The sequence below is a fragment of the Mustela lutreola genome, chromosome 7 (assembly GCF_030435805.1).
Source record: "Mustela lutreola isolate mMusLut2 chromosome 7, mMusLut2.pri, whole genome shotgun sequence".
Taxonomy (NCBI): Eukaryota; Metazoa; Chordata; class Mammalia; order Carnivora; family Mustelidae; genus Mustela; species Mustela lutreola.
In genome coordinates this window covers 129,183,232-129,255,320 of record NC_081296.1, presented here as the reverse complement: position 1 = coordinate 129,255,320, position 72,089 = coordinate 129,183,232, and positions in this window count along the sequence as shown.

Below are 72,089 nucleotides of genomic sequence, written 5' to 3'. Positions count from 1 at the left end.
ACTTTGCATCTCTCTGCCACATTTTGGTAATTATCTTAATATGCCAAAATCTTTCGTTATTATTATATTTGAATCACTATAATCTCACGGTAAAACTTGAACAGATGAGCTTCTTATGAGTGAGTGATGAAAGTGGTGAAGATGCTATGAAGGCTGTTGAAATGACAAGAAAGGATCTAGAAAAGCGCCCACACTTGGTTGATAAAACAGCGGTAGGGTTTGAAAGGATTGAATCCAATTTTGAAAGAAGTTATGCTGTGAGTAAACTGCTATCAAATGGCTTCGATTTGAGAAAGGGAGAGCTGATCAATGTGGAAAACTTTGTCCTCTTATTTTAAGAAATTCCCACAGCCACCCCAAACTTCAGCAACAACCACCCTGATCAGTTGGCAGCCGTCAACACTGAGGCAAGACCCTCCACCAGCAAAAGAGATTAACACTCGCTGAAAGCTCACATGATGGTTAGAGTTTTGGGCCATAAACTGTTTTAAATTAAGTTATGCATAGTGTTTTTTTTAGACATACTATTATTGCCATTTAATAGACTACAATATAATGTAAACTTTTTTCGATTTATTTATATATTTTATTTTATTATTGTTTTTAAATATTTTATATATTTATTTGTCAAAGAGGGAAAGGGTAAGAGTGAGAGAGCACAAGCAGAGGGAGTGGTAGATGCTGGGATCATGACCTGAGCATAAGGCAGTTGTGTAACCCACTGAGCCACTCAGGTGTCCCTTTATTTATCTGTTTTAGAGGAGGGGACAGGCAGAAGGAGAGGGAGTGAGAGAATCTCAAGCAGATTCTCCATTGAACAGGGAATCCGATGAAGGAAGGGCTTGATACCATGAAGGCATGAGATCATGACCTGATCTGAAATCATGAGTTAGACACCCAATCAACTGAGCCATCCAGGCGTCCCATAAACATAACTTTTATATGCACTTAGAAAGCAAGAAACACACTTGACTCTTTATTGTGATGTTTTCTTTACTGCAGTGGTCTAGAACTGACTCCATAATATCTCTGTCGTGGGCTAGAAACACTCATGTAGTTTCTTCCCTGTTACTATACTCCAGGGGTAACCACCATCCTCACTTCTAATTCCATAGGTTAGTTTGGCCTATTTTGACTTCTATACAAGTAGAATGATGCTGTATGTCATCTGTTTCTTCGTTTGCTCATTGTTGTGTTTGCAGGACTCATTCATCTTCTTTTGTATAGAGCAGTGATTTGTTTATTCATGCTCACTGTTGAATGGTAACCCATCATAAACCTTCTTCTGTATGACTTCAGTTAATTGTATGTATGTAATTATGTTGCCTATGTAATTAGGAATAGAACTGGTAGGTTAGAGGATATGTGTATTTTTAGCTTTGGTAGATTCTGCCAAAATTTTTTTCCAAAGTGATCTTACTAAATGACACTTCACATCAGATTGAGAATTCCAGCAGTCTGTGTTGTGTGAGGATTGGGGGCTGGTTAGCCTTTTCTCATGTAAGCCATTCTGTGGGTTGTGTAGTGATAGTTCATTGTGTTTTTAGTTTGTGTTCCTTTAATCATGATAATATCCAATCTTTTCCATATACTTATTGGTATTTATATATTCTCTTTTGTAAATGTCTTTTGTTCAATTTTTTTCCCTTAGGTTGGTTATTTTTCTGTTATTATGATAGAAGTTCTTTAGATATTTTCAGTGTAAGTCCTCGTAGGATATATGTATAATAAACGCCTTCTCCCACTCTGTGTTCTGATTTTTGTTATCGTAATAATTTTTTTTTTTTTTTGTAAGCTGGAGTTTTTCATTCCAAGGTAGTCTTATTTATTTATTTATTTATTTATGGTTGGTGCTTTTTTTTTTTTTTTTTAAGAATTTATTCACTTGACAGAGAAAGGTCACAAGTAGGCAGAGAGGCAGACAGAGAGAGAGAAGAGGAAGCAGGCTCTCTGCTCTCTTCAGCTATGAAGATGTTCTCTTACACTTTTTTTTTCTTAGAAAGTGGCAGATGAGGGTTTTCTTTTTTTAGGAAAATCTAGGGGTCAAGCTTCATATTTTTACCACAAGGATTCCCAGTTTGCCAACTCACTTAGCTCTGTCTATGAAATCCAAAACAAAACAACCAAAAAATACCCTTCCCTGCAGCATCTCAGCATAGCTTTTGTTATAAATCAGGGGATTATATACATATTAATCTGTGTCTGAACTTCTTTTCCATTGATCTAGGTAACCCTGCTTCAATATCACATATTCTTAATTTATATGGCATTATATTGTATATTAAGTCTTGATGTCTGATATTATAAGCCTTCCAGCTTTATTATTCTTTAAGATTGTCTTGGTTATTCTGGCCTGTTTCATTTTAATAAAGCTTTTGCATCTGCTCATCAATTTCTACAAATACACACAGATATACATATGCACAAATTCAAAACCTGCTGAAATATTTTATTATTACTACCTTGAATCCATAGCTCAATGGGTACAGAATTAGTATCTTTACATATGGAGTCTCCCAAACTTTGAAAATGGTAAATATTTTATTTATTGAGGTTTTTATATGTTTCTCTCAGTAAGTGTTTAAATTTCATGGGTAAAATTCTCACACATTGTCATTAGATTTATTCCTATGTTATTCCTGTCTTTGCTCTATTTTTACACTGTTATAAATAGTATCATTTAAGATCTAATTTCCTGATTTTTAGTTCCTGGTTTAACAGAATACAATTTATTTTTGTATATTGACAAACTAAAAAAAACCCACTACCTTGAATTAAGCTTAATATAAAATTTCTAGATTATTTTGGATTTTCCTCAAAAATAATAATGTAGTTTGTAAACAAAAGGAAGTTTTATTTCTTCCTTTCATTCCTTATGCCTTTTATCAAATATCCCATTTTTGTAACTATTATGGCTCATGAAATATCCTCCTTTATCACCTCGTAATTATGATTATTATACTTATTACCAGTCTTATCATTGTTGTTGTACTATATACTCTGTTCATTGGAATCTGCCCCCACACTTACTTTTATCACTGCTTTTTATCCTTCCTACATGCCTTTTTTCCTATCTGAGCCAATTTTTCTTCTGCCTGAAAAAAATTCCTCTCTAGTGTGGGTTTACTGGTGACAAGCTCATTCACATTTTCTATGCCTAAAACTGTCTTTATTTTGTCATGACTTTAAGTTGTTTTACTGTACCATCATGCAGATGAGTAATAGCCTCAGTAATAGTAATGGTAATAATAGCATTTCCACTGTAGTTTCTGTTGAAATGTTGGATGTCAGATTGTTGTTGATGTGAAGCCATCATGTCCCTCCACACCCATCCTCTGCAGCTTGTGAAACTTTCTCTCTGATGTTGGAAATCAGCAGCAATAGTTCAATGAAGTGCTTTGGGGGCTGATAATGTTAGTACCTTTCTTCAGTCTGGGGAAATTCTTGCCCATTTCTTTCCAAAGATTGCTTTTACTCTATTCTTTCACTCCTATACTTCTGGATCTCCAAATACAAACACATTTCAGTTTATACCAGTCCTATTTATCTTTTATGTCCTTTTATATATTTCCCACTTTTTTTCACTCATTTATTTATAATTTCTACCTCTGCCGTGGGGCTCGAACTCATGACCCACAGTTCGAGTGGGTCTCTTGACTGAGCAAGCTTTGCTCTCTTGACTGAGCAAGCCAGGCATGCCTATATTATTCATGTTTTTGCTCACCCAGGCTCAGACTGTAAATTTTCAGGCAGCTCATCTTTCATTTGTCTAACCATCTCTCAGATTCTGATATGCCTCATCTATTGAATTTTGAATTTCAATTACTGTAGTTTTTAGGTTTAAAAATTTCATTGGAGGGGCACCTGGGTGGCTCAGTGGGTTAAAGCCTCTGCCTTCGGCTCAGGTCATGATCTCAGGATCCTGGGATCGAGCCCCATATTGGGCTCCCTGCTTGGCGGGGAGCCTGCCTCCCCCTCTCTCTCTGCCTGCCTCTCTGCCTACTTGTGATATCTGTCAAATAATTTTTTTTTCTAAATTTCATTAGATTATCTTTCACTGATTTAAAAAAAAATTTCTTTCTCTTCAAAATGAATATCCATCACCCCATACATTTTTCTGAGCATACTAATAACAATTATTTTAAAGCCTGTATCTAATTAATGGATTATCTGTTTTTTTCTTTTTCTTAATCTTATTTTTTGGAATGCCTAGTGACTTTCAATTGAATGCAGATAAAATGTGGTAAATTGTAGAATTTTAGAAGAGCGTCTTCTTTCTACAGAGATAGTTCATGTTATTTCTTGCAGATCAGCTGGAAAGGGCCAGATAGCCTTAATCTAATCAAGGAAAGAACTGACTGGGGTATTTTGCAGTGTTTTTAAGACTGCATCAGCCTCGAGTGCTTTTAAGTTTAGTACTTCTTGTGTTTCAGCAGAAAGCCTAGGATTTTAATGGGCTGGGTCCTGAACTACTTCTCATGTGCTATTACCAAGCATGCCTCCTGATTGGAGACACTCAGGATTTATTGCAAACATTCCAGGCCTTTATGTATAAGTAACAATAGTAGTTCAAACACTTTGAAATAAGGAGTCAGTAGATAAGGTTAGTTCTGTATTGACTATCAAGGTAATGAGAGCAATATGAGTCATTCTATGAAATACATTAACCAGGGGCAGCTGGGTGCCTCAGTGGGTTAAAGCCTCTGCCTTCGGCTCAGGTCATGATCCCAGGGTCCTGGTATCGAGCCCTGCATCGAGCTCTCTGCTCGGCAGGTAGCCTGCCTCCCCCTCTGTCTCTGCCTGCCTCTCTGCCTACTTGTGATTTCTGTCTGTCAAATAAATAAATAAAATCTTAAAAAAAAAAAAAGAATGAACCAAAAAACCCTCTAATATGTTAATACTGATTTATAAGGATTTATTCATATGGAACTTATTCCATATGAATGGAAGTGGAAAATAATGGAAATTGATCAACATTTCAGTGATTATTACAGAAATATAACAATCTAAACTCATGTACTCAGGTAAATTTTCTATAAAATTTAAATAAAAAATCTGAGTTTGAAAATTTAGAAATTGACATGAATCATGGCATTTTGTGGTTTCAACTTCTATTCCCTCCTTGAATGAAAGGTAGAAGAGTTTTTGGTTAAACTCACAAGTGAACATGAAATCTGAAATCCAGCTTCTTAAAGTTTCACATGCAGTCTGGGACTAGAATGGAAAATGCAGGAAAAGACATACCATATTGTTGAATCAAATTCACCCAAAGGTTAGAAAGTATTTTATAAGTAGGTAATTGATGAATTTTCAAGATCTGCCTTTGTAAATATACTAAGGTGACTAATTATTTCAAATGATTTTAAAATGATATGCAAAGAAGTCAGAGATCATTTGTAGAGAATGAGACTGCATGGCCCAAGGCCCCTCAATTAGCTCTTGAATATGTGAAATTTTAGATTTAGTTGTTATCTCCTGTAAGATTAATAATTGCTTTTCAGATAACAAGAAGCCTTTTATATTGTAGATAATGAGCATTGGTTTTCATCAACACAAAGGCGAGAAGATGAAAAAAGTGGATTGAATTTACCTGAATAGAGTTATTAGATGAGCTAACATGTAGAACTTTCCCAAAATAATGGGAAATGTGTTCTGAAAAAAACATCCTAAGGGTGGTCACACAGCTCTTCCATATACAACAGACTAAATTCTATCCCTAATGAATAAAGTCCATTTTGGAGTTTAAACTTTTTTTTTTTTTTTTTAAGGAGCTTGAAGAAGCAAGAAAGGGATGAGTGGCCTGAGAAGAGCACGTATCTGAAGCTGAAATTCTGTTTCACCATTTACAAGCTGTGTGACCTTTGATAAAACATTTATAAACTCTAAGTCTCAGTTTCATCTGTTACAAGATGGAGGTAAAGAGTGACTTTTTTGTATGTTTGTTCTATAATTTAGTAAATGAATTTTCAGGACATGATACATAATCATAGTTTAATATGTAAAGAGAGCTTACATTTAATCCTCATAACTACACTGTTATAAAGATGTTATTCCACATTTTCAGTATTCCACATTTTCAGAGGAAGAAATTAGGCACAGAGATGGCATGCTACATGCCTAAGGTCACACAGTTAATAAGTAATAGAGCCAGGATTTGAATTCAGGCAATCTGGCTTGAGAGTTCATGTTTTATACCACCTTTCTGAATAGACATTCATTAACAATAGATGTTATATTGATACTTGTTCATTTATTATGAGCATGCTAAAAAAGACACATGAACTAATTGATAGTGACATAGCATTTGGTTGTTGCGATAAGGGGACCTTCTGACATTTATGAGAGGAGGAGCTGCAAGCCTCCCATTAACCCCTTGGAAGAATGAAGTGATACATTTGGTCATTCTCCCTATGCTAGTTCATCCCTGTGTAATAAGTACAATTATTTTCACTCCTCTTTATCTTACTCTGCTTGCTGTTATATCCTTTCCTGCATTTCAGGGAATTAAAGCTAAAATTAAGATTTTGGTTCAAAAGACAGGACAACATTCTCCATGTTGTTCCTAAGGCTTCAACTTTCTCCCCTTTTCTTCCTTGATCTGTGCATTTTTACCTAACACATGTTTGGAAAACTCAATTTTCTAAGTTTCTCATTGCAGAGCATCTCTTCATGAATATGATGTAACCATATGTCAACAGCCTATAAATATAATGCAAATATTGTTTAAGAAAAAAAATTAATTAGAAGTATAACATATATATAAACATGCAGAAGTTATGAGAATATAGCCTGATGAATTTTTATAAACTGAACTCTCTTGGAACAAAAAACCAGATCAAGAAAGAGGACATTACCAGCACTGTCAGACCCCAAATGCACCATATTTCCCCTCCAATTATTTCCCCCACTCCTGCCCTATAACATTAGAAGTTACTTTGCTTGTATTGATTTTATTTGTATTTTTTAAGATTTTATTTATTTATTTGAGTAAGAGAGAGGAGACAGAACACAAGCAGGGGTAGGGGCAGAGGCAGAAGCAGACTCCCTGCTGAGCAGGGAGCCTGGGCAATATTCCATCCTAGGACCCTGGGATTATGACCTGAGCTGAAGGCAGACACTTAACTGACTGAGCCATCCAGGCACCCACTTGTATTGATTTTATATAAACAGAATCATGTATATTTTCTATTTATACATAGTTTCCTTTGTATAGTGTGTGAAGTTTATCTACATGGCTACAGGCAATTGCAGTTTATCCATTATCATTGCATAGAAAATCACTGTGAATACCCCCCAGTATACATAGTCATTGTACAATTGGAAGACTTTTGAGTTGTTTCCACTTTGAAACTACTAAGAATAGTCATGTTATAAACATCGTTTTGCATATATTAAGGAAATATATATACATATATATTTCTGTTGGTTATATGCTTATATGCCCAGGAATAGAAGAATTGCTGGGGCATTGGAAGTTTCATTACTTTTAAGATAATTTATTTTGTAGAACATTTTTTAGGTTTTCAGAAAAATTGAGAAACTAGTGGACAAACTGCTAATATACCCCACGGTCAATTTCTCCTATTGATAACATTGTATATTATTATAATATATTTATTACAATTGATGAAACACCATTGATACATTATTATCAACAAAACCCCATGATTTATCTAGCTTTCCTTAGATTTAACCCTATTTTATTTTCCTGTCCCAAGACCCCATCCAGGATTTCACATTACATTTAGTTGTCATGTCTACCTATGTTCTTCTTAGCTGTGGCAGTTTCTCAGACTTTCCTTATTTTTGTTGACTGAATTTTAAGGAGTACTGACTAGATGTTTCCAAGAATGTCCTTCTAATGAAATTTTTCTGTTATTTTTTCTTTTGATAAGACTGGGGTTATGGGTTATTGGAAGAATTTGAAAATAAGGTGCCATTTTATTGTATCATATGACATGTATATCATATTAACATAATATGACTGTTGATGTTGGCCTTTATCCCATGACTAAGGTGGTGTTTGTCAGGTTTCTTCACTGTAAATTTAACCCCTTAATCACCCCCCCCACTTTCCAAACTAAACACTTTGGAAGGAGGTCAATTCTTAGCTCATACCTAAAGAGTACAGAGTTACGTTCTCACTCATTGAAGGTAAATTATCTCTTCTCCCCAATATTAATTTATTTGATCATTTATTTATATCAGTACACAGTTGTGAATATTTATTTTACACATATTTATAATGGACTCATTTTTTAAATATGAAAATTATAATATTTCAATATCCACATTTCAATATAAGAATCCCAGACAATGGAATGAAATTCTGTTGGGAGACAGTGCTCCAGGGGTGTTTTGTAATTCTGTATATTTTTCAAGAAAAGACACTAACTACCTTTTTGTTCTGGATCACATTTTCAGAGATGCTTAGCCATCAAAGAATCATAGAAAACAGAGATAGTGTTTTCCTCCAGAGCTGGGGGCAGATTATTGTTATTATTTTTACTGTCCGATATAAAAGATTTGGGCTCCCTCAGCTCAGGATTGCTGAGATGTGCTGCTAACCCACTGTGAGTGTAGCATCCGTCTGGGCTTCTTTGCACTGCCTCTGGAACTTGGTGGGGGCGGGAGAAGGTTAACAGGTGCTCATGTTTACTGCTGTGTTGTGAGTAGTAAATTGCTTTCTTTTAGACATAGGAGTCTCATGTCTTATACAAGAATTCATAAAATTGCATTATGCTAACTCATTAGTTTGTGAACAAGGTAAAATCTCAGCCACTTTCAGTTCTTAGTAGCCTCCAACGGAGGACTGTCTTCACATAGGCAAAGTGCTTGCAGACCAGTAGGTCTGCTACACTTATCGTACTATGTTACAATTTCTGTTTGGCTGTCAGCTCCCCACCTTCCCAGACTGATGGCAACAGTTCTCAGAATCACTTTCAGGAGCCTCAGCTTTTTCCTAGCTGATGCCCCCATAGTGAGCCCAGTGCCTGTCTGAAGGGCGTTGTTCCTCATTGCTCCCAAATCTGCCATTCCCTGGAGGCAGACCACTGCTGAGCAAAGAGAAGGCGTAAAGAAAATGTCTCCCTTTCTCATTCCAAGTTCCACACAGTAGTATGTGTACTTCAACATTCTTTTTCATTTTTTTTTGTTTATTTTTTTAAATTTATTTATTTGATAGGCAGAGATCACAAGTAGGCAGAGAGGCAGGCAGAGAGAGGGGAGGAAGCAGGCTCCCCACTGAGGAGAGAACCCGATGTGGGGCTCGATCCCAGAACCCTGGGATCATGACCTGAGCAGAGGCTTTAACACACTGAGCCACCCAGGCGCCCCTGTTTGTTTATTTTTTAGAGAGACCAGTGGCGGGGGTGGGGGGAGGGGAGAAGGAGAAAGAGAATCCTCAAGCAGATTCCCTGCTCAGTGTGGAGCCCAATGTGGGGCTTGATCTGTGGACTCATAGATCATGACCAGAGCTGAAATCCAGAGTCAGACAGACATTAAACCAGCTAAGCCACCCAGGTGCAGCAAACCTGCTTCTTTTATTTAATATTGCCTACAAATCCCATATGTATATGCTTCTCTTCTCTGCATCAAGATTTCAAAACTATTTGGAAATAGCCTAAAAATAGCTACCCCATGATGTTTGTATCTCCTCCTTTGTTCAAGGGCTTACTCTGAAAAATAAAGAAAAGAAAGAGTGTACAATTTGATTTCAGATGTGGCTTTATGTATCATTTAGGGTTTTTCTGTTATGAATAGTAAAAACCATGACTGAAATTGACTTAAGTTACAAAATCAATTTACTTTTTTTAACCTATATGGTACACACACCCACGCACACAAAAAAAGTCATTTAAGGTTCTATCCAGTAGCTTAAATATGTACTTAGCTTGTTGTTCTTAATGTCAGTCTCTTTCCAGCCAGGAAAGGGTCGGCTTCATCTCAAAGCTGACAACTCGTGTGGCTTCAAGATGTCTGTAAGCAGCTCCTAGGGCCAGATGCTCTCTCTTTTCCTCCTTTATATTTTGTGAATGAAAGAGAACTTGTGTTTCCCTATAAGCTCAAAACAAAACTGCAGGCTTAACTTAGTTGTATGTGTCCATCTTGAACCCATCACTTTGATGTGGGCATCCTTTTCAAAAGATCATTCTAGATCATTGAGGGGATGGGACTAATTTCACTCAAACCTTTGGCAGGTACACAATAGTAGATGCATGCAATGTATACTAAACAGGCAAATGTATTTATTATTGTGATAGAAATCACCATGGTTAGGAAGCCAAGAGGCTCAGCTCTGCTACAAACTAGCTGTGAGACTGTGGGTACATTGTTCAAACTTAGTTAAATGATCATAGGTGTAAGGTTTATAATTCCTGAACTTCTCTTTCTACACACACACACACACACACACACACACCACTTTTTTTTTTTTTAACCAGAGCTCACAGTGTTATTTTATATATCAAATGATCTAATAAAAGTAAAAAAAAAAAAAAGAAAATAATGAAGTATTATATACATTTTATCTCTCAATTGGCATTAAAATACCCTCATTTGTCAGATCTATGAATGAGGCCAACTGCTCATAAATTATCCAGTAATCATCGATCACCTTCAAATATTGCAGCATTAAAGCTTTTTTTTTTTTATTTTTTCCTTGTTTGTCCTTCCGATTTTCATGCAATTATCAGATATTTTCTGCTCAGACAGTAAAATCTGTTTCTCAAACTCCAAGGAAACGATTACTTAGAGCTCACCACACACAGAAAGAGACAACATGCTTATGTATGAGATGGATAGAAGGCAGCATCAATCAATATTATAATGCCAGTCATACAGGAGAAAATAAATACTAGGTGATTTGATTACTCTTTCTCCCAAGTATCAAATGCTCTTTAAAGTTTCTTACTGAAATCACTCTTTATCTTTCCCATTAGATAAGGTATCGGTGGCAGCCAAGAAAGTAATGGTTTTGTACGTGGCGTCTGATAAACAGAGCTTAAAAGTTTATTATCAAACATATTGCACGCTGCAATAAAAGTGATCTATGCTCCTGGAGCGTATTCAGCACACAGAAAAATGCTGAAGGGCCAAGATGGGTGTTTGTCAACCCCTTGGAAAAGCAGCTCTTCACAGAAGGAAACATCAGCTTGCCGGAATACATTCTTTCACTCTCAAATACAAAATCAGTTCCAATTGAAAATGCTTTAGAGAACATGCTATGCAAATAGAATGGATTTAGCATTTACCGAATGAATCAAATCTGGGCTCTGTGCAAGGGCCCGGGTCTGGATGTACATACTGAAACCTGAAGAATAATTCCATTAATTTCCTGAAAGTTCTTATCTTTGCAGTCCTGTGGCATTCTTCTTTTTCAAATTAGAAGCGGCACTCTGGTTGCCAAGGAGGGCATTCTTGTTTAGACAGGTGCATTTTTGGCTTGCACAGCGTTTTTTGTTTGTTTGTTTGTTTTGTTTTGTTTTTAAGATTTTTTGTTATTTATTTATTTGACAGACAGAGATTACAAGTAGGCGCAGAGAGAGAGAGAGAGAGAGAGGAGGAAGCAGGCTCCCCCAGAGCAGAGAGCCCGAGGTGGGGCTCGATCCCAGGATGCTGGGATCATCACCTGAGCCGAAGGCAGAGGCTTTAACCCACTGAGCCACCCAGGCGCCCCTTGCACAGTGTTTTTTAAAAGACCTAATAATAAATATATTGAGAACTTTTACACTAAAGGTCAAATATGAGTTTCTCTGGAAAAGTCAAAGCTCTGGCTCTCATGGCTCCTTTTCCTTACAAGGTGACAACAGCCTCCCCTCACAGATAGGACCAGAGCCCACGTAGTCTGGGATCCCCGTGCATCCTGTGGTTTCCTGATGGGAGGCAAAGGGTCAATGGAGATTTGTCCCTGTGCCCACACCATTGCTTTTTCTACTGGAGAAATATTATTGCTCTGTGCCCATGTTCCAAAGAGGAAAAGGCATGAGAGAAAATATAAAAGGGAAAGGAGTTGTTTTCTTTGTGGAAATGAAGAATATTTCTATCTGTTTGATAAGTAAATTTATTTATTTATTTAGTTAGTTAGTTAGTTAGTTTTTTAAGTTAGCACCTTCAGGAAAAAAAGCATAACTTCCAACTTGTTTCTCTAATTTACATCAGCACTGTTGTCCTTAAAGCATCTGAGTTTGTAAACTCTATCCTTATTAAACCAAAATTCATGTGAAATGTGTCTTCCTGCCATATCCTATGTATATCTTGTAACCCCCCCTTTACTTCACAGAACTCTCAGTTCCTGGCATGACCTCTTCACCCCTTCACCCTGTCAAAATCACAAGTTTCTTTACTGACAGGTCATGCCCCATTTTCTCTTTGAAGCCTATACCATGTTCATGATGATTGGCAAGTGATGATGAACATGGTGACTTCTCTCCTTTAGGTGACTTACATGTTTAAATTCTTATCTTATCACACCATCAAGTTTACAAACTCTAGAGAAGAAGCTCCAGTTGCTGCATGTTTCCTTTCTGCCTTGTGCATGCCCAATATTTTTTTAATTGATTCTTATTCGAGCAGCAGAGAGCAGAGAACTTGTCAGATCTCCAAGGCTGTGTCGGCAAGTTTAAAACAGTGAAGCCAATTGGTGTAATTCTCTTCCCCTTCCTTCTGTGTTTTTTTTTTTTTTTTCTTTCCCTCCCCTCTTCTCACACAGGCTGAAATAGCATCTAGACACAAATACATCCTATACCCACATCTTGGACCAATCTGGTAATCACCTGGATCCAAACCTGAATGCATGGTATGAATTTTCTCTTATAATAGACAATACAATGAGTAGTTGAACATATGTAAACATATAAAGCAACTAGAGAAAAGTGATCCCTAAGGAAACAGACTGCTCAGTATGTTTTGAAAACATTCAGCAGGAAGACAATGCCAAAGGGATTTCACTAGGAAATTTCATTTTATTTCCATGGCTTCTTGAGTAGCTAAAATTTAAATATTTGGGTTTGAGGATTTTACGCTTTGCTATGTGGCTTCTTATGTTTAGTGTCTGCCTTTTTATAGTATGTCAGATAGAAATGGTCAAGTTCATCCTTTAGCAAAGCACACACAATAATTCTCATCTTTTGCTGGAGGTTTTTGTTCATGAAGAACCTGCAAATCCCATAAAATGAAGTATTTTCAAGAACTCCTAGGCCTAGTTTGACTCTTTGATCTGGAGAACAATGCCGTCTTTCTTGCTGTATTTGGATATTTGGGATGATTCCATTCCTGGTTCCAAACAGGAATAATTGACATGTACAAAAAAAAAAAAAAAAAAAAAGAAAGAAAGAAAGAAAGAAAGAAAAAAGAAAAAAGAAAAAAAAAGGCAGCACCATTGAGGACCTCCCAAAAAGTTTGGAGTTTAGGTCTGTGTGGTTTATTTTTATTCTTATTTTACTCAAGCTGGTTTGCCTATTCCATAAGCATATGCACCATATGTGACTGAAGATTGTTAAAAGCTCTTTTAAACAGAAATCCCAGAAAGAAAAAAAAAATGAAATTAAACAGAGAGAAAATGAAATTAGTGGTTCTCTGCAATGTGTGTTTAGAGAGAAAGTCTGACAAGAGAGAATTAATGTGCCTAAATTCTTGGTAGATGCAGTGGTACATTCATAACGGGTGGGGTGCAAGAAATAAATTTAAAAACAATGTTACTCTTTCAAAAACACAGCTCCCTAAATGAGAGCCAAGAATACACACAGAGACCCACTGCCTTGTTTTTCTGATAATTGGGCTAGACTTTACATCATCTGGTAGAATGTGGAAGTATGCGATTAAAATCATCTGACATGTTTCTTTGTTCCTTAACATATGGAAGATGTGCAGTCCATGAACATGGATTCAAAAATCCAGAACCCAGATTTTATCTAATAGGCCAATAAATCAGTTATTTTTGAGTTTTTGTCTTATGGTCATAGAGGCAAGTCAAGCAACTTAGTAACTTTAGTTCCAGTGTATTAAAAGAGGGAAGAAGAATCAATACTTAAGGACTCTGTGAAGATAAATAGCACTCGGCACCAAGGAAGAGTAAGCACTCAGCAAGCGAGTTTTGAAATGGACTTTATATGTGGAAGCTAATATTTTGTAAATGCTTGTCATTTGAGACAAGTGTTTTTTGTAGCCTTCATTACATGGTGTGATCAGTAGGCTTGGCGTCAAGCTGCAGACTGAATAAAATAACTCAATGTCACAAAGAAAATTAGAAGGCAGAGGGCAACTTGCAAGGTCATAAGAGTAAGGGCAGAACCAGTACAAAAAAATAAACATCGTTCCTTCAATCTATATCTGGTCCTATCCACCAGTTACGTAAGTGCCCCTAAGTACCAAATAGAAACAAAACAAAACCAAACTCAAAAAACAAAAAAATTACCCACATGCGATGTGTTTGCAATGCACCTTGTTGTCATCTTTGGCCTCACAAACATGTAGACCTCAAAGTAAATTGCTGTGTATCTTTAGTATACTGGGCCCCAAGCTTTATCCTTTGAGAGGCTGGTTATCACAGAGTTCAGAAATGCAAAATCAGAACAAACTGTTGAGGTTAAAACCCATCTTCAACATTGTATTAGTAGTTCTCCTCTATTGCCATGTAATGCTTTTCCATGAATTTTGTGATGGAAAATGCCACACATTTATTATCTTGCACCTTTTGAGAAGCAGGAGTCCAGGCTCTACTGAGCTGAATCCTCTGCTCATGGTCTCCCAAGGCTGCAATCAAGGATTTGTCCGGGCCATGTTGCCATTTGACACCGAGGCTTTTCCCCCAGGCTTTTTCAGGTTGTTGGTGGAATTCAATTCTTTATGGCTGTGGCACTGGTGACTTGCTTCTTCTACGTCAGCCGGGAAACCACCTACTTGAAGAAAGTCCCCAGTTCCTTCTTTACGGGCTTTCACTAGATTAAGCTGGGCCTACATAAAATAATCTCCTTTTTAATTAACTCAATATCAAGTTATGGAGGACCTGAATTAAATAGCTAGTCTTCTTCACCATTGCCATATTCTATTGGTCAGAGACAAGTCACAGGTTCTGGCCATTCTCAAGGAAAGAGGGTATATGTAGGAGTATAACCTACTGGGAGTCACCTTAAGGAGAGTCTGTGCCGATTACTTCTAAAATATACTTTGGGCAAACTAACATATCAGAAGCATCAATTTCTAAATCTGTGAAAGGAAACTAACAGATGAACCTGCCTCCTAAAACTGCTTTGAGTACTAAATAAAAACATATTTTGAACACTTCATATTATGACAGCATGTTCATAGAATGAATGCGTTAGCTTTGGTTTTCAATGAATGTATTAAGCACAAGATAAACCATTTTAAACAGAGTTTGTCTTGAATTATTTTATGTAGGTGTACTAGGTATAACAAATTAATACAGTACACAAATGTGTATAGATATGTGTTTATGTATACAAATATATTTTATATGTCTCTGTGTGTATATAGACATATGAATTATCATATACACACACATGAACAAATCTCATCAAAACTTTATTCTCGGGTCCTGCCCTAAGAGCAATTACGGGTAGAAGTGTATATTGAATTAATAAATTATCTCTACAACTTCTAAGTGCAAGTTCTTTTAAATAAATGATAAACCTCATTTATAAGATTATGGTAAATAGAAATATTCTCAAACTGTGTTTCATGAAACTCCTATATTATAAGGACTAAGTCATGAGAGGATCACACAATTAAATAAATTCAGAATGTTTGGGTTTAAGTGGTATTTTAAGACTTTCTTATTTCAGGCAAAACTTCTAAAATGTTGTTGAACAGAGAACCCTCTCTTCCCTTTTTAGGTATCCCTGCAGCTCCTGTTCTTCAAAGGGTCATCCAGGAAATTCTGGTCTAGATGTTCACACCAAAAGGGAGATCCTCAAACACACATCTGTGATGGTGACCACTTTTCCTTTTTACGTCCTTTTCATTCTTCACAGGATGATTCATTTTTCTTTTAGCACTTACCAGTAGACTCCTGTATGTCAGATTATTATGGACTGAAATTTCACATTTCCTCCAAATTCATATGTTGAGGCCTTAACCTGAAAGTGACAGTACTTGAAGATGTGGATTTTGGTGAGATGAAGTTATAAAGGTGGTGTTTGTTTGGTTGGTTGGTTTTGATGTAGTGTTTCAAGATTCATTTTTTTATATATAATACCCAGTGCTCCATGCAATACATGCCCTCCTTAATACCTATCACTGGGCCAAACCATCCCTCCAAGGTGCTGTTTGGTTTAAAGGGCTGGGTTAGTGCCTTATATGTAAGATTGACGCCAGAGAGCTTGTTCATGCTCTTTCTTCACACACACATGTTGAGGAAAGGCCATGTGAGTACACAGCGTGGACACTGTTGTCTGCAAATCAGGAGGAGAGCTCTTACCAGAATCTGACCCTGTTGGAATCCTGATCTCAGATTCCAGTCTCCAGAACTGTGAAAAAATACATTTCTACAAAGAAGCTTAAGTCACCCAGTCTATGCATTTTATTATGGCAGCCCAAGTTGACTAATACATTATGTCCCATAAGTCTCCTCACTTCATTTTCATAATACCTCAAGGAAATAAATAATCTAAGCTTCATTTTGTGGAGCCCTAGGAAGGCTAGGGAGCTTATCCATGTTCCACAATTAAGAGGAGCCAAGGGTTGAAGTCAATTCTTTCTAATCTTGTGTACTTTCTATCACATCACCGCACTGTTGCATTTCTAAAGAGGAAACCATGATTTTTTGTGACCTAATGTTGAGATACAGCAACAGATCATATGTAAAGATAATCAAAGTATTACCTCTTGCTGGGAGAAAAGGGCTGGAAGCAAAATAAGTATCTTGAAATCTTGAATCACCACCAATGTGTGGTTTGGTAATAATTTGGTATATAATGAATCTACTATATAGCCAATAATATTGTGATGAGTTTCTAATAGTATTTCCATATGAATAAGATTCAGTGTGATATCCCTTACAATGATAAGGAAAGATGGGAAAAAATTTAGTTCACTAAGAAAACAAGTCTTCAATTTTCAAAATCACTTTAAAGTATGAAATCTACCATAATAATTTTAAATAAAGGTTTTTGTTTATTTTTAGCTAAGGACTCATGAGAAGGAATATACTTACATGAGCTAATCAATATAAAGAAAGGAGGGGTGCCTGGCTGGCACAGTCAGTAGAGTATCCAACCCTTTAACTCAGGGTTATGAGTTCAAGGCCCACTTTGGGAGTGGAGACTACATGGAAAAAAAAAAAAAAAGTTTGAAAAACAGTATGAAGAAAAAAAGCAGTGGCTTGGACATCTTTAATGGGGAAAACCGAAAATAAAAATATACACACTGATAGGTGTTAACAATGAAGTTATTTCTAAACTTTCTGATACACTACATTTCATCTTTGTGAAAATGTCTCTCTCACACTCTTAGGTAAGGAAAATGTGTCACAAACTTCCAGAGGTCTTAGCATGCTGTAATACTCAGGTGTTCTAAGTACTTTGTAGAAAATAAGGCATGTGACTTCAAATAAAAAGAAAATAATAAAAATGAAAGAGAAAGATAAAGAAAATGAGATTCTTGTGACTAAAACCAGTTCTTACATATTTCACTATCCCCGAATCAGCTGAAACACAGTTGCCCTTCATTAGTTTATGTTACTAACCAAGAGCTGACCAAGATACATATTTTAACTTTTATATCTCATTGCCCCCTTTCTTCATTCTTTTCTTTGTATGCATCCTTGATGTCCACTTTCATCTGAAATAATCAGAGGGAAAATTAGAGGAGGGAGGTAGAAGAACTCAGAATTATTTATTTCAGGCCCTGGATCAACCCCTGAAATTTATGTTCGTCCATCTCAGGAATAGACTTATGTTTCCTGTGATCTGTTTTCAAACATTTCATTATCTCACAATTTGCTATATGTCATTATATTTTTAAACATATTTATTTGGTTTATATGGGTGGTGCTCAATATGTAGATACTGTAAAATTATTGAAATGAAAAACTTTAAATGTCTTTTTTGTTGCTATAAGGAGTACCCCAGTTCTTATCCTCTGGATCAGCTTTGCCCAACAGAAATTTCTGTGATGAAGGAAATACTTACAATTTTTGCATTGATCAATAGGTAGCCACTAGCCACATGTATTATAAAAAATAACACACAATTGTAATAACAGAAATTGAGCTCATAAAATGTGCTAGGGCGACGGAGGAGCTGCATTTTACATTTTATTTAAGTTAAATTTAAATAGTCACATGTAGTTAATGGCTACCATATTGAAAAATGTGGAAACATATTTGTAATATACTTCTATTATTACTCTTATCAGTTAGGGTAAGGTTTGTTTCTGAGTCATAGTTGATTTAAAAAGAGAGAAGTTTACAATTTTTCAAGGTCAAAAATTTCAGAGGAAATCGGTTTGAAATGGTATGGAGACAGGATGGTATTGGGAGAGGTTAGAGATCCTTACTCTATATAGCAATTCATTCCACCATATGCAATTCCTACCCCCAAGACCAAGATGATGGAACTCTTCATTTCAGCCAGAAATTAGGTAGAGGCAAAGAACAAAACAGAGCCAAGCGTGATTGCCAAGTATGAACTTCTAAATATGTTTTCTACAACCTGGTCCCAACACTTCTGCTCTTATCCCATTGTCTACAACTAATCTCTAAATTACACTTGTCTGCAAGGGACAATTGGGAATGAGTTTTTTATTATTCTCGGTAACTACTTACTCATAAAAAGAATATCAGGACTTCTGCAATTTTGGAAGGGGGAATGGAGGTTGAAATGACTATCAGCCTCTGGATCATTTAATAAGAAGAAATATAGACTTGGAAGGAACAGAGGAAAAGATTTATAGAGGGAAAGGTTGGGTGCTGGAAAAAAGCAGCAGGAAAAAAAAAATAGCTGTAAAGATGAGGTAATATCACTCAGTGAAACTTCCTGAGATGGCTTCCATTCTGTATTTGTAAATTTTACAAAGCTGAATTTGGAAACAACTAGAAGTAATTGTTTCTTTTGATGCTACTTTTAAAAATTCATGAAGATCCTAATTTTCCCCTCAGATTATACGTTATTGTTTAAAATTCTTCTGCACATGGGCCGTGAGAGCTCGCGTGCACACACGCATAAATACATACACACACACAAATAGCTTTTCTGTTCTGAATTCTTCCAACAGCTACTGCTTTAGTGCTTGAAGGAAAATTTCTATACTTCTACAGAAATCAGAAAGCAGCTAACTTGTAACTTGTTGCAATTCTGGTTAATGCAGAGAAACAAAGGCAGTCCTGACTAAGTTTTGTGTATGTATAGCATTTTTTTTTTTAAACAGTGTCATTTGCTCTGGGATTTTCTGACTGCTTTCAGAATTTTCTAAGCTTGTGCTACTCCAAGTGTGGTCCACTTACTGGAGCCTTTCCACAGAATATGAAGAGATAAATAACAGAAAATGTAAGCACTTAGAAACCCGTAGAGTAGCTTGACAAAAGAAAAATCTGTTGAATCAAATAATAAAAATCAGGAGCTTATATTTTGCATGTTCTTTATTTAATTTTCCAGTAACTGTCATTGGATTCTACAAAATTTATGATCTTCAGCATACTGGAAATTTGAAAGGGAAAAAAAAAAAACCACAAAAACAAAAACAGCAACTAGTCATTTGCCTCAGTTACTTACGCCTCCTTTCCCACCTTGAATTTTTGTTATGGGATGGATTTTTCCCAGAAAAGTTTCAACTGCCACAATCAAAAGATAATTTTTGTTGTTATTTTACAAATGTTAAAATATAGGAAACAAACTGTGAATAATTAAGTACCCAAATACAAACTTTCCTGATTTGTACACAGAAAGCATGGTATCCCCTTGCTCAGGCTCCGTCCCTTGCAAAATGTGCCTACTGCCCGGCTGCATTGTTTAACTTGAGCTTTAATCTAAAAATCACAAGGGGAATGGGAAAACCCAGACTTGCAGGCCTATGACTCTTGCACAGGTTATGTGCAGTGTTTTTACACATTCCAATAGTGCTGAGGAAAGAAAGCTCCCAGAGCTGGCTACTTGCTAAAAGAAGGGACCTACCAATGCATGTCCTAAATTTAAGACCCAGTCATAGCCTTTGGTCCACCCTGGTTGACTCATTCACCCCAATTTAAACATATGTAAGCCATAGAGACCCAGCCTACCCACAGAGTGCTTCTACATAGACCAAATTTCTCATTATCACTCACAGTTTAGAATATTCTCACTCAAACCCTAAAATAAAGTTAAAAACAGTACAAGAAGCAAACCTAGAAACACTTCTAAATATCAAAAAAGCAAATTAAAACATACCATTTCTCTTAAAATGAAAAAAAAATGTCTACATCAATGTACAAGGATAATATATTTAGCTGTTTCACAGTCTTTATAAAATCCCTGTCTTCCAAACTCTTTTTTAGACTGTCTTGATCTGTTTGGGCTTCTATAACAAAAATATAAACTGGGTGGTTTATAAATAACAGGCATTTATTTCTCACCATTTTGGAGGCTGGGAAGTCCAAGATCATGGATTCTGTATCTCATGACAGTCTACTTCCTAGGAGTTTTTTTTTGTTTGTTTGTTTTGTTTTGTAGTGTGTGTGTGTGTATGTGTGTGTGTTTAACCTGTAACTTTACCTGGGGAATTATTGGAGGAATCTCTTGTAAGGATATGAATCCTACCCATGAAGTTTCCATTCTCATCACCTAATCAGCTCCCCAAAGCCCCATCTCCAAGTACCATTGTATTGGTGAATAGATTTTCAACATATAAATTTGGGGGAGACATAAAAATTCAATCTGTAGTGCAGATGAAATATATATGGATGAAATTATTTAAAAAGTAAATCTTTTCATGTATTTTTTTTTACATTGTTACTTGCTTAGGTATGAAAAAAAAAAGTAAGAAAAAATAGGAGGGACTCAACTTTTTCATCTTAAATTCAAGTCATTATAGAAATTGTTTCCAATATATCTCTGCCACCTTTTGTCTATCCACATGCATGCTGTGCCTTACCTCGGCTACTTAGTACCATGCAAGCTCCTCTTGAATGTTTTCTTTCGCATCTGCTTACAGTTCTGATTGAGTCCTCATTGAGTTTCTTGAGGACAAGAACTTTTTTTATCATCTTAATCCTTGTGTATACAGATAATTGCACAGGGTCTGGCTTATGGAAGGCACTCAATTTTTTTCATTCTCTTTTTCTATTCAAGTGGTCTGACAATTCCTTCTGGGCTTACTAAATTTGCAGAGAACCCCTTCCAGCACCCCTTTTTCCTCCAAATTATTAAAGTAATTAAGTATGTATACACAGACACATGCATGAACAAACTGTATTCATTAGATGTGAGGAAAGCAAAACAAGTTAAAATAGCACCAATTTTCCTTCTCTCTCTTGGTATCAGAATATCCTCATAATTTACCCATGGTTTTCTAAGAAAAAGGTTTTTCTGACAACAAAGCTGATGTTAATAAACTTATTTGTATTAAGGACACAATGGGTACATATCCATTTTTAGTTGCCTTATTTTGTTCCTAAAGGGAAGCTGCAAGAAAAATGTGTCTTAAAGTATCTTTGAGACTGCAAATTGTTTACCACATCAGGGTTAATTCCCAACTTTTATGGTAGTTTAATTCCTATCTTTACACTCTTGTCATTTGATTCAGGTGGCTTTACACTGGTCCATCTCCCCAAAAGCTATTAAACCAGACAAAGGAAACTTATCTCTCCTGTGTTTCATTCCATTCCAAGATGTCGAAAAAGAACAAGACATGCTGCTAATTTTAGCTCAAATATTTTAACTTAAATAGGGAGACACATTTATTAAATCACACTATTCTTCCTGATGAGTCATTTGCACAAGTTAAAAAATTATATTTGATTCATGATATATTCTGAGTTAAATGAGTGTTTGAACACTGACAATTAGTTCGATCTTGGATTTTTCTAATCAATATATTTTTTGAAAGGGAGTGGGTGAGAAAGAAGTAATTTCTACCAAAAAAAGATCAATTTTAACCCAGCATAAATGAGTAGAATATTCAGTCAACTCTTTATACATTTTTGAAAAACCCATTTTTTATGTCCAGTTCAAATTCTATTTCCAATATATAATATTTATTATTTTATGTGATTTGAATCACTTCAGTAACTTTCTTTGCTGGCTGGCATTTCACAGGACTCTAAATAGAGAGTGTCATTTTGTTTTTGGTCATGGGGCGAGGTTAGAAGACACAGTGGTCTCCTAAGCCACATGGCTACCTTAAAGTCAGGGCTCAGAAAAGCTTTGTATTCTGAGTGCCTAACACATAAGAAGCACACAGTAAAATTTAATACATAAAATTGACAGAAAAAAATTTAAGTTTCTAGTTACCTAGTGTCCTTGTACTCACTTCTAGGCAACATCTCATTCTTAAAGTCATATTACTCACTAATAGAAGGAGTGATTGGGTCTCCCCACACATTCCAGAACATATGAAGATATTGTTATTTTTGTAATACAATTAAAAATCACAGAGGGTCAAAACCAGAGGCAATAGAACCAGACTGCTTAATTCCAAAGTTTTTTTTGCTATCGCCAAGTAGCACTTCATTAATCAGTTTCACTTCTCTGTGCCTCAGCTTTATCTTAAAGAAAGACGGAAAAAATTAATGGCATATCCTTCAGAAGACAGTGAGGATTAAGTGGAATGATGCGTAGAACATGTGTAGAACAGTGTACGAAGCACTCCCTCCCAAGACGACTACTATTACTGTTGCTGCTGTTACCGTTGTGGCTTTACTATCTAAGGAATTTAAAGCTGTTCTCTGCTCTCACATCTATTGGCTGAACGTAACCATTGTTAGCCTGCAATTCTCTACTTCCCAATTCTTAACACAAATTCTATTGTAAGAAACAGTATTCACAAAGCACTCTTAAGGAGATGCATCCTTTTTCAAACTGTGCCTTTTGGAATACTGTGAGTCCATGTTCACTGCATTAGCTCTCCACTCTAAACCACCACCTCCAATCCTCTTCCTTTTGTAGTTGTCGGTATTATTTTTTGAATTCATTTAATAAGACCTTTGGTATGATTCTATTGGAACATCTTATTTGAATAGAAACCCTAGGAACAACTACTCTGTGTATTCTTTTGTATCCTTAGGTCTTTCTAGAGATTTGCATAACTGAATGACATTTCCTGGTGTTTCATAAAACCATGTGTAGGAATTTTGTTCTAACATTTCATCGCTGTTGTAATGAAGAACATTATCATAAATATTGTATTGCACTCTACTATATCAGGAGCTGTGCTAAAGTCTTCACATACTTTCATTTAGTTTGTCCTCATGGCAGCTCTGCAGGGTAGGTAGGAATAACATTGACCTCCTCTTGAATACAAAGGAACTGAGGATTAGAGATATAAAGCATCTTGCCTAAGATCTCACAGCCAGTAAGTGATGTGGCCAGGATGCAAATTCAACCAGAGTGTACTAATCTAAATAGTGCTCTCCCAAAATTCATGTCTAATGGGAAACACAAGATGTAGCCTCATTTGTATTTTCTTTAGTTACTTCCATCAGTATTTTATGCATTTTAGTGTATATTTCTATCGCCTCCTTGGTTAAATTTAGTTTTAAGTATTTTATTCTTTTGATGCTATTGTAAACGGATTGGAAGAATTAATGTTGTTAAAATGTCCATACACCCAAGCAAGCTATAGAGTCAATGCAATCCTTATCAAAATTTCAATGGCATTTTCAAAGAAGCAGAAAAAAAAAATGTTTAGAACAACAAAAGACCTTGAATAACCAAAGCAACCTTGACAAAGAACAAAGCTGGAGGCATTATACATACATATTTCAAAGTACATTACAAAGCTACAGTAATAAAAACAATATAATTTTGGTGTAAAAACAGACAAAACAAGAGAATAGAATAAGGAGCCCAGAATAAACCCTTATATAAATGGTCAATTAATCTGCAATAGAGATACCAAAAATATTCAATGGAGAAAGGATAATATCTCCAATGAATGGTGCTGAGAAAACTGAATACCCACATGTGAAACAATGGTTTTACACAATACACAAAAATCAATGAACAGGATTAAAGATCTAAAATCATAAACTTCCTAGAAGAAAACATAACATTGGCCTTGGAGATGATTTTTTGAATTTTATGTCAAAAGCAAAGGCAACTAAAACAAAAATTAAAAATAAAATAAGCTAGCTCTAGAAAACTGAGAGTTGCTGGAGGGGAGATGGGTAGGAGGATGGGCTACATGGGTGATGGGCATTAAGGAGGGCACTTATGATAAGTGGGTGTTGTATGTAAGTGATGAATCACTAAATTCTACTCCTGAAATCAATATTACACTGTATGTTAACTAACTTGAAAATTGAAATTAAAAAAAAAAAGACAAATATAAGCAAACTGGACCACATCAAACTAAAATGCCTCAGCACAACAAGGAAAACCATCAACAAAATAAAAAGGCAAACTGTGAAATGGGAGAAAATATTTATGAATTATGTATCTGGTAAGAGGTTAATATCCTAAATATACAAGAAACTCATACAACTCAATAGCAAAAAAAAAAAAAAAAAAAAACAGTCCAATTAAAAATGGGCAAGCGATTGAACAGGCATATTCAAAAAGGCATACATATACATGAAAAAGTACTCAACATTCCTAATCATCAGGGAAATGCAAATCAAAGTGACAGTGAGAAACCACCTCATACTTGTTAGCAGCTTATTAGCAAAAAGACAAGAGGCAACAAGTGCTGGTGAGAAGGTAGAGAGAAGGGAAGCCTTGTGCTCTACTGTTAGTGGGAATGTAAACTGGCGCAGCCACTACAGAAAACACTGCATAGTTTGCTCAGAAAATTAAAAAGAGAACTATTGTATATTTGATAATTTAATTTCTGGGTATATATACAAAAGAAACAGAATCACTATCTTGAAGAGGTATCTGCACCCCATGTCCTTTGTAGATTTATTCACAATAGCCAAGACATGGAAATACCCAAAATGTCCATCAACAGATGAATGGATAAAGAAAGTATGATATATATGTGTGTGGGTATATGTACTTTAAAAAAAAAGATTTCTTATTTATTTGAGAGAGAGAGAGTGATCAAGAGAAAGAACACAAGCAGGGGTCGGGGGAGTGAGCTGCAGAGGTAGAGGGAGAAGCAGACTTCCTGCTGAGCAGGGACCCTGATGCAGGACTTGATCCCAGGACCCCAGGATCATGATCTGATCTGAAGGCAGATGCTTAATGAACTGAGGCACCTGGGTGTCCCTACTTTTGTGTGCACACACACACACACACACACACACATCTATATATGTACATACACATGTACATAAATACACATGTATACACACCTATATATGTATATGCACATGTATACCCACACAGATACACAGAGGATGAAATATTATTCAGCTGTAAAAAAAATAAGGGATTCCTGGCATTTGTGACAACATGGTTGAACATAGAAGACATCGTGCTAAGAACAATATGCCAGGTAGAAAGACAAATCTAGAATGGTATCACATATCTATAGAATCTAGAAAGAAATCAAATTCATATTAAAAGAGAATAGAATGGTGGTTATCAGGGGCTGAGGGTGGAGGAAATTGAGAAAGTTATAAACTTTCAGTTATAAGATGAATAAGGTCAAAAGGGTTAATGTATTAATATGGTGATTATAATTGATAATATTGTATTGTATAATTGAAATTTGCTAAGAGTAGAATTTAAATTTTCTCATCAAAATAAAAATAAATGATATATGAGATGACAAATACATTAATTAACTTAGTTATGGGAACTTTTTTTTACAATGTATGTTATATATATTAAGTCATCATGTATATTTAAAAATTAAAATTGTGGGAATTATACCTCAATAAAGTTGGAAAGAATAAAAAAGAAAGAGAGAGAGAGAGAGAATATGGCCTTATTTGGAACGAGGATCTTTGTAGATGTAGCCAAGATGATGTCATATCAGGTTAAGGTGGGTCCTAATCCAATGACCAGTGTCCTTATAAACACAAGGACATGTACAACACAAGGACATGTACAGAAAGATGATGGCCATGTGAAAACAGAAGCTGAAGAGAGGAGTGATGGAACATCAAGCCTGGGAATGCCAAGGATGGCTGGCAGCCACCAGCAGCTAGGAGAGGCAAGGAAGGATTCATTCCCAGAGATTTCAGAGCAAACATGGCCCTGATCACACTTTATTTTCAGACTTCTGGTTTGAATAAATTCCTATGGTGTTAAGCCAACCAGTTCTGGTAGTTTGTTATAGCAGCCTTAGGAAATCAATGCATAAGTTTATAGATAAATAAGCATTTTTAATTATAAAAATTTCCACTATAGGGGTAATTACATGTATGTGTCCTGTCAAATATATTTTGCTGATTTGAGAATTGCAATCATTCTACTTGCTCAATCCAGAAGCTAATAATAGCTACATTGTTTTATCCAATAAGTAAATACTGAGTATTTATTATCTACAAAGCATGTATTCATTAGGCACTGATGATATAAAGATGACTGAGACACTGAGGATTCCTGACCTCAGGGAGTTTAATATCAGAGTGAAGAAAGAAAGATCTGGAATATTGGAGTATATGTAGAAAAGAGATCTATTTTGCATTATAAGCAATCTGTTTTGTATTCTTCCATGGGCACTGTAAAACCAAGATCATAATTATGACAAAGAAAAAAAAATAGTTATGTTCCGTTGAATCTCCACGGATTAGTGAGACCTAAACAACAGATAGTGCAGTGCATTGATTCCTTTTTCATTTTCAAAATCTCACACACATACTTCCAAAGACAGTGCCTTTTTTTTTTTTTTTTTCCTTATACTGATGCACAGCATTAGCTTTCCCTTTAAGGAGATGGAGTCCTGCTGTCCACTGTTCTTTCTATGGTAAACAAAATGAGAATAAATCCTACAGTAGTTAGGGCTCTGTTTTTAAGGGACTCATTAAAAATAAACAGTAGAGTACAAGCAATTACTGTTAACAAACACAGGCATAAAAACCACAAATAAAGGGCCATTAACAGGGAAAAATAATTACTCAATCTTTCCTCCAGATGCTTTTGTCAGTTTCATTTGCTGACACTGACTAACAATTTCGTGAGAGGTTGTTGTAGCCTGCAGTTTGTCCATTCAGTATTTGCCTTTTGTGTGCCTCACAAGCAAAGAAAAACGATCAGGAATGTCAGTGAATTCTCACAAACTATTTAAAATGGGATGCTTGTATCTCTCTTTGTCTTTCTTTCTTTGGTGAGTTTTGCCAGGATTTATATTACTTGTGAGTACAAAGTGATGGTGCAAAAACTTATATCATTATGACAGTTGTTTTATGAATGAATATAAAGGGAAGGTAAGACAAATTTTCTTCCTTTTCTAAGGACAAGGAATTTAATAGAAGATGGATTTAAGTATGGAGAAGAACACAGAAAATAATATGTGAGATATATTTTTTCACCAGAGGGAATATCTTTACAATTGTTTGTCTTGATATATTTTGTAATTAAGCCTCACTCCATATGTGTTTGTGTGTTTGTGTGTGTGTGTGTGTGTGTGTGTCTTTTAGGAAGAAAAAGAAAGAGGCAATATATTAATGTTAATACATTTCTAAGTCTCTGGAAAAAAAACAAACAATATGAAGTTAATTTTCAGGTTCATTTGATCAGTTCAGCAAATCAAGATCATGTAGATTTCACAGAATACATTATTACTAAAAGTTTGTACTAAAGCTCAGGGTTCAACCTGCCAATCCCTGCATTAAAATCACCTCCACCATTGCCACATTACACAGTGGAACATCCTGTAAAAATCCAACTCTTGCACAAGATCCTGAGTGATGCTATCTTGAGAGTTCCCAAGAATTGGCTGGTAAAATCCCATCAACCATGACGTTCACGATTCATTTATGAAAAAAAATGCCAAGAATTGTGATAAAAGTAATAAATAAAGCATACGTACTTTTAGCAAGCTGCTCATCACACACCAGGTTTCAGCATCTGCCTTTCCTAGCTCATGTGACTCCCACCAGTCATGAAAGGCATGTGGAAAAATGAAACAACTTACACAGAGTAATAAGCCTTTTTCTCAGTATCCAGACAACACATCTCAATGGAGATTGGAAAGAGCACTTCACGAGTTGTTCAGTGACCTGAGCTTTGCTCTTACCTTATTGATGTGGTCTTGAGCATAGTGCACATTGCCTTTCAGCCCTGAATACTCTCTCCAGGATGAGGGAATTCAACAGAGTGATTTTCAACGTCTTTCCAAGTCAGACATTTTATGGGACTGAGATGTCAACATAAACCTGATTAAGGCTTCAACCTAGTCCTCCACCCACCTCTTGACCTCTTGTTAATGGCTAAGAACCTATTTATGGAGAGAGAGCTGGAGTCTAATCATCTCTGCCCTCGGACTGCAACTGCTGGGAGAAGCAGCTGGGTGAATAAATCTATATATGACCCAAACTAAATGTTTATATAGAAAAATGCATGTCACCTTATATGCCACTTTGAATTAAATCCACAGTATAGGATACCTGGAATTTTTAAGAAGAAAAATATACTTTGCCCATGGTTCTATGGAAGAGGTCTCTGCACAGTCAAATAAATACCAGCACTACCTTGTCTCAAAACTTTAGCCACCTTATCATTGTATGATTTTTGTCAGATATTCTCCATGGTAGTATGGAAAAAACAGCAGAAATGGATTTGAATTCTGACTGAGTTTTTACTGTCTCTATGACTTTGAAGAAATTGTTCTCCCATATCTTCATCTTCATGTCAGAAATTATAGTACATATTTCATAGAAAGTGATCAAATTAGAGATGGTTGGAGATGACTTAGAAGTATCAGACCCTCAGTAAATGACAGCTCTTCTTGGTAGTCTGGGTCTCTGATGTGGTTAGAAAAATGTTGCTCAAAGATCATGTGTTTCAGTCACAAGACATGCCAGAGATTTATTCTTTGTAGCCACAAAATCATTACCTTAAAGTGTCTGGTATATCAGGCTATTCTTTTCAACATCATTAAGTTATCATCGGCTGAACAAGAAACTTAAGTATATTTTACCTCAGAATATTGGCATATAAAATAGTCTAGAAATTTCCTCTAAGCAGGGCTTGTACCATATTCAAAACTAAATCCTAGTCCATGTGCATATGATGAGAGAATTTAGAATCTGATGAAAATGAAAACAAAAATCTTTCAACCTAAAAATAATGGAAATCAAGTTGGTAAATTAGTTGAGAGAAGAGAGGATATAACAATTTGACCCAATTCTTGTCCCATTATAACTACCCAATCATAGGAAGGCAGACTATATGGCTAAGAACAGATACTCTTTGATAAATGATATTCAGTATTTTAACAGGTGTGAGTTTTCTTGAATGCTTCCATTGAGTTGAATTTGACAGGTTATTAAAAGGGGAGGTGATCTTCCATGTCCAGAATTAAAAGAAAGAGAAAGAGAGAAGGAAAGAGAGAGAGAGAGAGAGAGGCAGAAACAGAGACAGAGAGAGAAAGAGAAGACATCCAACATAATGTAAAATCCATACTACCATGGAATTCTGAAGTAATCTTTATATTGAAACTGTGACTATTACATAAGCTCAGAGAAACGTTATTCAAGGAACACTGTGCATTTTTTCAGCAGGATTTCAGTGAAATGGACAATTCACTGAGCCTAAAATCTTTTGGAAACAAGAAATCATCAGCCTGTCATTTCCACTTAGAGTTTTCAGTTCTGTAGCTATATCACCTGTAGTAGTTCATTAAAAACCATTTTTAAAATTCTTTTCACTATAATCCTTAACACACTGGCAGAATTGTAATCAGTATCTTTTTCCTCAATTATTAGCCATAACGACATAACTAGTAAAATTATTTTAAAAGTTACTTAAGAGTCTTTTTCTTAAGAAGAATTTCAAGTTAATCTTCTAAAGAGGCAATTATTCAGAGCAAAGGCCAGAGAGAAAAATAGTCATCTATGTCTTACAGATCCTCTGGCCATTGCTAGAGTTCTAAGAGATAGTCGGTATATCCTCAGTAGGTCTCCTTCAGCCTAAACTAAAATTTTATAGCATTTTCTCAGCAACCAGATGGTTCTTTAATCAGTTCAAGAGCCAATGTCTTTATCTGAATGCTGTTGGGAACATGGGTAGTCAGCAACTGACTCATGTGGCTCTGTCCACATTAATAAAGAAATGAAGTGTAAAAGTAAATTGATTTGGCCAGGAAGTACAAAAAGAAAGAGAGCTATAGCTACTCTTGCATCAGGTAACTTAAAGGGCCAATTCTGGAAGTGTCAAACTTTGCTTCCACCTACATTCTAGGACAACCACTGTCTACGAATACACCTTACTGCTAGGAGAATGGAATAGGTAGGACAGTTATTCCCTAGGAGAAGGGAAAAACAGATTGGTGCGCTTCTAACTGATCTCTGCCAGCATTGTGTTCTTGTTATGTCTTTTACTCAAAACAATCACTAACTGCTGATGCCAAAGATCCAATACTGAACTGAACCACCCAATTCTTTCCTTTCCTGAGAACTCAAAGAGAAAAGGTATAAAAACTGTATGAATGTTTTCAGATACTTCGGTTTCAGGAACATGCAAAATTTCATAACATTTGACAAGTTTCAAAAAAAATACTGTCCTCTGGAATCATAAATACTTCATTAAAATGGAGAGGGCAACTTAACTATTAAATATAGAAAGAATTGAATCTCATAATAAAAAGCAGTCCTTGAAATTAAGTATACCTGTCTTTATAGAAAAGTCACTCTTTGTTTTTATTTGTTGTGGACTGAGGATACTTTATCATAGCACAATTTACCATTTGAATCAATACTGCAGAGCCCCTCCTGTGACAGGGAAAACACTCTCTCCCCAGGAGCTCACTGTATTTTTAGGCATCTCGCTTAAGTTTTTCTTTATAGTTAACTGGTGATTAACTCTCAGTAGAGCATTTGATCAATCTAAATAAAACATAGGCTTTGACCATGCAACAGCTTTCTAGAAACACAGTGATTCTCTGAGAGAGCCCTTTTACTCTCTTACCATAGGGAATCAGTTATGATGTTCTTCAGACCTTATTTTTTGGCATAATTTTTTGTGAATTATGTCCAGTCATATTGCCTTATGGTGAAAAAAAGGTGACCTGTAATATTTCTTCTTTGAGTTATTCATTGAGACACACCTTGTTGTGAAGTTCATGATTAATATTTATGAACACTCCATGATGGTTAAAAAGGAACTTGGAATATACCAATGTTCAAAAATATACACTCCTTTCACCTCTAATCTATACTACCTTTGGAGGATTTTACTCCCCTGCTTGGTTAATGTTGAATTTAGTCCCATGACTAACTTTGGCTAAAAGTGTGTAGAGTATGCATACTCTTATTTTTGAATTGGGGGCCAACCTAGCTTATTTGGTCAATGGAATGCATGTGGAAATGATAGTGCACAAGTTACAACATTAAGCCTTAATAAGTATTAGTTTCCATTTGCCACTTTTGCTACTATCATTGCCATGAAAAAAAGCATGCTGAGCAGCCTGTGGGTCCAAAGAGACTAAGAGACATATGAAACAAACCTGACTCCAGATTCTTCTTCTTTTTTTTTTTTTTCATTTTATTTTAGTTCTTTTCAGTGTTCCACAGTGTTCCATGTAATATGTGCCCTCCGTAATATACACCACCAAGCAAAACCAACTCCCACTCTCCTCCCCTCCAAAACCCTTAGTTTGTTTCTCAGAGTCCACAGTCTCTCACGGTTTTTCTCCCCCTCCAATTTCCCCCAACTCACTTCTCCTCTCCATCTCCCAATGTCCTCCATGTTATTCCTTATTCTCCACTAGTAAGTGAAACCATAAAATACTAGACTCTCTACGTTTGATTTATTTCATTCATCATAATATCTTCCAATCCTGTCCATGTTGATACAAAAGTTGGGTACTCATCCTTTCTGATGGCTGCGTAATATTCCATTGTATATATAGACCATGTCTTCTTTATCTATTTGTCCATTGAAGGGCATCTTGGCTCCTTCTGCAGTTTGGCAACTGTGGACATTGCTGCTAAGAACATTGGAGTACATATAGTCCTTCTTTTCACTACATTAGTATCTTTGGGGTAAATACCTAGTAGTGCAATTGCAGATTCATAAGAAAGCTATATTTTTTAATTTCTTGAGGAATCTCCACACTGTTTTCTGAAGTGGCTGCACCAATTTGTATTCCCACCAACTGACTCAAGATTCTAATCTCAATTAAGCTTACCCTAAATTTGCTGACCCCCAACCAACCTACAGATGTATAAAATGAGTACAGGTAAGATTAACACAATCATTCCATGTGATCTGAAGATATAAGAAATAAATGTTTATTTTTATATGGTTGTGAGATTTTGAACTGTTTGTTAGCCATTAGCAGCTGGCTGATACAGTGTCAGAATGCTCTATTTGTGGAGTACAAAGTTTTTCACATATATTAAATGAAATATGCTAATACGATACTCAGATTTTTTAATTATCCTCATCTATTTGATCTGTAAGGGCTAAGAAAGGCAATCAAGATTTTACATAAAGCTAATTTCATATTTCTAATAGTTTTGCACTATGCATTTTCATGCCCAAATATAATCTTTTAAAGGTGTTTCAAAGATTTTGGCCAATTTTAATTCTGTAAGAATCTCCCTAGAGAGATATCATAAAATTATTATCCAAAATTCCTTTCAATGTTAATTGTATTTTAACAGTGATTTTTGAAACATGAGAACTGTAAGTAAAGGATACACCTGAAATAATGTAATTTCACAGACTCTGGAAGGCAGATGGAGGATTTATTTTGAAAATAATGTCTCTCAATACCAGATCTCAAGTAATATTAAATATGTGACCACTTAGCTTACATTTTGGGATAGTCGTGATAATGAAATCTGGAGACATATGTGAAATGGGATAGCTTCGGAAGGATAAATTCCTTTAGTGGGTAAAATGAAATTCAATTTAGTGAAGTACATATTGGAAATGTGGGCATTATTTATTTATTTATTTATTTATTTTTTAATACGGGCATTAACAGAGGATGGTTGTTTTGTTTTTCACATAAGTGTCTATCTATTTTTGCTTTGTGTATATTTCATTGTGGCACACTATAAATTAGGAAGGGAACTGTCCTTGGAATAAAAACTAAAATTTAGTGCTACCAATTTGTTTTCCTAGCTGGAATTTTCTCTTTAGATCTGAGTCTTATTATTTAATGCAAGTTTTCAAACATTTAAAGTAGATATATATTCATTTTCTTCTGAACTTTTGGCTTAAATATTTGAGTGTATCTGTTTGGCATCTTGAAATGTTTTCTGGCTCCTTGATTTGTAATAAACACAACTTTGAGAGAAGCTAAGACACTCTACATGAATAATATTTTTTGAAACTTCATACAATTACCACAGTTTTTACCTAATTGAATTTTGGTTGGGATTTGTTTTAGCTAAAAGTTATGTAAACATCCAATATTTGTTTATAATGGAAAAGCATTATTAAAGCACTCAATCATGTAATTATATTTTAGCACTGGAAATATAGGTATTAGATTACTGTGACCCAAAATGGGAACACAAATTTGACTGTGGTTCTTATAAATAGCATATTTCTCTTGTTTTAGATGCAGATAAATGTCAAGAATCAATGTTTATGACTATGTAAATCTCTAGTTAACCATTATCGCTTACCTGAGAAAATCAAGTTTGTCTTACTTATTAGGAAGTTAACAGCCTTTTAAAAAATATTCTCATGCAATAATATATTAAAATTTAATAATTCTTATTTCTAGATTTATAGTTCTTATTTAAATATAATGGGATGGTTTTCCAGTGGACTTCCTTATGTGATATGCAGCACTTTAGCATAGTAGCAATAATGTGGGATACTTGCATGAATATTTAGAGTTGCTGAAGTACACCTTGTGCTTGCCAAGTTGTAAATATTTCTAGAAAACTAGATGACTACCCAATTAAAGGTACTACTCTTTGTCCTTTTTTAAGGCAGAAGATATAGAATGACCCTAGACCCAAATTTCTCCATGATCTGTGTCCAAAACTGTCGGGTCGGAGAGTTCTTTGATCACTACAGCTTGTGAAATCTGCGGCTTCTTCAGCACAATTGGATTAATTACCTGTCCTAGTTGTCGCTATGTACTGGCAAATAATGGGGTTCTCTCCAGTGAAATACAGGATTCAGTCAATGGATTGGTTAAAACTATACTTTTGAAAATCACAGGTTTTAATCCTAAATTAAACATGGACAGTGAGAAATCTTAGTATGTCAAATAATTGAGCTTTGCATTTTGACAAGTCTTGGTTCACTTTTGGAATTGGGTTTTAAGTGTTGAAATTATCATTCATCAGACAGCATTATTATCTTAAATATAGAATGAAATTTCTCAAAATAATAGAAGAAACGGAAAGCAAATTTGGACACTTTTAGGCCTGTCCCATGAAAATCTGCCAAGCTCTATCATACGTGCCTGTCATACATACAGTCTACTTGGATGATTCATGTTTAAGCTTTGTGTTGAAAATGATGGCGTCTCAAGAAGGAAGAAGCCTATATCCCTCTTGGAGGCAGTCTCTGCTAATCATGAATGCCCATAGCAATATTGGGATTTTCATAAGTGAGAGAGAAACTTTTGCTGGTTAGATTGTTTCCAAATGTAGGAGAGGTTCACAGTAATTCCTCCCACCTAGCATCTCCCATGTATAGATGCATGCCAACTATAAGAGACAATGCAAGGAGATTCCTTGTGCATTTTACCATTAACCCAGTGATATCATTTTGCTGGAGTGTAGTGTAATACTACAAAGAGGACCCTGGTATCCATATAATCTACCAACAGGATTAAATTCAACAGTTTTACTTTTGTGTGTGTGCATGTGTTTAGTTGTACGCATTTTATCATATGTGTAGACTCATGTCACTGCAACCACAGTCAAGATTCAGAACAGTTCCATCACCTAATGTTTTCCTTTTTATGACATACTCTTCTATACTTTCCTCTTTTTGTCTCTAATCTCTGAAAACCACTAATTTGTTCTCTATCTTGAAGTTTTGTTATTTTTGTTAAAGATTTTGTATATTTATCTGAGAGAGAAAGAGAGCCTGAGAGAGCACAAGCAGGGGGAGCAGGAGAGAAAGAGTGTCCTGGGATCATGACTTGAGCTGAAGGCAGATGCTTAACTGACTGAACCACCAGGTGCCCCTGAAGTTTTGTTATTTTTAAGGACATTTTATAAATGGAATCATACAGTGCATAACCTTTTGGAAGTGGTATTTTTTGCTTAACCTAATTCTCTAGAAATAGATCCACATTGTTATGTATATCTACAGACCCCCCCCCTTTTTTTCCCCATGCTTAGAAATATCCCATAGTATGACTATACCAAGTTTAACCATTCATCCACTGAAGGGCATTTGATTGTTTCCAGTTTAAGACTATTCTAAATTTAAGACTCTTCATACAGATTCTTGTGTGAACATAAGTGCTCATTTTGCCAAAAGAAATGGCCAGGATTGCAATTGGTAAGACAGTAGTAGTTGCATGTTTAGTTTTTTTAAGGAAAATGTAAAAGTTTTTCAGAATGGTTGTATCATTCTATTTGTCAATCAGAAATGAATGACACATTCTTTGCATTCTGACCAGGATTTGATGTTATCATTTTTTTTTTATTTTTATAATCCTGATAAGTATGTAGTGGTATCTCATTGTGGTTTTAATTTGCATTTCCCTGATGGCTAATGACATAGAACACTTCATATGCTTATTTGCCATCTGTAGGTCCTTTTCAGTAAAATGTTCATTACTATTGGCTTTTGAGAGTTGTTTACATATTTTACACATTAAACTTTTGGTGGATATATGGTTTGCAAATATTCTCTACCAATCTATAGATTGTTTTTTCATCTTTAAGCTTTTGCAGACCAAGTGTTTTTAATCTTGATGAGATCAAATTTATCAAACTTTTCATTCATGAGTTGTGTTTTTGGTGTCAAATCTAAGAACTCATTCCCTACTTTTTGCTGAAATACTTTCTAAACTTTTTTTCCTAAATATTTTATAGTTTTATACTTTATATTTTAAGTCCATGATCCATTTTGAATTAGTTTCTGTACAAGGCACGAGATTTTGGTCAAGGTTCATTTTTTAAACTTATGAATGTCTGGTTGCTCCAATACGTTTGTTGATAAAGCTCTATTTTCTAAAGTGAACTGCTTTTGCATTTTTGTCAAATCAGTCGAGCATATTTGTGTGATACTATATCTGAATTCTGTATTCTGTTCCAGTCACCCATTTGTCCTGCCAACAGTGGCATACTCTATTGATCACTGTAGCTATATAATAAGCCTTCACATCAGGTAGAGGGATTCCTCCCACTTTATTCTTACTTGGCAAGATTGTTTTTGCTACTTCAGGGCCTGTTCCTTTCCATATGTATTTTCGAATAAGCTTGTCTATTTCTATAAAAATTCATGCTGGAATTCGGTAGGGATTTTATTAAACCTAGAGACAAATGAGGGAAGAATAGACATTTTTACTATGTTGAGTTTTCCAATTCATAAGCAGTATGTTTCTCCATTTATTTAGGTCTTCTTTGATTTCTTCCATCAGTGGTTTTGTCATTTTCAGCATATAGATCCTGTACATGTTTTGCCAAATACAAATTTCAATATTTCATTTTCTTTGGAGAGATGTATATGTTATTCTGTTTTTCATTTTGGTTTCCACATGTACATTGTTAGCGTACATAAGTATGATTGATTTTTGCACATGAGTCTTGTGCCCTGCAAACTTGCTGAACTCACGTATTATGTCTAGAAGGTATTTTTGTTCAGTCCTTGGAAATGATTATTTATGTACACAAGCAGTTCATTTGCCAAGAGAGACACTTAATTCTTCCTTTTCAATATATCACTTACTTGTTTTACTTTTTTATCAAAGTGGTTGGAATTTTCAATACTATGTTGAATAATACTAGTGAGACCAGACATTCTTTCATTGTGCCTTATGTTAGAGAATAGTCTGCCTTTCCCCATCAACTATGATGATAGGTCTAGGTGGTTAATACATGCTTTTTCTCAAATTAAGGCAATACTTCTCTATTGTTAATGTTCTCAGTGTTTTTATCATGTTTAGGTTTGGAACTTTATCAGTGGATAAGATCATTGAATTTTCTTCTTTAGCTTGTTGATATGATGAAATACATTGATTGGATTTTGGATCTCAAGTCAGCCTTGAATATTTGGAATAAATCCCGCTTGGTCATACTGTGTAATTCTTTTTATACACTGTTGGATTCAGTTTGTTATTTTTTCCATGAATTTTTGTTTCTAAATTGATGAAAAATATTTATCTATAATTTCCATTTCTTTGTACTATTTTTATTTGTTTGTTTGTTTAGTATTAAGGTAACAATGTCCTTATAAAATCAACTGGGAAATGTTCCTTGTTGTTATATTTTCTGGAAGAGATTTTATAAAATTTGTAGCAATTCTTTACATTTATGTAGAATTTGTTTATAAAAATATCTGAGCTTAGAGATTAATTTTTGAGGAGACTTTTTTTAAAATTTATTTTATAGGGTGAGAAAGGGAGAGAGAGAGTGCACACACAAACAGCAGGGGATACGGGGAGGGGAAGGAAAGGAAGAGAGAGTCTTAAGCAGACTCCTTAATGAGCCTGGAGCCCTCTGCAGGGCTCTCTCTCAGGACCCTGAGATCACTACCAGAACTGAAACTAAACCAGACCAAACCAAACAAACAAACAAACAAACAAACAAAAAAGAGACTATGCCTCCTGGGTCCCCATAATTTTTTAGAAGACTTTTATGTATTCCCCCTTAGGACCGTCTTTGTTGTATCCCATAGGTTTTGGATTGAAGTGTCTTCATTCTCATTGATATCCACGAATTGTTTAAGTTCTTCTTGTATCGTTCTTCTTGTATCTCCTGGTTGATCCAAACATTCTTAAGCAAGGTGGTCTTTAGCTTCAAGGTGTTTGAATTCCTTCTAAACTATTTTTTTTTTTTTTTTTTTTTTTTTTTGTGATTGAGTTCCAGTTTCAAAGCATTGTGGTCTGAGAATATGCAGGGAATAATCTCAATATTTTGGTATCATTTGAGTCCTGAGTTGTGATCCAGTATGTGGTCTATTCTGGAGAAAGTTCCATGTGCAATCGAGAAGAATGAGTATTCTGTTGTTTTAGGGTGAAATGTTCTGTATATATCTGTGAGGTCCATCTGGTCCAATGTGTCATTCAGTGCTCTTGCTTCTTTATTGATTTTCTGCTTGGATGATCTGTCTATTACTGAGAGTGGTGTGTTAAGATCCCCTACTATTAATGTATTCATATGAATATGACTCCTTATCTCGATTAACAGTTGTCTTATGTAATTGGCTCCTCCCAGAGTGGGGACATAAATATTTACAATCATTAGATCTTCCTGGTGGATAGGCCCTTTAAGAATCATGCAGTGTCCTTCTTTATCTCTGACTATAGTCTTTAGTTTAAAATCTAATTTATCTGGTATGAGAATTGTTTCCCTTGCCTTCTTTTGAGGCCCATTGGCATGAAAGATGCATCTCTATCCCTTCACTTTCAGTCTCAGTGTATCCTTAGGTTCCAAACTGGTCTCTTGTAGACAACATATGGACAGGTCCTGTCGTTTTATCCAATCTGCAATCCTGTGCCATTTTATGGGACTTTTAATTATAATTCAATTTCTAGAAGATTCTAGGGCTATTCAGATTATGTAAATCATCTTGTTTACATTTTGGTACTTTGTGGATTTCAAAGAATTAATCCATTTCTCCTAAGTTGTCAAATTTATAAGTGTAAAATTACTTTAACATTCTCTTGTTATCTTTTTAAGGGCTGTAGTATCTGAAGTACTACACATTTCACATTCCTAACATTGATGATTTATACCTTATTTCAATTTGTTTACTTCAGTTTTACTAGAGGTTTGGCAGTATAATCAATGTTTTTTGTTTTATCAATTTTCTTTGTTGGTTTCCTTTTAATTTCATTTTTTTCTGATATTACTTTGTTCTGTTTATATTGTGTTTATTGTTCTTTTATTTATTGATTGATTTTTCTTTTAGGTAGGGACATAGATCATTGAATTGAGAACTTTCCTTATTTCTTATTTATTTATTTATTTGAGAGAAAGAGAGAGAAAGGGTGCTAAGGAAGGGAGGAGGGAGAGATAATCCAAGCCAGCTCCCAACTCAGCATGGAGCCTGAGCTGGTCTTGATCTCAGGACCCTGAGATTACTTAACCAACTTAGCCCAGGTGTCCCAGAGAATTTTCCTTATTTCTAATGCCCAATCATGCCTCTTTGTAATGTGACTTTGCCACTTCTACCATCAAGAAGTAGAATCTCGGGGCACCTGGATGGCTCAGTGGGTTAAAGCCTCTGCTTTTGGCTCGGGTCGTGATCCCAGGGTCCTGGGATCGAGCCCCACATTGGGCTCTCTGCTCATCAGGGAGCCTGCTTCCCTCTCTCTCTCTCTGCCTGCCTCTCTGCCTACTTGTGATCTCTGTCTGTCAAATAAATAAATAAAATCTTTAAAAAAAAAAAAAAGAAGTAGAATCTCACCTTGTTTTGCAAATATATTTGGTGAACAAAAGACAAGATAATTTATCCTTAATACATTTAATCTAAGCCTTATAAGATTAATAGTATTGTGTTTTTTGTTTGTTTGTTTGGTTGGTTGGTTGGTTTGGTTTTTGTTTTTTAATTGGAAAGTTATTTGACACATAAAATTATATTAGTTTTATGAATATAGCATAGTGATTCAGCAATTAGATACATTACAAAATGCTGACCTAAGATATGTAGGTACCATCTGTCATCACACAAAGTTACAATATTATTGACTATATTCCTTATGCTATACTTTTCATCCCCGTGATTTATTTATTTTATAACTAGAAGTTTCTACTGCTTAATCACCTTCACCTATTTTTGTGTATCTGCCCACCTTTCTCCCTTATGGCAACCACGAGTTTGTTCTCTGTACTTATGAGTTTGTTTCTGTTTTTTGTTTGTTTGTTTTCGAGAAGTGAAATCATATGGTATTTGTCTTCCTCTGTCTGACATTTTACTTATCATAATACTCTCTAGGTTCATTCACATTGTCACGAACAGCAAGATTTTGTTCTTTTTTGTGCCTAAATAATATCCCATTATGTATGTATGTATATGTGTGTGTGTGTGTATCACATATTCTTTATACATTCATCTATATCTATGAATACTTAGGTTGTTTCCATATCTTGGTTATTGTGAATAATGTTACAATAAAGATAGTGGTGCATACATCTTTTTGGATCAGGTGCTAGGATTTGGTATTTCTATTTTTAATTTTTTGAGAAACCTGCATACTATCTTCTATAGTGACTGCACCAATTTACATTCCTATCAACAGTACATGATGGCTGCCTTTTCCACATCTTCACTAACTCTTACTATTTCTTGTCTTTTTGATCTAACCATTCTGTGAGGTGATAAAATGTTGTGGTTTTGATTTGCACTTGCCTTTTAATTAGTGATGTTGAGCATTTTTTCATGTGCCCACAACTATCCATATGTCTTCTTTGGAAAAATGTCTATTTAAGTCCTCTCCCCATTTTTTAATCAAAACATTTGTTTTTGTTTGTTTGGCATTGAATTGTATGAATTCTTTATATATTTTAAATATTAACTCTTATCAGACATATTATTTGCAAATATCTTCTCCCATTCAGTAGATTGCTTTTCATTTTGTTGATGGTTTTCTCTGTTATTCAGTCTTTTTAGTTTTTTAATTCCTATTTTTTTTATTTTTAAATTTTTGCTTTTGTTTTCCTTGTCTAGGGAGACAGAAGTAGAAAAATATTGCTATGGCCAATGTCCAAGCATTTACTTTACATGTTTTCTTTTAAGAAAGAAGAGACTGTCTTTGTTGTTGAAGAGACTTTGTTGAAGAAACTCTCTTTTCCTCATTGTACATTCTTGCCTCCTTTATTGAAGATTAATTGACCATATGTGTATGCACTTACTTCTGGGCTATTAATTCTGTTCCATTGATCTATGTCTCTACTTTGGTGACTATACCACACTGTTTTGATTATTATAGCTTTGGGGTATAGTTTAAAACCTAGAATTGTGATTCCTTTGGTTTTGTTCTTCTCTCTAAAGTTTAGGACCACTATCTTACCCTCCTTGAAGCCAGGCACCATGTAAAGAAACATGAGCTGATACTCTGATGAAAGAACATGTGGAAAACAAAGCCACAAGGAGGAGAAACAGAGTACTACACTGGTAGCCAAAAATAGGGCCATAAAATGTAAATAGAACACCCTTGATCTTCTAGTTCCAGTTGTGTAGAGCAGAAATGAGCCCTACCTCTGAGTCTTGCTGGAATTTGTGGTAATAGTGTTGAACAACTCAATGTTTGCTGTTGTAAGGCACAAAAGTATGGCATTGTTTTTTATACAGTGATAGACAAACATTTTTATTTGTGAAACAACTAAAATTTCTGGTTTGGTTGTTAGTTTATCTAGCAGTACCTAAACTCCTGCAAAAAAACAAATCCTCCAAACTGAAGTATTTTTTTTTTTAAGGTTTTATTTATTTGAGAGATTGAGAAAGAAAGAAAGAAAGAGAGAGAGCGCACTAGTGAGGAGAGGGACAGAGGGAGAAGCAGACTCCTCTCTGAGCTTCCTCTGGGGCTGGATCCCAGGACCCCAGGACCATGACCTGAGCCAAAGGCAGACATTTAACTGACTGAGCTACCCAGTTTCCCCCAAATTGAAGTTTTGTTATAGATAATACAGGTATGTAATAGAACAGTGATTTACATGTACTTACTGAATTTTAAATATTTTTATTTATATTGTTGATAAAAACTACACTAGTCATAATTCCCAGGTACTTTAGGTATCTTAATTTTAAATTAAACATAAAATAGTGAGGGGCGCCTGGGTGGCTCAGAGGGTTAAGGCCTCTGCCTTCAGCTCAGGTCATGATCTCAGGGTCCTGAGATCGAGCCCCGCATCGGGCTCTCTGCTCAGCAGGGAGCCTGCTTCCCTTCCTCTCTCTGCCTGCCTCTCTGCCTACTTGTGATCTCTGTCTGTCAAATAAATAAATAAAATCTTTAAAAAAAAAATAAAATAAAATAGTGAAAATATTATTGTGGCAAATCTTCAAGTTCCACATATTTTTTAGGGTTTGGTACATTTTTGGAATTGAATTTCAAGTGCTTGAATTAATTTTGTACTTTAGGTAGTGACAGCATTATTATTTAAAGATGCAATGAAACATCTCAAAATGATAAAAAAAAAAAATAGAGAAAAAGTTCACAAGTTTTAATGATCGAGCAATCTGCTGGTCTCATGTTTTGAGAAGTGTTAGGAGGAAGGGATATGAGAACTAGTATTCTAGTACTATCAGTACGGTAGGCAATGTTCCATAGGTATTATTAATTCCTGAACTATTGATAGTTCTTTTAACTAGAACATAACTCAAGGGACCCAGGTTACAATCTGAGCTCTGACATTGGTTCATTTTCATCCAGTTGCTTAACCATTTTGACATGACTATTCTAATGACTGAAGGGTTTTAATGGTATACTTTTAATAATTTCCTCCTATCCACCACAATAGTCCCACATCTGTAAAGGTTACAGAAACTAATCTTATTGCTTATAATTTATGAGATATTTTGAAAATACCAAGCGCTGTGTAAGCTTACTGATTCCTTTTACACTTGTGATTCTTACCAATAATAGCTTTTTAAAAAGTTTCCAAGTGCTCAAAATATGTATATTTCAGCTTTAATAAAACATTAAAGTCCTTTTAATATATGGCACGATACCACCAATATTTTCTAATTTTTTGTACCATTTAAGCCTCATATTCCAGCATCCTTGTAACTTGATAAAATGGATATAGATCATCTCACCTAAGAAAATGAGACCCATCTGTTATATTTTAAATGCATCTGTTCATCTGCTAAATGCATTTGTCAAATTCATTTAGATTAACAGAGATTTCTTCTAAGTACATAAAATGATATGTGAGAAAAAGAATTAAGACAAAGTCCTGCTCTACCAGGTACCAAAGGTGGGGGGGAAGGAGAAGCTTACCTGAGACCCTTTTTCCAAATGTTTTAAAAATGTTTTTAATATATTTTACCTGAATTGTATAAAGCACATTTAGTCTGCTTTGAAAATTTTCCTTAAATACATTAGTTAGACAGGATCACTTCAGATAATGGAAACATTTTTTAATTTGCCTTTTTAAACATATAACTGCAAGGGGAAATTAAAACACATTTTGTATTTAGATATACAAGAGAGAAATGATGGAGAGCTTAGTTCTTTCTGAAGATAACCTGGACTTTCATTAGTTTGAATTGGAGGAAATTTATAAAATAATATGCATTTATTGTGAATATCATCTGCTCTATTTAAACATTGAGCTTTATATAGGATAAGTGTTCTACCAAGGTCCACAGATTTTTAGAAAAGATTGATAAGGTGGACCCAGAAAATTCTAGACATAGGGAAATTGGTTGTTCAGAACATATCTTGGACATTAAGAGAATGTGTCGACATTGATCTCACCTAAAATGAGCTTCTTTCATATTCTTATCCAATTTTCTTAATATGGCATTTAATTTGGACCAAATAAACTCTTTCTCATCTTATCTGTTTGCTATATTTTTCATAATAAATATGAGTTGTTACCATTTATTAACAATGTAAACTATTTTGTGTAACTATCTGAACCTTAATGTTCTTATCTGTGCAATGGGACAATGCTATCTACTATCATATTACACTACTACAAAGACTTTACAGAAAAAGTGTAAAGTATGTAGAAGGACTAGTCATGTCTAAATTTAAGGAATTTAAGGAATTTAAGTCATATACAAATTTAAGGAATTTTCCCTAATTCACATAATTCGCCTATCTACTGTCATTCCAGAAGTTACCATAGATGTCATAATTCAGATTTTTTTTCAAACATTCTTTTCTGCTTGGATTATCCTCACTCAACACTTCTCTGTTTTTCATCTATGTAATTCTTATTTATCTCCAAAGAACTAGATCACCTGTTGCCTGCAACCACCTCTCATCTCACCATACTTTAGTAGTTCTTCCCCTGGTCTCCTTCACCATACCACTTGTAATTCCTCATTATATATCCATGTCTCCTCCCATCCCTGCACTGTAACTCCCAAATGGTAGAGACCCTTTCAACCTCAAATTTATATCCTCACAGCCCAGCATTTAGAAGCTATTCAAGAACTGTTTTCTAAAGGAAGTGGGGGCGGTGGGGGGGACGTATATTATGAGGCCTTTTTTTTTTTTTTTTTTAATTTTAAATGTTTCCAAGATCTAGAATATTCTCACTACACTTTAAGATGTGTTTCCTGGCCCCTTCTTGTATCGAACATGACATGATTTCTCAGGCAGGAAGGGAAAGGCCCTCTTTTGTGTGCTCATAATACTCTATTTATAACTTTTGTTGTCATTGCTATAGTTTAATCATCTCCTCTTTTCCTGTGTTTTGTGTCTTTTAAAACTTTATAGTCCTAAAAATAAAGATACCGAATTCAGATGTCAAGTAGGTGGGACAAGTATGAAAATAAAATGGAAGAGGGTAGTGTTATAACAGTTACTGTTTGCTTAACTTTTATTGTATCCCAGAAACTGAAATCTATTCACTCTTATGTATTAAATAATATTTTTATCCCATTAAGAAATTAGCTGAAGCAAAAAGAGTTTAAGTAACTTGCTGATGTGAAGGAGACAGAGTTTGAACCCAAACATGTCTGCTTCAGGATCTATACTCTTAAGCACTGGAATAAGTAAACTATGAAGTAGAAGAGTAGGTAGGGGCATGTGTTACAGAAGAACAAACACATATTCTAAACAGCTCCTGGAAACTCATTGACTTAATACACTATATTAATGTTCAAGCAAAGACTATAGTGCTTGGGTGGCTCTCCTAGGAACTTGTAAGGCCATCACAATGACTAACACACAGAGAATAACATTTTATGAGAAAGAGAACCTATTCTGAACTCAGTCTTGCACAGTTTTTGGTAAAGCACTAGCACCATACCTGACCATCTGTAAATGCTCCCATTTGTATGATACATAACACTGAGAATTCAACGTTCCTCTGTTTCTACATAAGAAATCATTCCACAGTTTCTTTTGTGTCTTTTTAAGTTTCTGATTCATAGCAAGAGTTAAAAAGTTCTTGAATGAATCAAGAAATGAGTGAATAAGTAAAAAGTGAATATGTAAGTATAAAATGTTGCTGGTAATGTAGTCTCTACTAAAATATTTGCTTATTGGGGCACCTGGTTGGTTCAGTCGGTTAAGCAAGCATCCAACTCTTGATTTTAGCTCAAGTCATGATCTCAGGGTTGTGAAATCCAGCCCTAGGGGTGGGTTGCTTTTGGAGCTGGAGCTTGCTCAAGGTTCTCCATCACCTCCACCACTCTCTCCGTTCTAAAAAAGTAATAAAAATAAAAGTAAAATAAAATGCCTGCTCATCAGATAATCTTTTGGAAGATCATATTTTCCTAGATTTAAAGAACAACTGACAAAAGATTTTAGAAGGTAATATATACATGTATGTATGTATATGTATATTTATATACATATGTATATGCATGAGTATATATAGACATCTCTCTCTCTCTCTCTTTATATATATATATATATATATATATATATATATATATATAAATAATCTAAAAAGGCTTCAGATGTTTTACCCCTGAAATTTTAATGGAGGAGAAAAATGTGTGTGTATATATATAGATAGATAGATAGATAAATAGATAATTTAAATATATATTTAATAAAATTTAAAATAAATATTTAAATCATCTATCTATCTATCTATCTATCTATATATATATATATATATAAAATTTAAGATGTCTTCTGATGTTTAACCCCTGAAATCTTATTGGAGGAGAAAAATCTTTTCCTGAACTTACAATGGAATATTTTATACAAAGCAATGATGAAAATTAGGACAGTTTCCTACTGTAAACACTAAGACTTTCAATCATAGTTCAGCAAATGTAGAAATATTGTAAATCAATTAATTTAAGTAAATTCTTCAATCATCTGAAAAAGTGTCAACAATTATCCACTCCAATTCTAAAATAAACAATCATCCAATAATTATAACACCCAAACATTTTTTGGTTCTAAACTCACTGTAACATTAGCCAATTCTTATGGAAGGCAGATTAATAGACTTCTTCCTCATTCTGGTTTTTAAAAAGCATGCTCTTAAAATCGTTTTTAAAAATATTTACATGTGTTCTTCCTTCAAAACATTTGAAAGAATTTTACTTCTAGTAATATCTACAACTAATTATCTTGAGAAATAGCATTCCACAACAAATTCTATTCCATGTGCATGAGGGGGCGAAAAAACAAAAGAGCAAACAAACAAAAACAGAAACAAACAAAAATTATAAAAAATAAACAAAAACTGAAACCCTTCCCAGCTAAACCCAGTAATCATCTTAAAAAAAAAATAGACTTCATTTTTTTAGAGCAGTTTTGGTTCACAGCAAGTCAATATCTTTTTGAAATCATCTATAATATCACAAGAACATAAACAAAATGTTCAATCACGACCACCAACAACAATAATATAGTGAACAGAAGTTGAAATTAAGGGTTTTCTGAGGGCAATTATCAATTTTAAAAAATTGGGTCTCGTGTGTCAAGATTCATTTGGGGGACAGAATATAGAAACTTGGATCCAAACAAAATGTAAAGTTGGAGGTAGTTTGCTCCAGTTTTCCACCAAACACACACAAAAACCAGGGGCCTTAAATACTGTACAATCCATGAAAGAGAAGTCTAGGCAACATTCTCTGATATGCAAAGGAAGACATTGAGGAAATACAGTATTTCTGCCTCAGCCTATGTTCTAGGTGAGAGAAAGGAAAAAATCTTCCTGAACACACATAACCTCAAATTGACAGAAACAAAACAAAACAAAACAAAACAAAAAACAACTGAAACAAACCTTTAAGGTATTCTGGGAGAAGCAAACTATAATCTATGCCTCCCAGGATTCCCATGTTAAATTCCATGAAATATGTGTTCAAAATTACAAAACTGATAAGACAGCTAGTTTCGTTGAGTTGAGATTGGACAGAACTAGAGAAAACTAGTGAACTGGAAGGTCCAGCTGGGAAGAAATGAAGTGTTATGACTCAGAAGGGGCAAAGGGATAAAAAGTATGACAGGGTAGAGTTACAAAAACCTGTACTATGTATCTAAACTGAGCTTCAATGGAAAGAAGAGAGGGAATGTAAAAAATTCAAAATTTAAAGGGACAGGACTGATAATTCTTCTAAATGCATGAAGATATGAGCCCTTAGATTGAGAAAACACAATGAATCCTATGGAATATAAATAAAAAGTAACCTACATGTACTTATATAAAGGTTAAAGTGAAGAAGTGGTAGAGAGTTGAGTAGGCATAAAAATGTATGCATGTGCAAAAAGACCAAATAAAGAAAGAGTGAGAGATGGAAGGGAAAAACAGGGGAGGGGGACCATATTGAATATTAGAAGAGAGGTTTGGGAACAGTCCTCTATTTTGTGTCTTTGGACACTTTCATTATGTTTGAGCCTATCCCATTTGTGAAACATACTCTTCTTCCATATTACATGGTTTCTATGAAGGCTCATTCAGTTCTTTCCTAGACCAACTCCTCCTTGACTAATAAAAACTTGAAAAACCTAGAATTGCAAAACTGTTTTGATAAATTGGATTTTTCTTTTTCCAAATCTAAAAGAACAGGTTGGCAGCACAGCATTATCCAATTTTACTCCATCTTGTTTCAGCACCTGAATCAAACCAGTCATTGGCTCTGTCATTCAAGCTGTTTTTAAAATTATTATTATTTTTGACATACAAAAGGAAATAAAATCCTTTTCGTGACAGGTCTAGAAACTCAAGCACATTTGGACATTCTGAACTGCCCTGCTGTTAAATCTTACCTAAATACACTGTCTTACATTTCCACACCTGACCTCCTGGCTTTTTTCTCTCTCAACCTGTGAAGTGGTACAATGCCCATCAAACATACCAGACTTGCCCTAGGCAGTAAACTCCAAAGCAACTCCAGGTGAGAAGGGTAGATGGGGATGCCTCTGGGGAATGGTCCAACATGTATGTTGTTGTAAGGAGACACACAACAAAAGCATCCATCCATCCATTTCCAAAAATGTGATGCCTCTTGACTGTACTTCCTATGGTGATGTCTTTTTGCTATTTAATGGCTGCACAGCCCTGGAAAGCATGACAGGTTTTATCAGCTTTGACAGCTGTCTGGAAGAAACAGCAGGCAACCTAAACTTCAGCCGCCATGCAACAATCTGATCGGGTCCTGCCAGATCCAGCAGAGTTGAATTTGACCAGCACTTGAATAGAAGCCCTCCCTGCTGTGTGTGTACAGGCTACTTCAGAGCATACTCTTTTCTTGCAGGAGTGAGGCTTTCAAGTTATAGGTAAAACTGTATTAATTGGGACCTGCGGGATGACATTTAGGGCTGTTAAAATATCAAGTCCAAATTCGTGTATGTATTCTTGATATCTCTATGGCAGAGTCATATATTCCTTGGCAGTAGGATAGCCCCTCCAGGAAATGCAAAAGGAGATTGGACAACAATCAAAACTATTAAAATGTTTGGAGTCCAGGGTGCTCCATCTCTTGTACCCTTAAGCTCTTTTCCTACAGGACAGTCACATACTCAAACTTTTCCCACCCTCTCCCTCACCCTGCCAATCTTCCATCATCCTTTCTTCAATTTCACCCATGACCTGCTTTTCGCTCTGCAAACTTCTGGAGGAGATAATTAAATGGAATATTTCTGCTACAGATGAAATATTTGCATCCCTTCATAATTTGTATTTTGAAATCCTAAACCCCCAAGTTGTGTTGAGATCCTTTGGAGGTGATAAAGTCATGAGGGTGGAATCCTCACAAATGAGATTTGTGGCTTATAAAAAATGACCCAAGATAGCCCCTTCACCATTTTCACCATGTGTAGACACAGCAAGAGGCACCATCTGGACCAGAAATGAACTTTGGTCAGAAACCAACAGTGCTGACACCTTAATCTTGGGCTTCCCATACTTCAGAACTATAAGAAATAAATTTCTATTTTTTATGAGTTACCTATGTATGAGTTTGTGGTATTTTGTGATAGCAGCCCAAGGGGACTGAGACAGGTCCCACACCTTCACCACTTGATCTTTCAAACTGCAAAATTGCCTTTTGTACCTGTCATTCTGTGAAATGGCTTTTCCTGCAAGAACCATCTCTCCTTCCCAAAGTTCTACTTACTTTACTGCTCCGAGTCTACTCTAACCCTGAAATCTCAGCTGCCCTGCTCCTGAGACGATTCTCTAAGTTTTTCCAGGGAACTTTTTTATAATAGAAATGACCAAAAGTGTAGAGTTAAGGAAGGTGTGAGGATTTTTCCTGGTCCTATAGGAGCCTGTGTGACTTAATACCCCTGAATTTTCCCTGGGCTTAAAAATACTTAAGATATCCCCTTGAAAGGTAATGTAAGTACACTGAAAATGCATTTAAAATATGCCATCAATGTAACATATTGTTTATAGATTTTCACGTGTTTTTATTTTTTCTCTTCCTCTCTCAACTGTGTCCTGGTCCATTATCCACTCCTGATCTTGGAATAAAATAAAATGTGTCATGCAGACAGGAAATGTGCTTCAGAATCAGAGGAAATTGGGTTCCAACTGAACACTGCTTTTTAAAAATTGTATTTAGACTTTTAAAGTTTGGTATAATTTAAGACATTCAAGAAGTTGTAAAAGTAGTACAAAGAGATCCTATCCTATCCTTTACTGGGCTATTCCCTGCGATAGTATCCTACATAACAGTAATACACAACTCAAAACCTGGAAAGTGACATTGGTTCAATCCTATTGAAGCAACACAACTACAGACCTCATTTTAATTCCACGAGCTTCTACATGCATTCCCAGCATTGCTATTTACTATTTTTGTACCTATGGAAATTTTACTTAACCTATCTGAGCTTTGGTCTGTAAAATGGGATAATTTATCAGCACCTACCACATAGAATATTTCTGAATTTTGTGGAATGTCCCAAATGTAAATTCACATACACCCAACCTACAGAACTAAGAACTATGACTACTAGAACTATAACTAAAGGTTATAGTTAAAGCCATTACTTACAAGTGGTATTCTGTGGTCAGTAAGGCCACAGGCTCTAGAGCTAGAGGGCCTACCTTGTATACCTGCCGTCCACTTCCTACTTGTCACCTCTGAGATCTTGTTTCTTCATCAGTTAAATGAAGATAATAGCACTTGTCAATCCTAGTTCTGAAAGAGTTTGGAGGTAATATTTGAAAAGGACTTCAAATGATGCCTGACATCTAGAAATTATTGGATGTGTTAGCTCCTATTATCTTTATAGAATCTAGTACTTAGTAAGAGGACAATAAATGTCATTTTGTATTTGTATTTTATTATCTTTCATGCAATTTAAATGTTGGTTTATGGGATTCTAACCTCGGCTGTCTTCCTTATTGAATACAGAGACATTCGATAAATCTTCATCTTCTCTCAGAATTTCAGGGATTCTGAGGTCTATACCTTTATCTTTCATCCCTATCTCTAAATGAAACTCATCATCTTTTTCTCTAAAATACTGTGGTCTTGGTAAGAGTTCATTAGGAGTTAACCTGAAGGCAAAGAGAGTAATCTCTCCACAAGTAGGGTACAGTGAGCTCTTCCCTTCAAATTTCTCACCTCACCCTATCCATTCCCACCCCCGACCCACAGCCCCACCTGTAACTACCCACAATCACAGTCAGGGAGTCTCAGAAAAGTTGGATGAAAGAAAAGGTGAAGGGAGGACGAATCAATTCAGACAAAAGTATTGGTAAGACATAAGATCAAGGACTTCTGGACAGCAGGAATTTGTGGGTAGCAGGATATGAGAACCCAGGGTTTGTTGTGTGGTTGATGATGCTGCATTCACAAGATGCTTTTCAGTCTGTCCTTGAGGGAGGGTGTATTTGTTTTCTGTCATAATAACCACAAACTGGGTGGTTTAAACAACAGGCATTTATTGTTTCACAATTCTGTAGGTTAGAAATCTGAAATCAAGGTACTGGTATGGTTGGTTCTTTCCATGGTCTGTGAGGAAGAATCTATTTTATACCTCTCCTCTACCTTCTGCTTACTTGCTGATGATCACTGGTATTCCTTGGCTTATGAAACATAACCTCAATTTCTCCCTTTATCTTTATAGGGAATACTTCCTGTGTACATGTCTGTCACCAATTTCCCCCTTTCTATAAATACACCAGTCATATTGGATTAAGGTTCGTCCATTTTAACTTGATGGCCTCTGTAAGATCTTGTCTCCAAATATGGTCACATTCTGAAGTCCTAGGGGTCAAGTCTTCAATACATGAATCTGGTGGGAGACACAGTTCAATTCTTTTTTTTTTTAATTAAATTAATTTATTTTCAGAAAAACAGTATTCATTATTTTTTCACCACACCCAGTGCTCCATGCAATCCGTGCCCTCTATAATACCCACCACCTGGTACCCCAACCTCCTACCCACCCCCGCCACTTCAAACCCCTCAGACTGTTTTTCAGAGTCCATAGTCTATCATGGTTCACCTCCCCTTCCAATTTACCCCAACTCCCTTTTCCTCTCTAACAATTCAATTCTTAAAAAAGAATGAGCCACCAGGTAGAAATGAATGTGTTTCTTGTAGTTTCTTCTCCTTCTTTCTAGATAGGGGAGACCATTATTTGTCATTACCTTTTAGGGGGAAAAATATTATTACCCAGAGATAATGTAAGTAAGTATTTGTTCTAAGTGTTAGAACTTCTTGTTGATAAGTCTTAATAAGCTTCAAATGGCAAACAGTTTTGTGGGAGGAAAAAGAAACATTAAACTTTTGGTTAATAAAATTGTAAAGAGGTAGTTAAAAGGAATAGAGAAAGAGGAGGAGAATCAAGGATCTAAGTTAAGGTTCAGCTCTCCAGACCCCAGAGTGGGTCTGTTGTCACCTTGTAATTCTGAATGTGCAGAGACAAGGAAAGACTCCTTGTGTGACCAGGAGGTATGATAAACTAAACAATAATCTCAAGCAAATCCTAGAGATGACTTCCCAGGGAAAACTGAAAATTATGGGGAACAGACAACTGTCCTGCCTATAAATGGCTTAAATATATATATATATATATACATATATATATATATATATATTTGGCTTTGCTCTAGGTACCTCATCTGAATCTCCTCAGTGTCACTAAGAGGTCCCCAAATGCTTTGAGGAGTAGACTGGGTGTTCTCTTACCTATAATTTGGAACTCTTTTTAGATACCCAAAAAAAGGACACCGAGGTGATACTGGCATTAGATGGTCTGCCAGTGAAAATAAAGGGACATAGATGCGGAGTTAAACACTGATGGAAAGGACTTATGGAATGTGTGTGACCAAATCAGAAACTTCCCAGTTATAGAAGTTTAAAGCTTAGTTCCATCTTAGAAGAAATTGATGGATCATCAGGAACTGGGGCTTATGGCAAACCAACGAACGGCAGTCCAATGCATGGAAGAAATAGTAGACTTATGCTCACTAACACAGAAGATATCACCTTCTCCAAATTTATGATAATCTTTATCCCACAGACACCTTCTGAACTGTATCTCCACAGCACATCAGTTCTGTTGTATGTGAAAAAGTATTAGATGAAAACTGAGTTTAAAGATTAAAAAATAAGTTGCTGGGTTAAACAGATCTCTTTATTGCAGAGTATCTCATAATTTTTGGATGTTGTAGGGTTGAATTCATGTATTGCAATTAAAACATGCAAAAAATTACTTTATTCTGAACACTTGTTTTACTTTATCTTGAGTTTTTATTTTTGTAGCAAATGGGTAGATGAGGATTAAAGTAAGGTACAGAAAATATAAGTAAATTTAACTCATTCTCTTTGAGAGGCAGATCTAGGACTAAGCCTTGTCTTGCATTCTATTCACAGAATCCACTCAAATGACCAAAACTAAGTGCAAAGAAAGCTGGAGAATGTAATTTTCCTCAGAACCTTGGTGGAAGAGGAAATGGGTTAGATGAATATTTACCCAATCTCTAACATAATCTTCCCTTTGGGGTATCAAATGTCTTTAACCTTCTCCCATACAGAATATGCTCACTCCTTTATCCAACAGAGATAAACCAAAGTTCTATTCAGCTCAAGGTCCAGGAGCTCCGGGTGACTACAAAACGCATCTCTTTATCAGGTCCAGAAGTGACTCTTCACAGTCCAGGTTCAATGATATAAGCAGACAAATTGTCTGTAGCTTCTCATTCTACAATACCAGATGGTACAATGAAGACAGGGTAAATATAATTAATATTCCCATTTGGAAAGCAAAATTAGTGAGAGATGCATGGCGGCCATTGGCTTGTAACAAGATGAACCTGTGCCAGGTAGGCATCACAAGGTCTCTGTGCCCTGGAGATGAGGGAATCTCCAGATTAGATACTAACTCTACACTCTGGGAGGAAATCCTCTGTCTGTTTTTCTCTGTGGGCCATGCTCCACTCTCCAGAAAGTTCTTTTTCCTCTTTATTCCACATGCCCATAGCTGAGGTGGTAATTTGTAAGTATCTTCCCTTTGAATGACATAGAGCTTTCATACCTCACTTCCTAATACTGTAAATCTGGACATGCAAAAGTTGTTTTAATGATAAAACAGTTACTAGGTTTTTTTTTTTTTTTTAATTCTTTAACTCATATTTAGGGACCTTTTAGAAATACTGTTCAAAAATTTATATTCTTCATCTATTTGCTTGCACTTAGTACCATATGCCAGTGACAACACCACAGTTCTTTCCTATCCATTTTTCTGAAGGCTAATTTATTTCTGTATATTCTCATCTCTATGAATCTCTTTCAGGTTAATATAGCTGAAGGTGGCGGGGACCACTGATATATAGTGGAGAGACACAGCTAATTTGAGTTTTCCTACAGGACAAAAAGCTGAAGTTTTTGAGGGCTTTTATCAAAGCTTTTTTTTTTTTTTTTTTTTTTTTTTTCAATTTGATCTCCTACTGTTTGGGATGTATAATCAATTCACTTTTCTGATCCTTTGAGACCTTCAACATTTAGGCTTGCTCTATTCCATTTACCTCTGCTTTCAAACTGACCAATTCTTTCCTGGTTCTGCATTTTCTTATAATACCTTTATCACTAAAATGCTTTCTATCTCTGTACCTAAGAAGATAAACTAGTAGGTAAGTAATCTGCCTCGTAGACATTGGTGACCCAGGTATTTTGTCGCTGCATGATATGGCTCTCTACCTGTTCAGCCCCAGAAATTGTCATTTTCTCTGTCTACCACTTGACTATTAAGTCACTAACACTATTTCTAGTGTCCATTATGTCAGCACCCTACTACTTCAAGATATTAATTGCAGTGTATGAGGTAACCCTGACTACTATAATAGATACAACCCCAAATTTGTCACTTAGTAAATAGAAATTGATTAAACACATGAATTTTAAAACAGGTGTTCATGATCAATATGTGATTATTTAGGTGGTGATGCCAGGATTCGCCCACAAATAGTTTCCAAGAAAACAAAACAAAACATGGAAAATTGTGCATGGTATGTTTTTATGAGCTAAATCTAGAAATGCTGTTTTAGTCAGCTTGGGCTACTATAATACAATACCATAGGCCAAGTGACTTCAACAAATTTCTTATCTCAGAGTTCTGGAGGCTGGAAGACTGAGATCAGTGTGCCTATATGGCAGGTTCCGGTGAAAGCTCTTCCTGGCCTCCATATGGCTGCCTTCTTACTGTGAGTGAAGAAAGAGAAGACAGACTGACAAGAACAGAGAGAGAGAGAGAGAGAGATCTTTCTCTTCTTAAAAAGTCGCAGTCTTATTGGATTAGACCCCTACCCTTATGACCTCATTTAAACTTAATTACCATTTAAAGACTATTTGTAGATACAATCACTTTGGGAATCAGGGCTTCAACATACGAGTTTTGAGAGGACACAAATACAGTAAGTGGAAATGGTAAACTCCAAGATTCCTAATGTTCAAGAAAAAACCTCTCTATTATGAAGTCATGGATTTTTAAGCTAACTCCAATAAGTGTTTGTAAAGATTTATTTTATCATAGGTTAGATCAAATATTAGTGTAACCTATCACCACTAAAAGAAATCATTGACACAATGTTGAGGAAGAGAATTAGACTTTTGCTGTTAGCATTTGGTTATGTGATCTTATGCATAAAATTTAAACTCTACAAGTTTCAGTTAGTTTGCTTGAAAAAAGAAAATGACTTGAGCTACTATAAGGTGATCACATTTAAGGTTCATTCTTTATTCTTGCTCTTCTATTTTATGTTGATAAGGTATATAACAGTAATTGAAATGGAATCTTTAATATATTCTTCATCATATTTGTCTTAGTTTCAATTCTCACAAAAGCAGATATGCAGCAGGAATTGGGATGAAGAATTGAGATTAACACCCTCTCTTCAGGTAAATAAATAAGTTATAGTATAAGCAAACAGAATTTTAATTATTTACTATCATCCAAGGAAGAACATTGCATAGACAGTTTTGAGTAGTGTGGAAAACTAATGTACAATATTTTTTGTTTATGGGTTGGACTCATAAATTCTTAGGACGGGGAACGCCTTCGTGGCTCAGTGGGTTAAGCCACTGCCTTTGGCTCAGGTCATGATCCCAGGGACTTGCATCAGGCTTTCTGCTCAGCAAGAACTCTGCTTCCTGCCCCCCTCTCTGCCTGCCTCTCTGCCTACTTGTCTCTGTCTGTGTCAAATAAATAAATGAAACCTTTAAAAAAAGAGTTCTTAGGGTGGGACATGAAAAGGTGACAAGTGATTGTATTGATTCATTTCTTAAGATAACTGCCTGGGGGCGCCTGGGTGGCTCAGTGGGTTAAAGCCTCTGCCTTCAGCTCATGTTCCCAGGGTCGTGGGATGGAGCTCCACATCGAGCTCCACATCGGGCTCTCTGCTCAACAGGGAGCCTGCTTCCTCCTCTCTCTCTGCCTGCCTCCCTGCCTACTTGTGATCTCTGTCTGTCAAATAAATAAATAAAATCTTAAAAAAAAAAAAAAGATAGTTGTCTGGTGCAAGCTAGGCAGAAAGATCTAAACAAAGAAGTATGCATATGCAAGTCAGAAGACATTCTGTGGTTTAATTGCATAACTGATATGGGTGATTTTTAAGTTTTCGGTCTTGCATAATCAACAGGACTGGTCGTTCTGGTTCTCACAAGGAATGGAAGGAAACCAATGAAATATGGGTGAATGCATAAATTAACCACTGAGAGGCAAGAAAAATTGGGTATCTGTCCTCCCCTCTTGTCACGGTTAAGGATTGTTTCTGAGGTATTAGCTCCCTGAAAATTCTGATTGCCCCTTGCAATGGCCTTTCAGGCTAGACAGGCCAGAGAACATTCTTATCATTCTCATTCAGAGAGACACAAGAAGCTATGGACATATTTGGGAACTCTGTATGTCCTGCTCAAGTTAGACTGAAGAACAAAAGATTGGAGAGAGTACCCAAGCATTTGCTAGAGCATTTAAAAACAATTCTAAAGAAATGAAACAATTTAGTTTTTATATTTCATTATGACCTAAATTTTGCATTCCCTCTTAGATTGCATAATTTTAAAAAATAAAGTGTACTGACTCAGGGTTAGTGAGAAATTATTTTGTAGTAATCACAGAAAAATGTGGAATTCAGTGCTAACTGAACTTATCCTCTGGTCATTAAGTTTACCACACACACACAAAACATGAACTTTCTTTTTATAGTATTAGTCAAGGGATAATAACAACTAAGTTTTGCCTAATGGTATCCTTTTTTATAGGCCTTCTAAACCCTTTAATACTCCAAAACAGAATTTTATGCTGTATTCTAATGCTTAATCAAACTGAGAGGACTTAAATTGAGATGTATACTGAACATTATTATGCTATGCCTGTTAACTATGTCTGGAGGTCAGTCCACATTAGAAAAATATTGATTCGCCAGATTGTTTATCTAGTTGATTTTTCCATGATTTGGATTTTGCTTATTGCATTTCTATGTTATAGTATAGCACAGACTCCTGAAAAGGCCTAAAAATAATAATGATCAAGCTGGTAGCAATAAACGTTCTACTGGCTTTCAAATTATAACCTTGGAAATCCAATTGAAACTAAAATAAACTAGTGATTTGTAGGAAAATTAGTAATGTTATGTCTGGATTATAAAATGTGCAAGATGATCTTGGGTCACCTTCCTTTACCAGACTGCAAGGAACTGTCAAATGCTACAAGAGTCACGTCAAAATGACTTGGGAATCAATTTAAAGAGGCTCCCACCAACCAAAGATGGAAATTATATGAATATCAGTACAGATATAATTTCAGTGCATTTAAATCCATCAATTGTATTTAAATTCCATGCTTTCATGATATTCACCATCACACACAAAATCTAATGGATCCCTTTGGAAGATATTATAAAGCCAACCCTATATTTTGAAACAGATAAATAAAGAGAAGAAATCAAATATTTAATCTTTCTTACACAAATCATGTCACTGATAACAAAATAGTAAATATGAGAAAATTTCTATTAATAAAAGTGTTTAACAAGTAAGAAGGAAAAATCCTATTTGCCATCTCTTGTTTTGAATATCCCTTGCTTTTGATTTTAACATCCCAAAAGAGAGACAACCAGATATTGCAAGCCACTTGATGAAAGACAGGCTACTATCTATAAAATAGTCTTGCTCCCTAAAAATCAGACCTCAATATGATTAAGCCTCTAGATCCAACAACCAATTTACAGGAAATATCAAGGGCAGAGGTATGCTCTTGATGCAAAATATTTCATGTTTTACCAAAAATCATCATTTTCTTTGACTTCTGTATCTGTTTTTTATTCCTTTAATGAGCACTACCAATGGCTTTCTTTTTAGAGATATTAAAAAAAAAAACAATTTTTGTTTTTTGTTTTGTTTTGTTTTTTGTTTTTGTTTTGTTTTGTTTTGTTTTAACTTTATATAAGCTACTGCATAAGTTACAATAACCAAGAAATAACAATTCTTTGAGGTGTGGTTGCATTATATTCAATTGGGCTCCTTCATTAGCTGTATTACTCACCAGTCTTTCGAAATTCTTGATTAACGATTGTGCCATAGCTCAATCACAAATTACTGCAGGTCATGGACATCTGGGGTCATACTGTGTTAGTGTTAGTAGAAATTGTGAATATTAAGTCAACAAATTTAAATGGTCTAATTTAATATCTGATGCAGTTATAAGGCAAAAGAAACAGATATTATGGGTGAGTATTAATGGGTTTTTCCCTCCACCCCATACATAAAATGTGCATAAATTCATCACTCACTTTACTATAATTCTTAGTAAATTTCATGGAAACAGAAGAAAAATGAGTGATTTAAAAAAAAATAGCCTATGTGTGGATACATATTTTTCTCGTAAATCAAAATTTCAAATTAACCATGTTTTCCACTAGCACTTGTTGTTGCCTATTCTCTTTCCATATTCAAGTGAACTTCCTCTTTGGTGATACTTTTAAGAGGAAAAAAAAAAACAGTATATTTTAGGTCTATATTTTAAAATACTCAAAGCTCAGATATTTTCCTTGAAGGGGATGCATGTGATTTGCAAAAGCCAGTATTAGAGACTCAAAATTATGTTTCAAGGGGATCAAGCCTTAAAGATTTAAACCATAAATAACAGACCAGAAATGAGAACACTCAAGTTTCAGGGAAGTTGGAAAACGGGGGCTCTGAGTGAATCCACAACAAAAATCTACGGACATTTTTTCCTAGGACTTTGTCCTATTTTGCAGTTCCTTCTGTCTTTTTTTTTTTTTTTTTAAAGATTTTATTTATTTATTTGACAGAGAGAGATCACAGTAGGAGAGAGGAAGGGAAGAGATCACAGAGAGAGGAAGGGAAGCAGGCCCCCTGCTGAGCAGAGAGCCCAATGTGGGACTCGATCCCAGGACCCTGAGATCATGACCTGAGCCGAAGGCAGCGGCTTAACCCACTGAGCCACCCAGACGCCCCAGTTCCTTCTGTCTTTACATACAAATTCTCATAAACGGGAGACAGTGTGACTGACTGCTGGAACAACAAATTATTTTCTTTCCTTTCCATCCAAAGATGGAATAGAAAACAGCCCAGTCTCTTCCTAAGTAGAGAAAAACCCAGTTCCTCCTGCCTGTGTTTCTCCTTTACCACACACCCATAACACTTAACTTCCGACACTTCTGGTCACCCACTGTGTGGGGATTTTTCTTCACACCGAGTGATTTTTCCACAATGCCAGCTGGATTAACTCAGTTCTGAAATTATCTCCTTCAAGGTGGTGTCAGATCCCACAGGCAAAAGGCTCAGGCCTTTGAGACTGCCTCGCCCACTTCAGATGCTAATCACAAGTGGTAGGTCTCAGGTTACCCGCAACATCTGTCTGATTTGGCTATAAATCGGAGATTCCCATGGCCCCACTCCTAAGAGTTAGGAGGAGCTCATGAACTTGTGAATTACTTACATTTACCAGCTTGTTGAAGGATATGATAAAGGATACAGATAAAACAGCCAGATGAAGAGATACTTAGGGCAATGTCTGGGAGTGTCCTCGGCACAGGAGCTTCTGTCCCTGTGGAGCTGGGGTGTGTCACCTTCCCATTGTGGATGTATTCTCCTATCTGAGAGCACTCTGAACCCACTACTGTTGGGATTTTATATGTGAGGCTTCTCCAAGTAGGCAGGACCAATTAAACTCCATTTCCAGCTCCTCTTCTTTCTCTTAAGAAGTATATAGAGTGGGGCTGAAAACTCCAACTTTCTAATCATGGCTTGGTCTTTCTGACAACTAGCCCTCATCTAGGAGCCACACAGATCCTCACCTCATGAGAAAAAAAGTGCTCTTTTCACTTAAGAACTTAAAAGAGTTTTAGGACCCCTGTATCAGGAATATAATTAAACAATAAATGAGTGGACTAAAATTTCTAACTTCAACTAAATGAACCTGTTCAAGATCAAGAAACTTCCCTACATGAAGCAATATATCTAATTTTGATTGGCACTATTTGTTTTTAAGTTCCTGTTTTTATTGTTAATATTGTTCTATCCCCATAACTACCTTTCTTATATCTGTTCTTCCCCATCTACTAGTGCTATATATAGCACATCTAATTCACTCTGTTTTGTTCTATATTAGTATATATAATTCACTCTTTACTACAACACTTAAACTAAAGACTATTATCTATATCGCCTCAAACACCATTACTATTTTTTATGACAAACATACCCATTTTTTTCATGAAAAACATACTCATTTTTTTTTCATTTTCTTGACATAATTTTTTTTTCTTTCACCACTTTCTGCCATTTCTTGTCAGACCATATTGCTTGAATTTTTAAATATACTATTAAGTTCGCATACCAAATCCTGAAATTTTATAGGATGTGCTAACTGGGAAGATATGGGAATGGCTGGTCATCTTGTCACATAAGCTATTATATGAACTCACTCTAGTCTCATAGTAACCTTTAGTACTTATGATCTCAAAGTTCAAGTGAAGTATGCCATCAAAGAGAAGTTATATTCCTTCTTTAAATATTTTATTTATTTATTTTAGAAAGACAAAGAGTGCAACTAGGGGGAAGGGCAGAGGGAGAGAGAGTCCCAAGCCACTCTGGTGAGCACAGAGCTGGACACAGGGCTCTATTCCACAATCCTGGATCATGACCTGAGCTGAAATCAAGAGTTGGACTCTTTACTTACTGAGCCACCCAGACGCCCCTATACTCCATTTTTAAATATGATTCTGTCATGTACGTGGTGAATTATTCTGGACATCTTATACAGGGCTTTATGAAAATTATTTATATACAAATGTAGCATTACATATATTTTATTTTTTATATATATTTTTGTTTTCTATATGAGTATATCACACAATGTATCAACTTTTCATTTTGAGGTTCACGACATTGACATAGTTTGACAAATTCTCATTAAAGTGAATGGCAAAAGTATAAATAGGGTCAGGACTGGTCTGATGAAAGAGACTTATGATATAATGAACTTTCCCTTAAAATCAATATTGACCACTTAATCAGCACTATTTGAGATGTCTATTAAAACCTAAATATTCCTCTAGTCGCTGTTACACAGAGCTCATTTATCTTGCACATCCATGAAATTAGTCTGTGAAAAATAGTAAATGATTTTATTTACAAAAAAAAAAAAAACATACTTTATAGCTATGGGACTCCCTTGTTCTACTCTTCTAACATAATAATAATAAAAAAAAAGCAATTAGTTTAATTTGGGATGTTTTATTCCTACTAAATTCCTGCTGGTTCCAAATGTCTGCAGCTTCTTTTATTAATTGTTTATAAATAGTCTTATAAGTCTTCATAATATCGCTCAAAAAATTAATATCAGGGTCTCTGGCACACAGTGTGACATCACACTAGTTTCTGTCATTCCAAGGTCACAAATATACTTGCATCTCTTTACCTTTCTAGGGGCTCTCTAGTTTCCACTATTACCAAAAGATCAACAGCGATCCAATATTAAACCTGCAAAATCTCCTCATACCCTGGATTGTCATTTGAATTCACTCAGAGCTTTGAATTTATTCACAGCATTTGGGTGATGTTTTGCAATTTCTTCAGAACATATTTTAACATATTCTACTTAATAGTTATTTTTAGCATAATAGTAACACTCCAAAAACACTTAATGAAGAGTGAATAAAATCATTACATTAACTAATTTAAATTTTCTTTTTAGAATCTCTCAAAAATGGATGTGAAATTTGTTGTTAAATTAATGAGAAAAATATAAAGTATTAATGGAAACTTTTATGCCATCATTTGAAACATCCCTATTCTTTATTCACAGTTTTAAGCATATTTCACTCTTTTTATAATCTCTTACAGCTACTCATATTAAGAAACAAAGATAAGTTTAGCACATAAAACACTGTTAAATCTTTTTGAACAAGGATCTGCTTGACTAGTGAGTTCAATTTCATTTCAAATCTTAAAATAAAAAAATTTAAATAAAATTAAGGACTCAGTACATAGAGATTATTTACTGGAACAAATATGTTATTTATTTTAAAATTAACTGTAATTCTTCAGTTTTTGAATATTTGCCACAACCATGCTACAATACTTTTGCTTTATTTCTGATACTACATGTTTATATAGGTAAACATATTTAAAAAATAGTCTTCAATTACTTTAACAGGTTTTCCATCTCCTCTAAGGGAGGGTCATACATTTACTCCCCCATTTCTTTAAATATGATGGTCAGTGACAATAGATTTCAAATAGTTCAAGAACTCTTTCTCCCATAAGGCCAGGTCTTGGTACCCAAATAGTGGTCAGTGAATATAAACAGAATAATTGATGAATGTTTTCACACAAAACAATACCAAAATATAAAGAGTGAAGTTTTTAGAGCAATTTTTTCCTCTGTAAGCAATTGTATTAGATTCTGAACTATAATCACAACCAATCCCTCACACAATTGTCCATGAATTCCGAAAGCAAGCTATAGCATTTCCCTAGTGTTCAAAGGAGTTCAACATAAACAATAATAAGTTACTCATATGGGACTAAACTTCAAATAATCTTTTTAAACTTGCATTACTAACTCAGGTAAACCCACATACCAGATGGGGGCTCTGGATCAATGAGGTCTCAGGTACAGGGTTGAGCTAACTGGCGCTGCCTGAGAATCTTGACACAAAAAACCTTGAACTCACCATTCTCCCAATATTTAAGGTAAATCACCTATTTAGAACAAACCACTCAGTATTATAGTAAAATAAATATTATGGCAAGGCATCTGTAATGGAAAGAAAATAAATAAAGAGAAATAAATAAAATAGAGTAAAACAGAGAGAAATGGGGAAGAAGAAAGAAAAGTAAGGGAAGAGGGGAAGAGTAGGAAAGAGAGGTGGGAAGAAAGGACTATGGGAAGGGTGGGCAAAGAAACAGTTAATAAACACAGTTTTTCTCAAATGGCTTTCCTACAGAATGGAGACATCATTCAAAACTTCCTACTAAATATGAAATCAGATAAATTCTATGTTTCCACCAAGAATTGTATGTCCCATCCCTCGAAATATGGCCCCCAATTACAGCAAGTGGCATTTGGACCATTCTATTAGAAGACATTGAAATACATAAATGATTGAGCTATTGTTTCCTTTACAGGTTTTAAGAATTTTGCAGCATTTGATATGCATTTTTCCTCAAAATAAAAGAGCATAAATTAGATGAGTTCACACATCTTTCTGTCCAGTCTATGAACAGATATATTGTAATTGATGTTTGAGATTGTATCTCATTTAAACATATACAATATCTCTTTTTATCTACTATTGCTTAAGATTATGTTTAGCTGCATATAACAGAAAATCCAAATAACAAATAAGGCTTTGAAATAAGCACTCCATCTAAAATATCAGAGCATGGTTAATAGATACCTAAACTCTATTTCTTTTTCTGCTAAATCAACATTAGCCAATGCCTTACACACTCAACATCATGTGAAGATTCAAGATACTTGCTAAAGTTCCAGCCACTATGTATGTATGCATTCTGGGAAAGGGGTAAAATGGTGATGGCATGGGCATAGTGTCTGCTACTTAGTTTATTTTTAATCTGAGATGAAGAAATGAAACATGTAAATATAAAATATGCAATTTGATAAGTTTTGAAACATGCATACATGAAACCTTGGCTTTCATAGGGAAATAGATTATTTCTATCACTCTGGAAATTTCCCTCATGCTTGGTTCCTATCAGTCCCTACTCTAGATAGCAACATTCTTTTTATTTCTTACTCTCTAGATTTATTTTACCTATTATTTTGTTTGTTTGTTTGTTTGTTTTTGTTTTTGATCACACAGCCGGCACAGTATTTTAGGTACTTCTTCATGTTGTATTTATCATTACTTCTTTGATTTTTATATTGCTAAGTAATTCCCCACTATATAAACATATCAAATGTTAATCTATTCTTCTATTGATGGACATTTGGATTGTTTCCAGTTTGGGTCTATTATTTAGAAAGTTGCTACAAACATTCTGGAACAAATACTTTTGTGGACGTTTGGATAAATACCTAAATGTTTGGGTAAACTTCATTTTGGAGTGAAAATGTTAATCATAGTATGCTTAACTTTATAAAAAACTGCCAGAGTTGTCCAAAGTGGTAGCACAGTTTTTTACTTCAATCAACAATATTCCAGTTGGTTCACATCTTTGCTGATATTTGGTTTGGCAGGTTTTAAAACTTTCCTCTTTCCAGTGGATGACATTGTGATTTTAATCTGCAATCCTCTGATGATGAGTGATACATTTCATGTGATTGTTAGCCACCTGTACACTTTCTGTGAAGTTATTTAGTCTTTTAACTATTTTTTAAAATTAACTATTTGAATATTTACTTATGGATTTGTTGTAGCTATTTATGTATTCTAAGTACAAGTCCTTTGTTAGATATGAACATTTCAAATGTTTTCTTAAGTCCTTGGCTTCTTTCTTCATTTCCTTAATGATGTCTTTTAATTTTAATGAAGTTCAGGTTACTTTTTGTGAGGCTCATGTGTTTGTTGTTCAACAATCTTTGTTTGCCATAAATTTGCAAAATCATTTTCCTGTGGTTTCCTTTATAAAATCTAGGTTCTTCTCATTTCCCTGCTTTAAAATTAATTTGTCAAGTTTTGAAAAAAAACAAAGCAAAACAAAATACTAGCCTATTGAGATTTTTATTGGGGTTTAATTCAATCTAGATTTCAATTTGAAGAGTATTGACCTGTTGCAATATTAAATTTTCCAATCTATAAACATAGTATATCTCTCTATTTTTAAGATTGTTTTTAATTTCTCTTGGCAATGTCTAAGTGTGTGTGTATGTGTGCATATATATATATATTTTTTTCATTGTCCAGAAATCTGGCATACATTTTGCCAAATGTATTGATATTCATGAGGGATATGGTCTTATAGTTAACTTTTCTTTCTTTCTTTTTTTCTCCCTTTTCCCCCTTCCTTCCTTCATTTTTTCCTTCCTCCCTTCCAAATGTTAGAAGTATATTTTCTTCCTCTATATTTGAAAGAGTTTGTGTAAGATTGCTATTGCCTTTCTTTAAATGTTTGATAGAATTTCTTATTGAAGCCATCTGGGCCTGGAGTTTTTTCTGGAAGGTTTTTATTACAAATTCAATTTATTTAATATCTATAAGGATATTAAGATTTTCTATTTTTATCTTTGTCAGTTGAGTAGGTTTTAATTTTCAACAGTTTGCTCATTTCATCCAGACTGTTGGGTTGACTGCCATAAAGTTGTTTATCATCTTTTTATTACCATTTTAATGTACATGGAATCGGTAGTAATCTCTTTCCTTCCCCCTCTCTCCTTCTTGTGCTTCTTCTTGCTCTTCTATCTATTCTGCTGGGGCTTTATAATTCCCTTAGCCTGTTTTAAAAAATACCTGTCATCAGTCATTTGTTTCTTTTTCTGTTTCACCAATTTTCCATTTCTACTATGGAACACAATTTTCTGCTTCTTCATATGACTAGGAGCTTTTTATTTTGCACTAGATGTTACAGGTGTTTGGATTGTGCCGCTAATCTTCAAAAGGTGTTAAATTTTGTTTTTATAGAAAATAAATTACTGAGAGACCCTTTGATCCTTTATTCTTTGTAAGGGTTGATCTAGTCCATCTGAGTTGTGTCCTGCGTCCCAGGGTGTGTCTCTTATTCTAGAGAATGGGGTAGTCATTTCCTGTGTTCTCTTCTCTGAAGGGTCACATTCCTGCTCTGTCTGTTGTTCAATGTATTAGAAAAGCTGTCTGCCACAGCTTTTAATGTATCAGTTTATGGTACAGTTTAGAGTAGCAAGGGGATAAGCCCACTCACGACCAGTTACTCAGTCACAGGCAGAGTGGAAACATCAGTGAGACCACTTTTAAAGAATTTTCTCCAAAATCCCACTCATGGTTGTGCTTACATGTCGCTGGCCACTCCTACCCAAGCAAGGAACAGAAAATGATATCTTTAGGCTTTTGGTTACCTCCAGCAACATAAAAATCTGTTCCTAAAGAAAGGGAAACTGAATTTTGGATAGCTAACTGGCCATCTCTGGGTATAAATCAGTTACTACCTTCAGGGTGTTTTAAAACTGTAGATAACAATTGTAAATTATAATCGCAAATGACAACAATGAATATTGAATTGATCATGACTAGTATGTTTGTAAGATTACATCACTAAAAATAAACAAATCTTTATAGAGTAAAGAATCCTCACCTGATTCACTTTTTTTTTTTTAATTGCCTGAAGGTCCTAACATTGTATTATTATATGTGTATTGCCTTAAATAGTATTTTTTACTCACTTGATCCAAGCACTGACTGAGTTCTATACAATATTTAAAATATGGTATGAGTTAGTATTATCAAGTGAAATGTAATACAGTAAAGAAACAAAACAGAAATAAAATGCTTTTCCTTTTTGACGGCATTCAAATTTAAATGAGTTAAAAAAAAATCTTTGAAAGTAGCAAAGAAACTGATCTAGAGTAATTTTGCAATTCATAGAATATTATGCTGTAATAGGTACTTCTGGAGAGTCTATTTATTCAATAAATACCTGTGGTAAGCTTCCCCCTGCTCTACACCATAGAAACAAGAGTTGGTCATCACATTTCCTGTGTATAACCCTGAACTTTCCATTACAGAGAAAGGGAAACATGGCTGGATTTCGTCAATCATAGTTTTCCGTGCAAATATGTTTTAAATGGGGTTCAAGTACGCTACGTCGGCCTTTCTAATTGGTTACTATCAGGGCCTTTCCTGCAATCACATACACAGAAAGTAGAGAGAGAATGGTCATCAATAAGCGGAAGCACAGCAGACATAAAAAGATGATCAGAGCTGAGTTTTGTCTCAGATTTAATTTTACATTTCCTGTCCTAAGATTGTGAAAAAAAAAAAAAGACCCATATGTTCTGATGTTTTTCCTTTTTTAGTATAAACCACCTGAATCAGTTTTTTTTTCTTGCAACAAAATGTTTTTGATTGAAATAAATGCTCAGCATTTAGTCTATCCTTATCTAATTTTAGATAAAGTTGAATTAAAATATGATATCTTTTCTTTCTTGATAACTTGTATTTAAGTTTTCTATGATTTAATATGGATAATGAGACAGATAATTCAATTTTTATAAAACTATTTATGAAATCCAGTCACAGTGAGTATGTAGTAAACTCCATCTATAGAGCACTAAAGAATATCCTGCTGTAAGAATGACCTTCAAAAAATATTACTTTTCTAGTCCTTATTAAAGTAAAAAAAAAAATCAATTTGGAATTAGACACTCTGTCTTTACCTCTACTGACCATATCTCTTATCATAAGCAAATAACAAAAGACTGAGAATCAGTTTTATCAAATAAAATATCAGCTATTTCCACCTCGTATGGTTGATGTAAAAATCATTCAAGTTAATATATAACATGTGAAGTCATTTGCACAAAAGAAAAATACTTTTGATTGATTGGCTGTGTGTTATGGTGGCAGGCCATGAATTTTTCAATATACATACATGTAATCTTAACTTTATAATAATTCCTCCCTGAATACAAGGAAAGAATAAATCTAATATAGTTCGGTTTATGCTGCCTTAAATGTTTTTGTAATTTGTTCTTGAAAATAAAATTGGTATTAATATCTCCCCAGTAAGAATGCTATACATTTTAACTATCCACTCTAGGGGGAAAAAAATCTATGATGTCATAATGAACTATAATTGTAAGTAATCCCTTTGAATAGTTTTAGAAAACTGCCTGTAATTACATGAAAGAGCATAAGGCGTCTTGGGACCTTTTACCAGCTGTTTCCCGTCATCATGTCAGTCCTAGGAATTAGAAAATTTTAGATTCAAATGGGTTTGATCAGGCAAGGCCATCATGAAACAAATGAAGACATTGATAGACTTCTCCAGTGGCAACATGATGAATTTCATTCTTGCTATAGGATCTGACCCAGTTATATTCCAGACAAGCTATGATAGGAGGACTCAGCTTCCTGTGCTACAGGCTGATGAATATCTGCAAGCGTAGCATTGTTCCCAAATTTATTTTACTATACATATAAATTAGCAAAAAGCAGTATTCTTCCCAAAGTGATGAAACACATTTATGTAAGGTACACTTTCAACTTTGCTGGATGTGGCAAAATACTAACCAAATAATCTCATTTCCTCTTCATTTTGAAAACACTGTGAGCACTTAATGAGACTAAGACAAAGTATTGTCCAACATATGCAAGTGTGAAGATTTCTGACCAATTTCTGTCAACCCCACACATGTGAATTTACACACCTTTCCAAATGACTGAGATTGCTAAAATGAATGTGTAGTCTCATTTCATGCCTTGGATTACCTCAGTCCAAACTTTCAACACTACTTCTTGGATCAGATTCTAAAGAGAAAAATACCTAACACCATAGATCCTCTGGTACTATTTCTGTTAATAGCTGAAATGGGCATTGCAAAGCATTAGAAAGACATGAGTTCAATTTTTTAAAATTTATTTTTAAGAAATGATTTTACTTTCTTATATTATATTATATATATAAACATTTTATATATAATATAATATATATAAATATTATATATTACATATATTTATATTATATTTTGTTGCTCTGTTACAATGTATATTCTCAGTTCAACAGCAACAAAGAGTAATATAAGGTTTAGTGTTAAAAATAAAGAACAGAGGAGTGCCAGGGTGGTTTAGTTGGTTGGGCTGCTGACTAGTGGTTTTGGGTCATGATATTGGGGCCCTGGGACTGAGCCTCATGTTGGGCCCTGCACTCAGCGGGGAGTCTGTATGAGGATTTTCTCCCTCTCTCCCTCTGCCCTTTCCCCTACTTATATGTTCTCTCTCTGAAAATATTTTTTTTAATTGCTTCAGCATCTTTTATGGCACTTGTAAAGCAGCTTCTGTGCAATACACATTTGCAGAAGGACCAGAAGGAGAGAATAAAGACAAAGAAAGAATAGAGACTATGAAAGAGGTGAGAGGAGAGAAAAAGCTGATAAAATCAAGATTAGGTCAATCATTTCCTCGGACTTTCTTCAGAGCTTTAAGCGTGATCACAGCAAGAAGGAATGATAGATGCCAGGCCTTTGAAAAGGATGGCATTAAAACTATGATTCAGTGAGAAAAATAAATATGAGAAATATGTAAAAACTGAGATAGTTTTATATGTAGAGTTGTATGATCTACCAGGGGGGGAAAATTTTACCAAAATAAAGCAAAATAGAAGCCGTGTGTTCTCATGATCAAAGGTTTTCAGAGCTCAGTAAAAACACATTTGAGTCACATAAAGTCACCTAAATATGAAATTCAACCATGCAGCTGAAGTGGGAGTTGCAGAATCTAAACCTGAACAAAGACATGAGTGAGGCATGGAACCCATGCAATCATACAAGGTCCTTGAGTAGGGTCCTACACTTGGATGAAAGCGCTGTTCTCACCAAATTGGTCTTGAAGTTCTTTGAAAACGCATCCTGCACTTTTATCTCGCACTGAGCTCCATGAATTTTGTAATCAGCCCTGGGGTGAACTACACAGCTATGTGGACAATGATATCACATCACATGAAGTAGGATTTTCCACCTCATTCCTCCTTTAGGTCAGTTGTTTCCATTAGCATTGCCAGCAAGAAATCAAGCAAAATCTCAGCTGATAGATCTATTAGCATGGAGTCTATCTGCACAGGTATTGCCCCAAATATTTAACAATGATATAATCATTTCCTTAGTAGTAAGCATCTTTCATAGAGGGAAGATTTAGAATTAAATATAGGAGTTGAGATGACCAAAGAGTGGAAGAATTTGCATATTTGATCATTTAAATAAATATTATATTTAAAGAACTTAGCCTGTGACCATAACAATTTGAAAAATTTTAATTGAAAAAATAGTTTAGGCTTGCATCATCATGCTAATTTTATATACAATATTTAAAAGCACATATTTATCAGTATATCTATAAATAAATCTGGTTGAGATTCCTTCAAAGTGATTGTCAATATTTGGTAGGTTTAGGAGTAAAATACAAAAGTTTAAATAGAACATAACAATTTTTAAAACAACTAATTTATGAAAAATAGCTTTATTAAACCACATGTATTAATTTGAACGACAAAGTAGGCATTTGCAAAATCCTTTCTAAAGACAAAAAATATGAGAATATGGCAATAAAAACTCACATTATTGAATACTTGAAATGGAGTAATTGTATCTATTTATTCACTCATTATTTAACAAACATTCATTCATCAATGTGCTATGTGTACAATAGTGAAATAGTGAACAAATGGAACTGATCACATCCTGATGTCAGTTATGTCTGTTGGTTTGGAAAGTTAACATTCTCATAAACGTGGCTCACCAGTTAAATGAGACCATGTCCTTGATTGGTAGTCTGAACAACTAGAATGTCAAGAGTTTCATCTCATGTTGGATTCATGTTGAACAGAATGGAACCCCTTGTTCTTAACTTATGCTTGTTGTTCTGGTATGTTTATGAATAATTCTGCTTTTACACTCAAAATGTGAATGGTAAATTTGAATGTATGTGACTCTTTCAGTGATGGGTTAAGCATCTCACCTAGAAAATGACACAATTGCACACACATTCTTTATAATCTAATGTAACCCTTCCACTAGAGATAATGTAATTTTAAATCTTCTAGTAGCCATACTGAAAAGAGGAAAAATAAGTAGGTAAAGTAAATTGTAATAACATACTTTATATAACTCATATTTCCAAAGTTTGATCTTTTAAATATGTAGCACTAAGCACATTTCAGATACTCAATAGACACAGGTAGCCAGTGGCTGCCATATTGGACAGCACATATATAAGTCTTTGTTTTCTCTGCCATGCCTTCAACTTGTACATCAGCAGGTCACAACACAAAAGCACCTTTGTCTGTTGGTAGAAATATAAATCTCTTATCAGTTGTCTTCAGCAGATAGAAAGGCTGGTCCAAGAAGCTTTCTGTGGCTACAAGAGTAAAACGGGTTTCCATTTTGAGGTTCTCGCATTGGCGGCATAGTGGTGAGCATAGCTGCCTTCCATTTTGAGGTTCTCCACTAGACCCTGCTATACAAACAGTTCTTAACACAGCAGTGTTCTTTGTAAGGCATGTTTCCACCCTGCTCGACAGGATATATAAATTGCTTGGCATTCAAGTAGATGAGGCTATGCAAGTTAGCTGAGTTGACGGAGGTTCACAAACTGAGAGAGACGGTTGGTTATGGATGTTCTCACTGTGTTGACTTCTTCTGAACGAATGACTCATTCAGGGATGATGTTTAAGAAATCACTTCAGTCTATGATTGTAGTTGTAAGAACACCTTGGTATAAGTTGCATATTGTTAAGTATAATGTATATAAATGGTCTTTTGTTCCTGGTCACGTGTCTCACTTCTAGTCCCTGAGAATGTTGCTGAGTAAACGTAGCAGCAGCACCCAACAAACAGGAACAACAGGCTCCAAAGTAGCTTCAGAAGGAAGTAATCAAGATAATCTAATTTCAGTACTTCTTTTTTCTCTGACTGAAAGTATGAGATCCTGGCAATAGGAAGAATATCCCAGCATCTCTGGCTCATCTTCCCCAAAACAAACTTTGAAAGACTATTCAATATTTGAGGTGCAA